The sequence below is a fragment of the Rhyacophila brunnea genome, unplaced genomic scaffold, assembly GCF_057557595.1.
Source record: "Rhyacophila brunnea isolate RB1 unplaced genomic scaffold, BYU_Rbru_1.0 scaffold_10, whole genome shotgun sequence".
Taxonomy (NCBI): domain Eukaryota; kingdom Metazoa; phylum Arthropoda; class Insecta; order Trichoptera; family Rhyacophilidae; genus Rhyacophila; species Rhyacophila brunnea.
In genome coordinates this window covers 36,829-108,917 of record NW_028232752.1, presented here as the reverse complement: position 1 = coordinate 108,917, position 72,089 = coordinate 36,829, and the positions used below count along the sequence as shown (strand labels likewise).

Here is a 72,089-nt window from a genome sequence, read left to right as displayed (position 1 = left end):
TTGTGAACATTGCCACTAAAAATGCTCCATAATGTATTTACATGCCTAGTTTTATTATCGTTTCTAAACCGAAATTTATTGTTTCCCTAATTGCTTTTATGGGGTTTGGTACTCACGTGTTATGAAAAGAATCAAATATCACAGTAGTTCCATTTGAATAACACTCGTGGAGTGAAGCTTATGAAAAGTTTAATATTTTCTTTGAACAGTGGCGTGCCTATATTAATTTATTTAATATTTGTTTTCAGGCATTTCGCCCCAAAAAAGGTGGAAAGGGCTTCGGGATTCATTTGTTCGAGAAATGAGAAAAAATAAACATACACCATCAGATTCTTGAGCCAAAACTAAAAATAATAATAAATAATGGGTCTATCACTTAAAATTTGATGCACTCTGTACAGTCTATTTTCTCGTTGTTTGCGTCGTTTCCATCGACGGTACGCAAGCCACAACACAACCGCTTCCTCGGTTTCCATGCTGAATACTGAGCGCAAAACATTTTTGCTACTCGCGCGTAAGAACGCGTCATCTGGGCGTAACGCATTGTTGGTACTCGCGCGCTTTGCGCGCGCAAGAACGCGCCATGTGGACAGGCTCTAAGACTGTGAGATTTAGAGTGTGGAGTATGTTGTTAAAAAAGATAGGAATTCTATATGGCGAATACGTAAGTAATAAAAATGGTTTTAATTATTTCTGGAGGAATTTATCACTTCTAACTAAAAAAAAAAAATAACGTTACGTATATTATTGTCTATGCCCTTTACCAGTGATAAGCTTTTATGAACCATGTCTATGGTACAGTTGACTCGTTTGGTGAAACAGAATTTTGACGGTCGATAAATTGAAATTCAGATAAAACAGGTAGCTTACTACTTAAAACTGCAGAAATCTGTAAATTACGTTTAGTCAAACAAAAGTCGATTTCTCGTTTACCGATTAATAATATTATTATGAAAACTTACGGCCGCAAGAAAAATGACGACGTTGGTGATATTATTGTCAACTTGGATGAGATTTGCCGACTATGCCTCGCCAGGGAAGAGCAATTGGTGCCGATTTTCAATGAAGACGAACCCGTTCCGTTGCCTATTCGCATTATGGCGTGTGTCGCGCTTGAGGTATATTATTATTTAATAATTTAATGCTTCATGCACCTAAATACAATAAATTGGGGGACATACGTTTCCATTATAAAAATAAGTTATTTAGCTTACCTATCCCAGTAACAGAGCTGCATTATAGGCTGTAGCTTTTGATAACATTTCTTGACAGCTTCCACAAAACGATACAATTATTATATTATTGTCATTTGATTGCCCGCAAAAAACATGTTTTTACGTTGAGGTTTTTTATAACCTGAAAACTTGTTTATTTTGTACAACCTTCACAGTAAACTTTATCGTATGTACAAATAAATTAATAAACTGACAGCTAATTTTTGAGGCCGATTTCTTATCATGATCATTAATGTCAAGCCTCCAAACTATGTTTCGGGGTAGAAAGTACGGCATGTGACAATACACAACATAATTTCATTCAATTAGAGTTCGGTCAATCCGTCATTGGAGTTTTGATATGCGAAAAATTTACTGATCTTCCATCACGTAGACTAGAGCCATGTAAAGGTCTATTTCATTTTGTCAATAATAGCGCCTGTACACGTGCATTGATTTACTGCCAGGAATAGCGTGTAATTTATTAAACTGTAATGATAATAATCCTCACAAAAGTGCTAATTGTTGCACCAAGTGTTGGCGAGACCGTAGCAACCGGGCAAGGCGTAGGTTGGTGCGCAACCAGCGCAGGGCAGCTCATCGTACTGCCGACACAAACGCATCACGTTTGGACATGTAATTTTTATCTCAACTGCCCTGTGCATGTGCGCCAGCATACGTTCAACATGTTTGTTGTAGCATGTTTTCTGTGTTGCATGGTGTAGTTTGTATTTTTTCTGGCAGGTTTGCCAATATCATTCTACTGCGCTATCGCGTACTTGTACGATAATACATGTTTACATTTTTGCATTTTCTTGTTATGGTCGCGACAATACGTACTGCCAGCAGTAAATCCATTCACGTGTAAACAAGCTTTAAGTCCTCGATATGTTTTTATAATTTTATTAGATGAGATTACATTTCGAGGGCTTAGTGTCAAAGAACACTATCTACAAAAGTGCAACTTTACAGGAGAGCCAAAAATCGTTAGTTTAGATTCTTGTAACTCAACAAGGGAAATGTTTATTTAAAACCTAATGTTAATATTTTATAATTTATTGTGTATTGTACATTTATCTTGCTTATGATGATGTTAAAATTTATAAGGATAGTTTTTTAAAAATATGAAAACAAGGGTAACTTATGTAGTTAGCGTTAAACTTTACTGACGATTTAATAAGAAATTAGAAAAGATTGACGTAACTTTGTTTGACTATCATGTAGCCGGAAATGTAAAATAACGTTATCTCAAAAAAAAAAAAAAAACATTTTTTTGTAGATAACGTTCTCTGACTTTAAGCACTCGTTTTGTAACATGTTCTGTGAATATGACATCAAACAGTGATAAAATAAGATAAGTTTTGATAAAAGAAACAAAAAAGCATCACATCTTGCAGAGCACGCGGCACAGTTCTGACTGCTGTGTTTAATAGCGCCTGCACACGTGCATGGATTTACTGGCAGTAATAGTGTGTATTTTAAACTATTGTGACAATAACTGTTTACATGTAAAAGTGCTGACTATTTCCAATCACATTCTTCAAGAGTAAGCGAGTCGCAATGTTGTCATTTTATGTTTCTATTTGACAGTTCGTAAAAATGGGTTAACCTCAAGATATGTCTCTCCCCGATGTAGTTAATTTTTTTTGCCAGCAGGTTCGCTACTATCGTTCTACTGTGCAGGCACAGATAGAAAGAAAGAAGCTTCCGAACTTTTTTGATTCGTGCATGCAATCTTGTAACTTGTATGACAAAACGTGTTTACACATGCATTTTCTTGTTATGGCCGCGACAATACGTATTGTCAGCAGTAAATCCATGCATGTGTAAACGGGGTATTACTGTCATGCAGACTATTGTCAATATTTTTTCACCAACAGGGATAATAAAGCAAATAAGAAAATAAATGCTATTAAACCAATGCAACCTTTTAAATTCTTGAATGTTTGAACATTGAGATAGGATGTCAGGGATTGTAACTGTTTTCTTTCGGACCTCGTCAGGTGGTGGAGGACGACGGACTTCCCGCCATGATCTGCCGACCGTGCCAGTACCAGTTGGAGAAGTATTATGTCTTTCGCAAGAAATGTGAGAGTTCCGACACAAAACTGCGGCGACATTTGAAAGATGCCACCGGAAGCGGGGGCGGCCTCAGCGAGTACAGCGGTGACGGGGAGGGAGAAGGAGACGTCGAGGAAGGGGAAATCGTCGGAGATGAGGTGGGGGGAGCTGAGTTGCCGGCCAGTGAGCAAGATTTGGTCGGCTCCACTGTCACATTTCTCATTGTAAGTCTCAGTGCGTCATAATATTTCATATCTACAATTCATGTCAGGCTCACCAGGCACCAATAGCGAGGACTGTGCGGCTGGTCAATGCACATAATAGAGATATAGACATTTTAGCGATGCGTTATTTATGTTGTTTTTAAAATTCTATTTTATTGTTTAATTTGTATATTTCTTGAATTATTGTTGTTTTTTTTATTTTACTTTTGCTATAAAACTATTTTTTGGTTTGTTTTTTTCTCTAAGTTGATTTACCTGTACTTTTTATTCTAAATGTCATGTTGTGAACGTCTTGAATTAAATAAAATAAAACTTTACCCCGGCGAAGCTGAGAGATATAAAAGTGTTCATTTTCAATGTTTGCAAATATAACAATAAGCAATTTGTAGCGATACCGATCAATCTTTCAAATTAGTTGATGGTGATATGACTAGACATGTCCGCAAATTAAAATGAGCACGTAGATGTGCTACAAGCTTCAAGCCAGATACAGAAAAAAATGTTTACTATAACTGAGGTCGTCAGCCGTATTAGCCGTATTGCTATGATATGAAGGATGCAATACAAATTAATTTAAATGATGTAATCGATTTAAGATTTTTTTTAACAGCCAGAGGAAGGTGAAGGCGATGCGGAATGCCAAGAAGAAGAAGAGACGATAGAGGAGGACGGGGCGGGCGGCTTCACCGACAGGTCGGAGAGGGGCACCAGAAATGCCGGTGATAAAACTCTCCTGCAAAGGAATGTGTCCAATCCGGACTCGGCACGCCTGCACTGCACACTCAAAAGGGAATTATCAGACGAAGAAGATAAAGATGTCGGTATTATATTATCAATGCATACCTACATATTAGGTAATCGTTTTATATTGGTGACAATCTTAAAAATATATTTTTATTCCTTTTTGAATTTATCGAAGGCAACATGGGATTCATTTATACATGAAAGTGAAGCTAAAATAGGTCACTAAGATTAATGATTATATTAATTGAGAGTTATTTCAAAATTATTAGCATGTTCAAGTAAGTTACAACAGAAAATATTGCAGTGATCCGTGACGTTGATTAGTAATTAAAGTAATAAATAATTTAATTTAGAATACAAAAAACCGATCGCCTACCGTAACTCAATTTGGAGAGCGCCCATGAGCAGGTATTAAAAGTTTCGTAGCATAGTGGCAATGCACAGTGCGTGATACCCAAGAGCCGCAGGTTCGATTTCCACTTTTTTCAAAAAAGATTTTTTTTTGATGAACTTAGATGAACAATCACATAATACATAACATTACATAGTGAACAGGTAACCGAATCAAATCGTCAATGGCGGGCTGCCATTTTCTTTTTTATGTCCAAACAATGATATCGTCACCCAGAATACTATTAATTTTTTTATAATCACCTGTTTAATCATAAGTACTATCACTTCCCTCCATTTTGCGTGTGTGTGTGAATTTTTCAACTGTCACTTTTTGTTTTGTTTTCTGGTTTATCGTCTGCGTTTTAGGATTTGGAGGTAAATAATTGATACACCGGAATTATGATGGAAAGCGGCGAGTTTATTTACGTTAATATACTATATGGTTACATTTTTTAATAATTTTATTCTACGGAGGGCGAAATGTACGCGTCCTCGATTTAGCTGCTTGCAGCGTTCTCAGCGCCAAAAAAAAAAACCGTTGGACTCGCGAGCTGTGCACAATGCGACGTTGCCATACGTGTTTTTTTTTTGGACAATGTTGCCGGTCAGATATTATTTATTAGTGGTATTATACATTATTTAATTATTTTCGCAATCAGCCGTTATTATTTGTTGGCTTTGATACCGATTCGGGCGTCTCCAGGTACATAAAGACACACCCAAATGGGGACCATACGGGGGCGTCACAAGCGCACCTCTCTGGAAAGGCCCGAATGGGGTCGGGCCAACTAAGGGCTGATTACGATAGCGTGTGTAACTGGACAGTGCGGTGGCTTGATAAGGGGTGGTTGCGTCTCTAGACGTTGAAGGATCGAAGCCCCACCGGTACGTCGGCGGCCGGAGAGACTCGGATGCAGCACTGTAGCATAGTGGTTCGCGGTTCCCGGGCCCACCGTAAAGCTGCTGAGAGAGGAGGGCGTCGCGCCCAGCCCTCTCAACACCCTCGGACCGTCGGCAACCAGAGAGTTTCGGATGCAGCACTACGCCGCTTTGTGGGCGTAGTGGTTCGCGGCTCCCAGGCCTACCGTACGGGCGGATGCTGAGAGAGGACGTCGCACCCAGCTTTCCCAACAGCGACCGTCCGAAAATCAGTCGATCCCTCACGAAAGTGCATACCGGCGCATTACTCGACCCCCTTTTTTTTTTTGCTCGCTTGCCCTGCCGCGGCTATCGAATTATACGCACTACACTGATATTATACTAATATAATATGCAGAAAACTTAATTTAATACTTAAAATGGCTTTAAAGTTCATAAAAATAATTTAAAAAATATATCAGGGCCCGAAATGGACCGGAACGCCATTCTGCCTCATACAACCGCTCCGGGTTGTAAAATTTTCCACTTCGAGCACTGAAATAACTTATTATACATCGCTTCCAAACACAAAACACTTAAAACTAACTAATCTATGATGCTAATGGCTGAGGATGCTGCTTGGCTGCTTTCCGCTGATGGAGGCTGCTTTGCTCAGCTGAAGAAGGCCGCTTTGTAGCTCTCTTCATCATGGTGCATCTGGGCCAGGGCTGATTGCAAGGCTCACAGACACGCTGCTGTTGACGAAGAGGGCTCAAGCGGCTGATGATGCAGGGCATTTGATGCCGTTTTCCCTCGTTGGAGCCAGGGTCTTGCCCGATACACTCGTCCGTGGGCCAAGTTCGCTGGCGGATGCAGTTGGTCGGGAGTACATCGGGAGCCATGACTTCGCAATCCGGGTGTTTCTGCTCTTTTCTTCACTGGCTTGGCTTTGGCAGCATCCTCTTTCTACTGCTTATTATTATACTTTTGTTGAGCGCCACCAGAGGCAAGCCTCTGGATGTTTCTTCCTCGCCGTTTCCTATTCCGGTGTTTGGATCTCAGGGTGTGTGTTCGGGTGAAAGAAATTCCACCTGCTTCTTGATTCCAGACGATCAAAATCAAGAAGCGTAGTCCCACGTTGACTGGGGCCACTTATCACTCCCCTCCATTTTGATATGTGTGGATTTTTCTCAACTGTCACTTTTATTTTTAGTTTTCTTTTTTTATCGTCTGTATTTGGGATGAAGGTGGATAATTGACACACTGGAATGGTTTCGGAAACGACGAGGTTTATTTGGTGTTAATATACTATATGGTTACATTTTTTAATAATTTTATTCTACGGAGGGCGAAATGTACGCGTCCTCGATTTAGCTGCTTGCAGCGTTCTCAGCGCCAAAAAAAAAAACCGTTGGACTCGCGAGCTGTGCACAATGCGACGTTGCCATACGTGTTTTTTTTTTGGACAATGTTGCCGGTCAGATATTATTTATTAGTGGTATTATACATTATTTAATTATTTTCGCAATCAGCCGTTATTATTTGTTGGCTTTGATACCGATTCGGGCGTCTCCAGGTACATAAAGACACACCCAAATGGGGACCATACGGGGGCGTCACAGTACCTACTAAAGATGTTTGGGAACCATTCGACGAATGTTGCAAAACAAAAAATTTGCATCGCCTCCCTTTTACAGCGGATCCATTTTTTCGGTTTTAATTTTCAGGAGGACGGCGGGACCTCGATTGAAGTGCAGCAAAGAATCGAAGAGATGGAAGGCGAAGATGGCGAAGGCGAGGGCGAAGGAGACAGAGCGAAGGGGAAAGAGTCAGCCGATGAATTGTGTCTAAGGCTGCTGCCCTCCGCTGACGGAGCGCCCGCTCACGTCGAGGTCAAGGCTGAGGACGGATCCGTTCTCATGATCATGGAACTCACCACTGAAGATTATGAAAATGTACTCGATCAAAACAGTTTATGTAAATTTAACACCGAGTCGGGTAATGCACTCTAATCGAGCACATCATGCTCCAGCATTCGATGAACGCTGTGCGTTCCTTCTGTCCCTATCCGAAACGGTCTGCAATCTTTGTAACGGACAAATTGAACATATTACAGTAAAACCTCGTTCATAAGAACATGGATAATTCGAAATTTGCCGTAAATCGAAATTTTCGCAAAAAAAAGTCCCTTGAACATTATTTCCTATTACGAAATGATTTCAGAGTTCTGGCATATAAAAATATTCAATAAACCCTAATAAAGTACACACCATATCATGAGTCTGTCATTGAAAATTGTGACTTTTTAAAAGATAAATTGCTTAAAATAATCCGGACATTTTATGACCCATTTACACATCAGTGGCACAACTGCACTCCACTCAAAGGAAACACAATGACTGACATGTTTCAGGGCTGTAGATATTTGATTGTTTATTGGATGTTCACAAAGTTTTATCTGAGAACCAATGCCAAACAATTATTGTGTTGGAACAAATTAGAAAAATAAAAAATATTTCATATTTTTTTTATAATTCTAGCCCAAGACATGGTGGTAAATACCTTCCTACGTTACTTGGTAACTTTAATTACTGGATTCATGACACATGGTATCTGCACAGATTTTAATTTGAAAGAATTGTATTCGAAATTTGGTAGGCACATCTATGATCGTAAACAAAATTAATGAAAATCAAAAATTTTTTTTTTCAAAATTTTAGTATTTTCCCCCCATACATTTCATATTTTGTAATTTGAATTTTTTTTGATTTTCGGTCCCATGGAATTCGTATTTACCAGGTTTTACTGTATGCAGTTTTCCATATCACAGTTCACCATCATTTAATTGGTTACGTTAGTTAAAAAAGGAAAAATGGTGATTTTATGCGATGCATTGCATGCAATGACATTATTAATGGACAACGCGTTCGTTACAGTAGCTAGCAAGTAAATTTGCGCATAGCGACATTCGCACATGCATAGGTAGACGTCACGTGACAAAATTTTCCCAATTTCCATTATGCGATATCACGCATCGGGAATTTATAGTAATATCACCTTTATTGTAATGGCGTTAGAACAATGTTTCTAGTGTCAATGTCCATTTGAGCGAACGAAAATATGAATTATACCATTCGGCAGACCCGATAAAAAGCATCGGGAATTTATAGCAATATCAACTTTACTGTAATGGCGTTAGAACAGATTATGCCACTCGGCAGACCTGACAAAAAAGTGAGTGTCATTTTTTTTCCAGATGCTTGGTCCATATTAATGTCATTGATTGCATGCAATGACTTCATCTGAATTGAATGTGTACATGTACTTCCAAATGGCAATGATTATTCTTGTTCCTGCGATCATTGCAATGGTCGATTTTACATATGCGATGATCGCATAGCAGCTGGTTGTATTGTATTGTAATGTAACAGCTTATTGAATTCTTTTGATTTTGTAAAAATTATTTTTCTGTGGCATTGAACAGATAACGAAACAAAAAAAAAATGTAAACAAAAACGGCAGTAGAGTGACATCTTAGAATACTATGTTTCGAAGATATAGATACCTACCTATACAAAAGAAATTATAAATTTTTGTTGGACTTCCAGAGCCGTCAAACAGCATCGATGATGGCATAAGCAATGGTGGTTTCCAATTCCATTGCGATTGCGATTGCATAAGTAAAATTATCACTCAACAGTTAGTAAATAAAGTTAACGACATATATTAGTTAAGTAGATGAGATCCCCGGGGTTCCAGCGGCTAGCTCAGGAGACCATCGAACCCCGGATTCACAAAAAAAGAAATTTCAACGGTCGGAGTATAAATAAAACTCGGTCTTTCGTGCTCGTAACGTGGTCTTCTTATATTTTCTTAATTTTTTTTTTTTTTACAAATTATATTTGGGATTTTTACAGTTGTAGTCGTCAGGTCCGTACCTATCGGAAAGGGGACGCTTACTAACATCTTTTTTTCTTTCTTTTTAAATTCCTCGTACCGACGCCATCCAGCAAAAAAGGACTCTCGTGATTGGCCAAATTTTATCGCGTGATCTTTGATTCGGCGAATCACGAGCCTGACCCTGGCGCCGGCGCGCGAGGATTTCATGCACAATGCGCGGCAAAATTTATTATTTTTGAATCCTTATATTTAGACTTAAAATTATCTCTTTCATCCATCATCATTTTTACTTTTTAAATTAAAAAAAAAATACTTACGTGGTTGAGCAAGGAATCAGATTAGATGTTTTATGAAGCCGTTTCTAGAGGTCAGGGTTACGTTTCGACTTAAGCTACTAAATGATTATTTTACACCGGGAGAAGCCCGCCTGTAACAGGGGTGTATCATAGAGCACATTATTTTGAAAGATATTGGTTTGATTTATTGTTACAAATTTATGTTAGAATTTTTTATGAAATTTAATATTTCAGGGCTGAGATTCTTAAGAAGGAAAACACAATTGAAATCATCAATTTAACGATGCGATTAAACTTTAGCCGGAGCCCCAGCGCGACCGGAACGGCGAACTGTGCGTGTTTCAATGCGAGCACTGCCCTAAGTCCTTCGCTCGTAAAGTGCAACTCCGTCGCCACTCGTCGGTGCACACGGAGCAGCACGGAGTGACGTGCGGCGAGTGCGACAAGTGGTTCCCCTCGCGATCTGCCCTGCGCCGTCATGAACGCATCCACACCGGTGAAAAACCCTTCCAGTGCGGCATCTGTCGACGCTGCTTTGCCCAGAAGGAGGTCCTCTTGCGACACCTTCTCACTCACTCCGGTACCATTTTTGCATTGTTGCACTGGTTTTGTACTGTGTTGAATCGATTTGAATGTTTAGCTCTCACGTCAATATCTTAAAGTGGACTCTCAGCAGAAGAAATGGTGAATCAAAGTTTTTAAAAATACATATATTCCAATCTGGAATCCTTTGCAGAAAGTAACATTGCCAGTGAAAAGCCAAAAAACTTAATTCTGTCATTGTTTCATTCCTTCATAATATTTAGTGAACATTGCAAATTATCAATTTAAGACGCTCACAAGATGACATTTAGAAACAAAGAAATATTATTGAAACAGTATTAAGTATATACCTAAATCAGTATTAAGCTATATCAAGTATTATATAAAACAGTAGAAAAGTGTAAATACAAAAAAAAATATAAATTAATTATAAGGAAGTACAACGAATGAGCTAAGCAGACCCTTTTTTAAGAATTCATAAAATAATGTATACTTAGCTCATGCGAGTGGAATATGTCAATATCCATAGTGATTTGGTTGAATAAAGTTATTGCCCTCCCAATTGGCATTACCAATCGCAGACACAGGCCAATACTACTAAGAATGGCAAATTTCTCATTTTCACAGCATATAAGTCGGAAAAAATACATGGCCAAATATAAATAACGTCTAGTCTTTAAATTACAGTATGTAAACATACCTAAGAGGAAGCCAGTTAGATAAAGCCACGGATAGTATCCATTCAAACTCAAGTAAAGGAGTCTCAATAATTTCTTTTGAACTCACTCCACCATAAGGTCGTATTTCAACTGATGCTGGGCCCAAACAACCGACCCACTCTCAAGCTGGCTTTTAACTAAGGAGTTATAAAGAATGTCAAGCAATGTAATGTCAAGATCCCTTACAGATGGTATTCGCGAAAGAACTTTGACATACATCGAATATTGATAAAATAATACTCGCGAGGCTCTAGTAAATGATAAAATATTGCATTTATCAATATTGAAGTCCAGTTGGTTACTCCTGTCCTGATCTTATATATTATCTATATCAAGTTGGAGTTGACGACAATCGTCCAAGGTGACAACCTCCATGAAGAGTTTCAAGTCATCAGCGATCAACAAAAACATAGTATTTTTAATGACCATTACGCTAAACATGTCAGTCTGATCATGTCCAGCCTTCCATGCTTTATGATAGTTATGCTTGACTCTAATCTCCCGAGAATACCACCTTGGGTATCGCCTTCCACAACGACATGGCGACTTCGATATGAAAATGAATAATAAAACTGGAATACTTGATATATACGCTTAACCTCATAAACTCCAATTTGTCACATGAGACTCTTCACCCGGATAACTCATCAATTTTGTTGTGCAGAAACCAAACCGTACACATGCCCCACATGCGGAAAAGGCTTCACCCAGCGGGAGCCCATGAGAGTTCACCTGCTGTCGCACGTCCAGCCGCGACCCGCCCTGCGCCTGCATCGTTGCACCCTCTGCACCAAGCTCTTCTGTCACGCCTCAGGTTCTCCTTCTCGTTTCTTTCGTTCACTTCTCTGTTCCGAGTCACCCTTTTCCTCAAATAATCTAATTCCGCCTAACGTTTTTCAGGGCTGAGTCGACACATTTTGACGCACGCGGGGCGCGGTTACAAGTGCCGCGATTGCGAGAAGACCTTCAACGACAAGAGCGCGCTCCGCCGCCACCACCGCAGCACCGGCCATCGCTCCGCCACCGACGTCCCCCACGCCTCCTTAACCATCTATCCGGATAAACGGGAACATCAATAGAGTCTTCGTTCCAGTTTGTCTGCTGCCTCCGAAACGTTCTCGCTTTCAACTGAATAACTGTGGGCGAATATTTCGACATTGCCCCCTATGCGTCCCGTGAAAACTAAATTACATAATAAAAATTCGATAGATCATAATTATTGTTCCTTTGAATTTATCACCGACTGCGTATATATTTAAGCCTACAATTCAGAAGGACATTCTTATTTTGCTTAAATGTTGATTCTATAATCCGCTATAATCAGCTGCCGGCTCAAATTATGCATCTGGCAAATTCACATGTCGCTTTTTTCAGTGTGCGTTTGGATCCAAAGCGTGGACCTAATCGGTTGAGTGAGTGGGTGACGACCATTTCTCGTAAAAGAAAATCTGTTATAAAATCTCATGAGATTGGCAAAATCCACATTGGATTGGAGAGCTGATCGACAAAAGCACCGACTGCCTTTTTTAAATAATACTTTGGTGGACATAATTATGTAATAATATTATGTCAAAAATTTTGTACATTATTTTAAAATTCAGGGATTGCGAACTCTAATAAGATTATGACCCACAAGTAGTATTAATTATGCATGTCACTTGTCTAAGTGAGAAGCGAGTCAATGGAATGTATTTTCAGTTAAAAAAGACATACCCCCTTAATGATAGTTGTATAAAATTAAATTAATCAATTCCTCAACCCAAAGATTAAATCTTAAATTTTAAGAGGTATTTGAAAATAACAAATACTTAATTTTGTTGATAGTTGAATTTTTGTGCTATTTCTGCAATTTTTTATGTAGTTAAGATCGGCTTCGTCTTTACATTAATTTGAAAATGTCATAAATACGAATGAAACCGATCGTGGCATAAATAAAAAAGTTCTGGAAGTTGTACAAAACACTACATTACAAAATAAAGTGTTAGTGATATCTTAATTATTATTGTACTGTGTATATTGTATACAGGTTTGGAGGTATTCCTCCTCCTCCATTTACAACCCCTTCACTTCAATTTCGCACTTGCAACCGACTTTTTTGATTAAATAATTTATTGATTGATTTTTGCATATCGTGAAAGTGGTTAAAAAGTGAAGTGAAGCGAAGCTTGGGATTAATATTTTTGTATGAAATCTGACCCAGTACGAAAGCTTAGGTGCGAAATTCAGTCATAAATCGAGGACACGCACCTGTAATGGATAATTATATCCGATTAAGTTTTCATATGAATTTATTGTATGAATAAGTAAGAAGAATATTTTGTAACTGTGACACTATTATTAAGGATATTCCCGCTTCGAGGTTTAGTTAAAATCAAAACAAATTATGGCACAGCCACGCTATGTCTACATGCAATGATTGTGTGCGATGCATGCTGAATCCTCACTCCAAAGTATTATTATTATGTTAATTAGGAATATAATAATTAAGATTATATAAATATTATCAACAAATGCACGAAAGCTTTTTATTTAATTCTTCAACCCTCTAACGTTAGAATCTAACTCGGTGACTCTCAATATTTTTTTGTCTGGCATTGTTCCGTGGTAGGGTAATTGAATTATTTTTAACCCGGAACCCCGATCCGATTGACACATTGAGAGGTTAACAATAAAATAAATGCCAGATCCAATCTTTCCGTCACACTTCAAACGAGTGGGATAGAAAAATAAATAATTTTATTTATATTTTTCAATCAATGTTGTTAAATTCTTATTATTTATACAAACTTGTGAGAAAAAAAAACACATTTTTCATTTTATGAATTTAGACTTGCTATTATTACCATTGATTTCGATGTGTGATTAACACAAATACCTATCTACAAAAAATGCGTTTTTTAGTTGAGTTTGCAGAATTGTTCACTATAATCGGCTCTATCTGTAACACAAAGACGGATCTCCGTATATACTGTGAGTTAGGAAATAATCTAAAACGTATCTCATAATTTAATTAATCGAAAAAATTAACACAAAAACGTATCAGCTCATGCATTTTTGTGTTTATGGATTTTTTTCGGACAGTTTGGAAACACAAACGTATCGCCTTATTTTTCAACTGTTTCTTTTTCATTTGAAGTCATTTTACATAGTTTTTTCTCAAGAAATACTAAATACTACATGAAAATAAAAAGACAATATTAATTGATAACTCAAAAACTTAGGATGATATCCAATTTTTTATAAATAATGAACCTCAGGTATGATGAATCTCTAAAAACTTTTCTCTGTATTGAAAGGGGAAAAAAATCATTCCACTCCTAAAAAAAAACCTTATTTTTTCCACTCATTAAAACTTACCAATTTGTAGATACGTTTTTGATTTAGGTAAATAACAAACTGCAAAGATAATTTGAAAATTTATTGGTAACACAAAAACGTAAGTGGGTTGACTTTTTTTAACAGTATTTTTTTTCATATAGATCATCAAAATTACATTTCGTTTTCAATTGATTTAGAAGAGAAATGATTATACTTTAAGAAGATGAAAATTTCATCTTTTCTATCATTATTAGTTTTGTTAAAAAAACTTCTTGAAAAAAAAAAAAAAGTTTGTTTTGCCTCCTGAAAAATCGACCTTTTGTAGATAGGTTTTTGTGTTAATCACCCATCGATTTCTACTCTGCCACGTAAAATACATTTACCCATACTATCACAAAAAGGGAGTAATGGAAAAACAAAAAGGAAACGGTGTAAATATTGTTTGGATACTCTCGATAAATGCTGTGATTCTATTTATTGCCGCCCAGATTTTTCCGGAAAACCCGGCTTTTGTTTCGACCCATGTTATAGGTTGTTTCATAAATATAAGTAGTGTGAATAGTACCTGACTTTTATGTAGCTAATTAATATAAACACAGTGTAATATTATTGATTTTTCTAATACATAGTGTTACATAATGTAATACATCGATAATGTTTGAAAACCCATAAAAATAAACGTTAAAAAATATGTGTCCAAAATATGATAAAACTTGTAAATGATATATTATATGGAACTAGTCTTTAGATTAGCCGGCATTTAGACGCGATCTCTTCCAGCATAAAGCCAAAAAAGGTAAGGTAATAATTATATTAAAAATAGTAAAACGTAAGTTATGCGCCATGTGTGAACGCAGCTTTACTCACCTTGACATTGCTTATCTGATCATTGTTTGAAGACATGTGAGTCACAGTTGTGCAGATGTCTGTGTGTTGCTTGTATCCTTAGAGTCAAATACATGGTCAACTGACGTTTTCAATTAAACACTACTAAGGATTTCATATTTTTGATACGGTTTTCGAGTTTTGAAAATTGTGACTTTCAGCATCTCCATAATAATATGATAATATATTATGTTTATGCAGTGAAAGTGTTTATAGCTTGTTTTATTTTAATGAAAAGGTTAAATTTTTTTTAAGACAGGTAATATTCGACATGTGGAATCATATTATATAGAATTATGTATATTATAATTATGTACCTACCTATTTATTTAGCTTTTTGAAATGACTGTTATTAATCGTATGGTCATCATAATGCGACCAAATTTGGAGTACGTACACAGGTCACAGTGATTGATAATTTATCGATGTTGCCAAAAAGTAATAATGGTCAATAATTTTTTTATTGAGTCAATAAAAAAACCCCTACTGAATATTGTTTAGAATTCTTTAAAACCTGGTCAATTTTAGCATGCCATTGGCAGAGCCAGTGGCGCACCCAGGATTTAATATTGGGGGGGGGCCCAAGGAAGAGAATGTAAATTAGTCCCATAGGCTCTTTTTCTTCTTCACAGCCTAATTTCTCGTTGTCTATTGCACTCGGTGTACCTACACCATGGTCCCCACATCCTGAAACGGGCCCCCTACTTACCGCTAAGATTAAAGGCAGTGTGAAACACTACATTAACGTTTTTCAAATTGTGTTTTAGTTCAAATTAAGGGTACTTATACAGTGAATTATTGGTGATTTTCAATACATCCACTTTAATAATGGAGCTGTCGAGTATCGACACATAATAATCAAAAAAATTATTGCACAATTATATAAGTAATTGAAAATGTTCATGGCCATGAAGTATAATAGCGCCGCAGGCGACTTTTTTTTATTATTAAAGCTAATTTATGATGTATGTTTATCTCGTCAACCCGACACGCCGGGCCCCCCACAGCCCGGGCCCCCAGGCTAGAGCCCTGTCAGCCCTCCCCAGCCATGACCTACACCACTCCGGAATTTGGGTGGAGACCGAGAATTTTTTGACAGTTCCATTAGGGATTGGGTTTATAAAAAAACCTGACATTAGTGTTTCGAAATTTTTGTGTTAGAAATTATAATCTAAGAAATTGTTATAAAAAGGGTGCTGGAGAATTACAAATCATTTTTTTGCCTGTGTTTTTATTTGTCTAAGCCCAAAGGTTTATTGGCTTTCAATTTCAATAGTTAAAATCATTCTGATAATTTTCATGTTTGGGGGGTGTCAGGGCCCTATTGCCCCCCCCCCCCCCCCCCTGGGTGCGCCACTGTAACCACCTCACTTCAGTGTGAAAAAGCAAACATTCGTACTTAGCTTGCATAGAAATGCAAAGTTTTTTTTAAAATGCCTGTTTTTAGAGGTCTGGATTTGATGAAATTTACCATATTGGTCTAGTACAGGTTTTAGCACTGCGGTAATGTTTTCGAAACTATAGATTCCCTGTGTAAATAAAACAGTGCGTAGATATAATGTTAGGGTTTCTTGTCTTTGCGAGGGTAACAAATCCTTTAAATGAGCCTAACATTGACGGAGCACCATCCATACAAATTCCTCCATGCTATTTTAGATTGTTCTAAATATGAAGAAATAGAATCAAAAACATCTTGTCATGTCGTATGCTCGGTGAGTTCTTTGCAGTATAGATATTGATCCACTATTTTGTTTTCATTTATGAAACGAAAATCCTGTGAGGCTAACGGTAGACACGTGCGATCGATTCGGCAACATCGAAATCACATTAGATCTTTCATCGGCTTACATAATTTCACGAAGGACTTTTTCGGTTTTCGGTATTTCGCGGATTTTTTTGCTTTTCATTATCATTATTTTCGCGGTGCACTTGCAACAAGCCAGCGGTGCACCGGTTAAGAACTACTGGTCTAGAGCCACAATATTTATGCTGAATTCCACCGAAAAAAATGTTTTTTTTTTAATTTACACCACCACCGACTGTGGTGGGCATGGCCCCCACATCATGAATGTTTGGCGGGCCCCCTTACCTATCACCAGGGTTAAGGGGAATGTGATGTTCTACAGTAGTGTTCCCAAATGGTATTCCGTGGATGTATCTATATTGTTAAATAATTCCCTTGAATTCTTGATTTGTCGGACCTCATATCATATTATCGATCGTTATCATACTATGAACCACTGGTCGCGACCCCCTCTTGTGGTAGCCAAGTAGCATTCAACCCTTCAATATTGGATAAATAACCATTTTTATTTTTCTAGAAACACTAAAAATAATTGTAATATAAAATGATACACGTGAATTATTATCATGTAGTTACGTATATCATATTTTCATCATACTTCATATTTTTTATGTTAATTTTGATGAAGTAGTATAGCGCCACATGCGATTTTTTTTATGATATAACAAATTTCTGGTGTGTGTTTATCTCACAATTAGACGAGCCGCCACGCCGGGCCCTCCTAAGCCCGGGCCCCCAGGCTGTAGCCCTGTCAGCCCATGGTGGTGGGTGTAGTCGTACTTTTCGCCGAATTTTTATCGTCGATTTTGGGTTTTTTAATAGTGAAGTTCCAAAATATTAATTGAAAATGGAAAATAAAGTATTATTGCATTTAACTTATAGGTACACAAACCTACCCAACAGAACACAGCCTAATTTCTCGTTTATCGGACTTTTGTCTATTGCACTCTGTGTACACCTCTCCGGAATTCGGGTGGACACCGAGAATTTTTTGACATTTCCATTAGAGATTGAGTTTCTAAAAAAACCCGACATTAGTGTTTCGAAATTTTTGTTTTAGAAATTTTTCTAGAGGGTGCTGGAGAATTTCAAATCATTTTTTTGCCGTGTTTTTATTTGTCTAATCTATTGGCTTTCAATTTCAATATTTTTGGGGGGGGCCAAGGCTCCTTGGCCCCCCCCCTGGGTGCGCCACTGGGCAGAGCTGTATGACATTTCGTCTTTTGAAAAAAATAAATTGGTAGGATGATGACTTCAACATTGTAGATTCTTGGAATCCTTGGTTTACATTACAATGATTGCATTGCATTGACTTGTATTTATTAAGCGTACCGGTGAACATAGGTACATAGTGAGTATGATTTTAAAAGCTCGAACTATCAAGAAATTTATCATTGTAACATATTGATACCGCCTAAACCATGGCATCCTCAGAGGATCCAAGGCCATGAGGCCTGAATCATCATTGGGCTGATTCATGCAAACATGAACAGATCGACTGCGAGGCAAATTTCTAGCCCGTAAGCAAATAGTAATTATTAATATCATTTTTTAATATTATTACCTACATTAGCCTTCATCCAATTTTGACCAATAGGTATTAAATTCGTACACTTACCTACATAAATATTGAAAGCAAAGTTCCCAGCCATACAATGTACCTAGCACCTAGAATATCTGATTTGAGATTACTTTGAAAAAATATGTATTTGTACCTAGTTCAAATATTTCAAAATATGTACCTACCTAGCAAAGAAATACAGTCCTTTTCGAAGCAGGTACCTAAAAAAGGTCTGGCTGACTATTTCTGTGGTGAGCGAAATTCTCAGAAATAAGCCAGGTACATAATTAATATGCAGAGTGTTTTTGTCATTTTTCAGTGACAGAATTTGTTTTATTTTATTCTTGCCTAGAGCTGACCTCTCCAAAAAGGGATTAGGCAGTCGGTTTTCGAACTCTCGAGGAGCGTGACGTCGGCCGTGGCGTCGCGCTCGCCGACGTCACCGCCATTTTAAATTTATTTATTTTTTTAAAAAATATTTTTGAATATTTCCTACGCTGTAGTACTTTGTACCTAACTGTATTCCGACAAATAAATGCCGTTTTCGCCAATAATTCCGCGTTGTCAATCAACATAAGCATGTCCCCGAAAGAAGCCATCAGACGATATCACCATCACACTTACATCATCAGGGGGGGTCCAGCGCTTTTACCTACCCCCCCCCCCTTTCGGAGGTAACAATATCAAAATCAAAGCGTAGAACCATTGATGTATTAATACATCAACGCCTAGAGCACATGAAATTATGCCGAAACTAGCTGTTCATCAAACTAGCTGCTAGCTGTTCATTAGATAGTAGGTAAGTACTCAAACTAATGCACAGAATATAGAGATTAGGGGGGTGAAAGTTCCATACAAACAAATTTTTCGGTCACGTGTTTGCGTGTGTTTGGTCGGGACTTCGAGAGGTGGCGGTAAGCTGATATTTTTTGGTGGTGAGCCATGCTCAGCCAATCATCGTTCAGTGTGAAGTTATTCCGAAGTAGCAAATTATTTCAAATTGTTCACTGACGTTTGACATTGCCAATTATCAACTGCCATAGAGATGACATTACAGGCCTTGTGGTTTACATATTCGGATGGCTACCACTCATTGGACCGTATTGAGCCTTTTCATATGTTTTTCTTCTAAACGTCTGGTATCAAAATTAAAAGGTTTACGATTTCACAATTAGCGGTATGTCGTCATCAAAGACATGCATTTGTACAATTTCGGGGAACAGTAAAGAGAGGCAATCGTTGTGAACTGTGTTCCACGGGACATGGCGGCATGATGAATTCTGCATGCAGCCCATGTCTCTGGTAAATTAATACCTTCCCGGGATAATTAACTGCCTGAATACAACTTATCATATTTTTTATCACTTTTGTTATTGATTTTGGAGTTATGTTATAATATTATTATAGATTAGCCCTACCTGGTGTACCTGCATATTAGAAATATTATATATGGGGTAATTTTGTTCTAATAGGTTTCTGATGTTGAAAATATTAGGCACAGGAAATAATTTCATATTATTTTCCCATTGGATTCGGTGTTGATTTTAGTTGAATCTTTTTTCAATGTGTTATTTTTATTTCATGAACATTTTCTTGAATGAGTTTTCACAATGTATTATTTGCTCAATGCAATATAATATATATTTCTGGGATTCTATCAAATCAAATTAGAGAAATATACCTACAATACTCTCCGTCATGGAACATGACAAGATAATAGCAAAAGACTGGATTATGGTATTAACCAGTGGCGAGGGGTGGAGGTAGGCTGTATCCGACATAAATAGTGCCCACTAAACATTGTCAGTCATACTGACATGGTCATAATATATTATTTGATACCTATATAATATCAAGTTATATACACATTTATATTTTTACAAAAATCAATGTTTTTTAAAATACTTAAATATAAAAAATATTAAAACTATGAATTAGTCAACAATCTCATTACAATATAGAAAACTTAATAAATTAAATTTTAATATTAAATATGACTGAAATATATTATAATAATAAGATAGGTTCATTTAACCAATTCACAGTTTATAAATTTTTTATTAAGTTTATCTCCTTTTCAGATAGGTACCTACTTACATATTTATTATTTAATACTGTTTAAATTGTAAATTATCAAAAAAATGTCTCAAATTGAAAGCTTCGTATTTTTCCACCAGGTGCCTCTGGTAGGTAGATGATTCGCCTTAATGCCATAATCTTAAATATTTTATACATAGACAAATATTCTTTGTCTATTACTAGAATGGCTCGATTTATGCGGGGTCCCATTGAATTTTAATAACTAACCAACACTATCTGCAATTTATAGTCTTGGTACAATGAAAACAAATACGTATGATTGACAAAGTTTAGTGTGCACTATTTATGTCGGATCTTAACAGCCTACCTTCACCCTTCGCTAGTAGTACAACTGGTATATTTTTCTATCGTCTGGGAGAAAGCATTCTGTCTGAAGATGCTTACGAGTCTTGCAAGAAAGATTTGCAACAAACGAGGATAAGTAGATAGGTATCTATGTTCTATACTTTAATAAAATAATTAATATATATGCACCCAGTGGCGCACTCAGGATTTAATATTGGGGGGGGGGGGCCCAAGGAGGAGAATATAAATTAGTCCCATAGGGTTTTTTTTTCTTCATATAATATTTTGACATATTTTCACAATACACGGCGGTATATTTTTACAGTTTATTAAATTGGAGGCATAGTGGCGGTAACCGTTGAGCGTGTCATCAGGGACTGGCGGATTGGAAGTGACTAATAGCGACCATGCTGGACATGTGCGCCTAGTATGCTAAAACATTACTCAAATAATATTGGCTGTGTTACCCGCTTGGACTAGAGAACTACAATAATTATTTATGCCGAATTCCACTGAAAAAAAATGTTCTTTTGATTTACACCACCACCGTAGTGGGTGTAGTCGTTCTGTTTGCCAAATGTTTATCGTCGATTTTTGGTTTTTTTATTGAGGTTCCAAAATATTAATTAAAAATGGACAAAAAAAAGTAGATATTATTTAACTTATACACAAACTTACTCAACACAACACAGCCTAATTTCTCGTTTGTCGGTCTTTTGTCTATTGCACTCGGTGTACCTACACCATGGCCCCCACATCCTGAAACGAGACCTCAGGCTATGATATTTGGCGGGCCCCCTACCTACCGCTAAGATTATAGGCAGTGTGAAACACTACATTAATATTTTTCAAATTGTGTTTTAGTTCAAATTAAGGGTATCTACTTATACAGTGAATTATTGGCGATTTTTAATACATCTACTTTAATAATGGAGCTGTCGAGTATCGACACATAATATTCAAAAGTATATTGCACAATTATATAATTTAAAATGTTTATGGCCATGAAGTATAATAGCGCCGTAGGCGACTTTTTTTTCTTATTAAAGTTAATTTATGATGTGTGTTTATCTCACTTATCTGGCCAACCCGACACGCCGGGCCCCCCACAGCCCGGGCCCCCAGGCTAGAGCCCTGTCAGTCCTCCCCAGGCATGACCGACGCCACTCTGGAATTCGAGAACGGAAACCGAGAATTTTTTGACAGTTCCATTAGGGATTGGGATTCTAAAAAAACCCGACATTAGTGTTTCGAAATTTTGTGTTAGAAATTATTAAAATCTAAGAAATTTTTCTAAAAAGGGTGCTGGAGATAATTACAAATCATTTTTTTATTTTTATTTGTCTAAGCCCAAGGTATAGTTTATTGCCTTGCAATTTCAATGTTTAAAATCAATCTGATAATGTTCATGTTTGGGGGGTGCCAGGGCCCCTTGCCACCCCTGGGTGCGCCACTGCATCCACCTTTCCATGCCACGTTGCGCTACCCGTAATTTTTAGATTTCTCTTACGTTACGGGTCCATGTTTCACATGCATATGTAAGTCTAGTTTGGCTACACATTAGTTGAACATTTTACGCGTAAAATACAATGGGAGGTCACTTGAAGATACTATTCAGGCGTCCAAAATGCGTTCCATGGCGGTTTGGTTCTGTGAACAATCTCGTCATACATCCAGCAATCCAGCGCCGACACTCTCTGGGTGCTTTGACATAGTATTCTTAAATCTCCTGTGGCGCAGTCCAGCCATCTCAATTTCGGCCGTCCACGTCTACTCTTGCCATCGGGGATTGCGTACATAGCTCGCCTTGCCCGTATATCTTCCGGCATTCTATACACGCGGCCGATCCAGCGCAGTATCTGTATTTTCATATGCCACTTGTCGGTTAATATAGTTTCGTTAATTTCTTTTATTTTGTTAACTGTCAATTCATGGTGGAACTGCATTGTATTGTTGTTTTTATTTAATAAAACGCACTGAGGCGGACGAAACCGGTCCTAATATATTAATTAAAAGTGGAATAAGTACTATAAAAAATTGCGTTTTATTAAATAAAAACAACAATAGTTTCGTTAATTAAACACTAATGTAATTATGTAAAAAAACGTGACACAATTTATTATACGTATTTTTTTCGACTTATACGAGGTATAAATGAGAACTCTGCCATTCTGGGCAGTGTTGACCTGTGTGTCCCTGATAACTATCTTATAAATAGGGAGGAGGGCGATAACTATGTTCAACGAAATTGCTTCAGGTGTTGATATATTCCACCAACGTGAGGATGAGTATAGGTGGACGTTGTTTTATAAATTCTTAAAATAGGGTCTGCTTAACTCATCCGGTGTACTTCCTTGTAGGTACTATCACTTCCCTCCATTTCGGTAAGAGAATTTTCCTCAACTGTCACTTTGTGTTTTGTTTTCTTTTTTATCGTCTGTATTTGGGATGAAGGTGGATAATTAAGGCACCGGAATTGTGATGGAAGCGGCGAGTTTATTTAGTTTATTATACTATATGGTTACATTTTTTAATAATTTAATTCTACAGAGGGCGAAATGTACGCGTTCGCGATTTTGCTGCTTGTCGCGATCTGCGCGCCATCTTGAAAAATCATTCCCAACGGTTTTTTTTCTTGGGCGACGTTGCATATCTCCAACGGTCAAAGACAATGTTGCCGGCCGACTTTTAACATTATTTATTTTCGTAATCAGCGCTTTATTATTTGTTGGCTTTGATACCGATTCGGGCGTCTCCAGATACACAAAGACATCCCCAAATGGGGACCATACGGGGGTGTCACAGTACTTATCTAATTTATATTTTTTGTATGCACACATTTCTACTATTTAATAACTTACTATCTATCCAGCGCTCGAAATGAAAAATTTTACGAACCGGAGCGCTCGATGATTTTAAGAAAAAATTTACATAGTTATCTAAATTTATGAGTATTTTATAAAAATAAGAATTAGGTTTTTTTGTTTTATGGCCGATCTAGCTCAGACGGTCAAATTATTTTCCTACGAGATTTTATTAATCGGAACGCCGCTCCGGTGCGTTCCGGTCCATTTCGAGCCCTGTATCTATCTCTTCTACTGATCTATCTCTTTTTTATGTAATACTGTTTTATATTTCTCTCTTTCTAAATGTCATGTTGTGAACGTCTTAAACTTATAATTTGTAATGTCCACAATAATATGTTAAAAATAAATAAATTGAAAATTAAATTGAAATTGAGTTATTGTGGAAATTACCATTTTTTCTCCACTTATATGTATTTATTCCAAATTTTAAAATCTCTGTCCTCAAGACAAACGTTACAGATTTTTGGCATGAAAATCGATGCCCGATCCAGAGTGCGGTAGGCCGAAAAGGTTTGAATTTACTTCGCTTTTTGTTCATCTAAATTTTAGATTAACAAGTAAATGAATCAGGTCACCAATTTTATTTACTCACATTTTTTAGTTTATAAGCAATTAGGTATATCGAATTCAATGCTGCCGACACAGAGACTCTAGAAGTGCGTGAAGTATTGATTATAGTAGGTAGGTAGGTACCTACTTACATTTTCCAGCCACAAAACTGCGTCTTCGTAATCGATAAGGATAAAATGATTACAATTTTATTAATTACCTATAATTAACAATCGTTACCATAATATATTTATTATTGGATGTGGTTGCGGTGATATTGTGTATGATTTTGAAGCCAAGATATTTTTTTGTTAAAACTGCTTATTTTTAATTTATACTCGACAGAGGTCGACAACATTGATTACTCACCGCAGTATTGAGTTAATATAATATGGCAACAGTTGTTTTAACCGATTTTTCCGGTTTATTAAGCGGAATAAATGAAACTATGCATTGGTATTCATCTAATTTAAGTCACAGAAGAAACGTCATGTTGAAAAAGAAAGTCAGTTTGTAGTTGTAGGTGTTGTTTTGTAAACAAAATAATATGTTGAAGAAAACATTGTTCTATGAAATACGTTGGTACAACTTATATTAAAGTGAAGCTGAAAAAGGGATATTAAGGCTCATGATTGATTTAGCCGAAAGTGATTTCGCACTATTGATTCATTATTTGTGGAAAATAGGAAATATGTATATAATATACTTATTGATTTATTTAAAAAAACTTCTCGTCCTCGAAGAAGTCCTCAACATTTTTCCAGCCATATAGGTACACAGTTGACACAGTGTATATTATCTATGGTTGACACTTCTAGTCTTCTGATGATTGTTCGTCCGGTATAGCGGGTATTCTACTCAAATATAGCACCTCGACGGGCCCCAGAAAAAACAATCAAAAATCACAAAAATGTTCAGGAGAGCGGTAAAAAACCAAAATGTTTACAGTTTTAAATTCATCTATAAAGTAATTACAAGATAAAAAGATCTTTTTATACCTATACTTACCATGTTTTTAAATTTTCTATTGAATCATATTATAAACTTGACACTTTTATGTATAAATAAATACTTTTTTTGTACTTGATAGAAATACTGAATAAATATAAAATACTGAAATGCCATTTTGACATGTCATATTGATTTCCATAGTAACGCACGTATATATTAATAATTTAGTTGCTAGGACCACCCCCTTAGAAACCAATAATAGTATTTTACTTTTTACGGATTTCTTTCGAAATAACTTTTCATACAAAACAGAATTAACTGAAAATGAATTTAATTCTACTTAAAGATGGCTAAAAGTATTAAAAGAATGCATTGGCATCGTGTTCTGATATATTCTAAAAGTTTCAAATGTCTAGCTAGTCGGAAAGTTAGTTAAAAATCAATAGCAAGATTTGTACTGGACAAACAACCACCGGACAAACAAGAATACGAGCTAATAAAAACGTTGTAATAATAAATCTGCATACAAAATAATAGTCATCTAAAATAAATGTTTTCCAAACAATTTTAATAAAGATGTTTTCGTTTAAAAATATGTTAAGTACTTATGTAGCTACGTCATAACAAAAGTTAAGAGTTAACCATATGAATATTGAAAGCTGATGAAAATCGAAAACTATTTGATAAAAAGCTGCCAACATATTCGTGCGACAATTATTGACAACCACTTTCACAATAATGCACCTGAGGTTAGTAGGTAATACGACCAACGAGTGCAAAAACTGAGAAATGAGATGTTACACTCATTAGAATAGATTTGTTATATTAACAACCTATTTCAGAGTGTTGTGTGGTACCTAGTGTTATATACAAGAAAAGTTGGGTGAGTTTTTAGATATTTTATTTACCGAATATTGCATTATAGAGCTCTAAATATATAGGTATAAGAACTGTCGCGCTGTGTTTGAACCGAATTGTGTTTGATTTTTTTGTAATATACATAGTACATACCTTGGACCATCTGAACGGATAAATTAATGCAAAGCATTCCGACATACATACACTGAAAATCAGGACAGGTAAAGTTTAGAAACTTTAAAACAACCTTAGAAAATGTCATTTCTATGAAATAGGTATACCTACTTACTGTCAGGGCTTTTAAAAAAAACAAAGGCGCCGGAACTCACTTCTTGCCAAACTTCTTACCTACTAAAGAAAATTATATTCAAATATCATTAAAAGCAACTTTTCCTATGCCACGAAGTGCATAGAAATTTAAACAATCAAACAAATACAAATAAACAATTAAGGTTGTAAAAACATCATATTATATTTGAATAAAAGTATTGGTGTACAAGTATATTTCCATGACTGCACATCCTGAAGCGAGCCCCCAGTCCAGGATCTTTGGCGGGCCCTCTACCTATCACTAAAGTTAAAGTCAGTGCGTTCTTTTTTAAATGGTGTTCGAGGTAAAATTAAGAGTATTCAGTTTATCAACAAACATTAACCAAAAAATCCCATTACACAACCACATATTTTAAAATGTTAACATACCTGAAGGCAATTAGCGCCGCAGGCGATTTTTTTATGACTAGAGCAGATTTATGATATGCGTTAATCTCACTTATCTGGTCGATCCCCCATGCTAGAGCCCTGTCAGTCCCCCTTTGTGGGGGCCATGGTGATTTCCAAAGTTCAGTCCAATCTCGTCTGGCAAATCATCTCGATTCCTTTTCTTAGTGTTAGAGTCTATGGCCAAATGTCTTCCACTGAGTAACCACCGATCAACGTGTTTTGAAGGATCGAACAGTGTGTCAAAGGTGACCCGACGAGTTTGATGAACAAAAGTACCGAAACTCTTTTGGTCTTCAACGAAGCTCTTATTGGGGTAATAATTAGATTAATTTGCAAAAAATCGCGTTCACATTCACTTGAAGAAATAGTAATGGAATTCAATGCATATATCAAACGCGATATTTTTTCGGGATACGTCCTTTCATATGAGATGATTTAGGAAAATGTACTATGTAAGTGCTATCATTGTTTCGTCTAATTGCTTTTAAAACATTAAAAATACCATGGAAAAAGGTGCCGGAACGTCGTTCCACCGCGTTACATGACAAGAAAAGCCCTGCTTACTGTTAAAAATGGATAGTCTCTTTGGTGTATTAGCCTTATTTCGCGCCCATAAGCAGTGGCCACGGAAAGTTATAGCCTTGTAACAATAAATGTACTATAATAATAATATACTAGGATATTATTAATAATATATTTTTTGATTGGCTCTACAGTCCGAAGAAGTTTTTTTTTTTTACAGCAAATAGATATTTACTAGGTACTTACTATTATTTCAAACCTGTCAGGTACGTGCTCTGGGTCTAACTAAACACACATTGAAAAATAAGATGTGAATTTTATAAACCTGGGTTTCGAATTTGAACTTTAGTAATAGCATACAATATAATATCCACAGAGCACGGAAATATCGGATGGTGAAGCTCGGGACGCTAAACCCAAATCCGCAAATTGGCATATTTTTAGACCGGCAGCGCATAGCCATAGGTGGAATAGTATAAAATACAGAGCATAGGTCCGCAGACATCCGGAGTACATGTCACTGTGACGAGAAGAGCCTCTTTATGTTCAAATTCGAAATAATGGTTGAATATTTCATCCGCTATAATGTAGGAGGCATAATAGTATTATAGGTACTATTCGAATGTCATGTAAAATAACAAAGTTGTCTCCGAGGTTAGAAGGCTCTTATACTGATGGGGTGGGGTGGGGTGTAGGCAAAAAAATATGACTTTTTTATTTATTTAAGAAGACAAACAAAATAGAAGTAGGAAAACCAAAATAATTCAAAACATTGCTTATTAAAATAGGATTTAAAAAACACAGACTGTCAATCGCTGCGTCTGACAATCGCATACACACAACACACAAAATTCCATGATGTTGCAAAAATTGCGCTCATTTTGAGTCGACGTTGGCTTAATTGTGTTAAATGCCCCGATCAGTCTTTGAACGTTTTGTGTTTTATGTCCACTTTTTTCATATAGAAAATCGTTTTTTCAATTACTTAATAGATAATAAAGAAATCCCGAATCCCGAGAAAAGATTCTCGACATCCGGTATTTCCCGAAATGTTAAAAATTTCAATTCACGAGATTCGGGATGGGAAATCTCGAAAATTTCTCGAGAATTCCCGTCGGGAAATTCCCGAAATCCAACTCTAGCCATGTGTATATAGGTATACTTACTTTTAATTAATATTTTGTGTATCTTAAATTAAATTTTCTTCGCAGGGAACTTGGTAGGTGATCGGGAATCAATGATCACCGAGATTGCTTATGTTTCAGTTGAAAGATCAAATATTTTATTTGGTTACTTTGGTCACAATGTCGACACCACTTAGATGGCGGACACGTTTTCTGATGTCTACGACTATCTTTATTGGTAGGTAATGTTTTATTAAAATAAACAGTTTTCGTAATCACAAGGTTGAAAATTATTCACGGACATCGTATTACCTGTAAGCAAATTTTTAACATTTGACATTTATAAACATTTTCATTAAAATACGATTTTTCCATTTTGTTCTTAACATAATTATATCAGCACCCACTCGTATTATGTACTTATCGAGTACCTAAAGAAGTGAAGAAGCTTTTAGTAAAAAAATATATTAAATTTATAACCTTTGTTTGAATTTAGTTTCAATGAATAGTAGTTTTATTGTCGGAGCACCAAAAAAACGAGTTTTTCCTATGTTTTAAAAATCGTACTTTTTCATGAAAAAAGCTGTCTGCAATATCCTGGATGGAATTTTTAATGTTGGGGCAACAAGATAATCTTTGATGATTTTTTTGAAGAGCTAAAAAAGCTCTAACTTGGATTCTGGTTGTTTGTTTTGGCAGGAGCTACTAAAAAATCGACTTCTCATTCAATTTCCAAGTGTGGGTATTATTATGTTATGGAATAAAAGTGAAATTTAAGATGGATTCTTGGATACGCCACGTGGGGTCCATGAAGATTGTTGGAGGTTGTTAGGAAATCGCCGACACTGTGAAATATTATACTGTTATGTTACCTACTTAGGTTATCTACTACTTAGTAGGTACTGAAGCTTTGTATTTTTATAAATTATTTTATTCACTTATTATGCTAGTGTATACTATATATACGTAATAACAAGTACTAATACTTATTTTATTACATATTTGATTCAGTTTATTATTATAAATTTGTAGGATTGATATCTCATGCATTCTCTGCGAAAATGTCCGTAGCTGCAATACACAGGTAACTAATAAAATTATTAATGACCCAAGTAACATTTTCAATGGATTATCAAGTACCCGAATAGATCAAGCTGCCAAATTAACAGCAAAAATAATTAATGTAACCGAATACCTGCATACTATAAAATACAATTTGCAATATGTAACGAATTTTTATCGTATTATTATATTTTGTCTACACCTCCAGTGAACGTTCGCCACCACTTTTTGATGGCTTTGTGTGGCAATTAAGTCAAACTACGTTAAGTTGAGGCTCTTTACCAGATTTACATAACGTGTAACGATGTACACCATGGCCTCCACATCTTAAAGCGGGCCCCCAGGCTAGGATCTTTGGCGCCCCCCCCCTATCCATCGCTAGGGTTAAATGTAGTGGGAAGCTCACATCTTCACGTAAGATCAAGGGTGTTCGGATATTTTTATCGATTTTTTTGTATTGTTAAATAAATACACATGAACTATGAAGTCGCATTACACGACTAGATATTTTAAAATGTTAATATTCTCTAAGTAAAATAGCGCAGCAGGCGAATTTTTTCCCATTGGAGCAAATCTGTGATGTGTGTTTATCTCACTTATCAGGTCGACCCATCACCCCGGGCCCCCAGGCTAGAGCCCTGTCAGTTCCCCCCTTGTGGGGGCCATGATGTACACACATTCTGTGAAAATAGTTTTTTAATCGGGACATTATATTATCTGACATGATTAGGATAAGGGCTGTCTTTTAATATGTATTGTAATGTAACTCTGTGATAACTTTATCAATTATATTGTTTAGTATTGACGATCCAAGGGGCACAGCTTCCCTTAAGAATGATTTCCCCATGGGTCTCTTGCGAATTCGGAGACAAAATGCCGGGTGAGTGTGTACCTATTACGTTTGCTTATATTATAGATAATTACATTTTTTTAAATGAACATCTTGGGATCATCGGACGTAATACCGACATCATATTACAAATTTAATATGCCCAAAAACAATAACAATAAATAGACCGAGGCGCGTTTCCTTAACGCAATATGACGCAATCGATTCGTGACAAAATTTAAAAATAGGGGCTTCCGAAGAGTTAAAACCTGCCACACAGTTATTAAATTATGTTGAAATTTGTTAAAATATGCGAATTTTTCACAAATTGAAGTATAAAATATTAGGTACATTTTCAAAGCATAACAAAATCCCTGCATTTTTAAGTTTGTGATATTTGTATTATGTTTTTGTAATCGTTCACCCGTGGTGGAGAGAGCTATAATGTATGTGAAGTTGACTTTTATTGTTAAACGTTTCATATATTTTTTTTTTTACAAATTTTCATATACTTACCGGTGAAATAGGAAAATTAACAATTTTTCGTCTTTGACGATAACTAGGTATCTAGCTACATATAATTTAAGCACAGATTGTTAATATTATATAGTCATATTTGATTGTAGATTCTCTGGACGTATTTTTTTTTGCTTGCGGTATTAACCTCGCACCTTGTTTCATTATTGGAAGTTTAAATTTTAAAGATTATGATTAACATAATTATTATGTGTCTATTCACCGTGTTCACCCAATTGTCATTTATGAGAAAAAGTTTACGTGAATACATTTTAACCATTTTTGTATAACAATGCCTATAAGTAGAGTAGTTATATATTATAATATCGTTTGCATGTATGGATTTATTTGGAAAATAAAAATTATCTCGTGTCGTGAGGGCGTCGGGCCTCTACGTCATTAAGCGCGCCACTATAAATAGATCATATTATCTTCAGCTAAAGTCAAAGCAAATTACGATGTTTAATCCATGGCGGAGTATTTATGATTCTCCTTTTATCCTTGTATTAACAGACCTTTTTTACGAAGAATAGTTGTAAGCCATTCGTCCAACCCACTTGATCCTTACACTGGATCAAATACACATTGAATTTTTTTTTAACTAGCCTCGGGTTCGCACCTTTGAGCCGTTGCATTGAAACAAAGACGGCTATATGTATTTTTTATTGGGGTCAAGAGCATGTTTGCATTGGCGTGTGATTAAAAAACATTGTATAACACTATTATCTACAGTTTAGTTTGCGGAAGGTGTGTGGATCATTTACCAGTTTACCATATGCGCATTACGAATTTCCGGCTACAATTCTGTTCCTGGAAATCAAATGCAAAACAACCATACGACGAAGGTGCGAACCGACCAGAGATCGGTTCATGCTTGCAAGCTTACTTTCTAAATTATCTGCATGACGTGTTTGTTGGAGTGTTTCCACTTGAAAGGAATCGTGACAATTCATAATGTACCTAAGTACTTAAAATACTTGACAGTAAAAAGTGTCAGTGCTCTATAATTATCAACACACCTGTATAAATATTTATATTAAAATACTGGTAAATATGTATAGCCATTCATGAATGACATGTTCCATACAATATTTTCAAAACTGGTCTAATTTCTGGCATGGGAATGAAAAAGTGGCAAAGTAAATGTGGAAACAAACATAATAAGAAATAATTTGATCATACTTATTATTTTTCAGGGGTGGATGTGTTATGCCACAGAGTTTAAAAAATGGCACGTACAGTTTACGTGGCTCACTCGTGGTCCAAGAAGGACAGCTGGCGCCTTTTGACTCTATTATCAAATTGACCTGTCCACCAGGATTTAAGATTTCGAATGATGCATTAAATTTTTGTGATGATAGTAAGAACGGCTGGTTCAATGAGTTGGCAACATGTATGAGTAAGTTATTAAGCGAATATTTTAAACATTCGTATATACAGTACCTACATACACGTCTTCAAAAATGGTATTGAACCAATTAGATAAACTAGTAATAGTCCAGGCTCCCATAGACTTTTCGTATACATAATATGTGGGACGCATTCTGACAATAATTGGAATAGGTTCTAGGGGTCACAAAGATATATAATGTCGATGTTGCCAGGCGATATTAGTGTCAATTTTTTTTATTGAGGTTTTATTTTTTTTTCTTATAACCCACCAAAAATTGTTCCGAGTTCGTCAATAAAACCAAGACCGAATCACGATCGATTGAAAATGTAATAATTTTACCATGCCACCGGCATGGTCGTAGAATGGTTCGTCCCAAAGAAAAAATAAAAATAGTGAGTCGTGCAATGTGTTCAAAATTATCGATTCTTAGGATCCTCCTTGGCTTTAATTCTTTTATTTAGTAGTATTTCTGTATAGAATCACCCAGATTTGTTTCTTTACTATATCTATGCATATGACATTAGTTTTAGTATTATGGTTAATCCAGAAATAGTGTAGGTTGCATATAGAGGTAGGTGAATAAATTAAATAACGATAACCACTAACCACACTAAGTACACATTTATTAAAAAAAAGAAACAATATATCAAGTGTTCAAACTGAGTTAAGTATCATGATCACAGTTTTAACAAACACTACTTACACGTCATTTGCACAATGATATACATATCAAAACCGATTTCTTATAACTACACGATAATGTACGGTAGTTAGAATTACATCTGCATGGTTTAATCGGTTAAGTGCCCAAAGCGTCTTTGGACGCCCTAATTACACCAATTCTTATGTTAATTACTATCAATTAACTAATTGCGGCATATAAAGGATTAACTAATTAATTTGGTAGACGTTCATTCGTCATTTGTCTTCGATACTAATTATTTTCTCGTAACTCATAGCCAAGTTGTAGGAAATCAATAAGCTCAAATAGTGGATCAGATGAGCTTGTTCCGCACATAATGTATACGAAAAGTCTATGGGATCCTGGTCTATAAAGGGACCGATGCAATACGAACTTTTGTATTACATCATCGTTGGATTAGTATGCGACTTGGCAGCACTGAACAGTGTAATTGAAAATAAAACATAGATTAGCGGTTAGCTGTCGTCGTTTAGTTTTGTACTTATAGTCTAGTGTCAGGGAGCGAAAAAGAGGGAAAATAGATACCTACGGTTGTTGTGATTTTTGATATTTTTTTAATAGTTTGTGCTCCTAATAAAGAAATCCAAGTTTTTGACATTTGGTTTTGCACATATTTTATGGTAATTATGCTAACGCTGCTTAACGATGGAGTACCTACTTATTCCACATATTTTTCAAATAAGTTGGACCGGTTTCGTCCACTTCAATGTGATATTGTCAACTGAAATAATTTATGCTATATTGCCATAACAACAAATTTTAAAGACAAGATATTAATTGAAAATAGATTATGATTATTATATTAAATGCATTTTGGCCGAGATAAAGTCAAGTTATAGATTTGTGGAAAAGTCATAGAAAATTGATATTGTAATTTTTATTGTAAATTATAATATATAACTAAATAAACTATTTCTTTTATATAATAAGATAGAAGATTTGAGCATGTAACAATCTATATATTGAATATACATCATTTGAAAACATCTCATCCATATATACACTAGAAAAAATCATTTTGTAGAAAAAAATACGACACCAGACGGGACTTGAACCCTTATCTGTTGGATTCGCGCCAGCATGATTTAAAATTGTTGTTACATGAAATGCTTATCCAATTGCGTTATAATGTTGGCTATCGGTATACCTACCCATACTGAAGGGCATTATTGAATGATTGACACTTAGATTAAGCGACGTCCCGTGGGGGTAGGCAGATTGAGCATCGCTTGGGGGCGGCAGTTACTCGAAGGGCAGCAAATCGAGGAGAATCATTAAGTATATATAGATATAGGTACCTAAACTTAGTATAATGCAAATTTAAAATATTTTTATTAAAACATTCAGCTCACTGATTGGAAACAAAATGTATTATATACATAAAAGGTTTAACAGGACTGTAATTTTTTGTTGGGTTCGCGATGTCTAGTTTACTTCCGCTTTCCTTGGACGACATGTCCTTGATGACCAGCAATGATACGTGCAGACATACCTATCTACATAATTAATAATTTATTCAAATATTTTTGCAGTCACTTGCGAGTTTTGAAAGTTGTCACGTGTATTTTGAAATGAATCCGAAACCGTTTCAGTAGAAATGGCATTTAAATTAGTTTTAGTGGAATATATTTTGTTAGTAATGTATCCACACAACACATTTCTTAGATATTGGAGTCATGAAAGGATGATAAAAAAATACTGTATAAAAAGGGCGGCATTTTGGCTCTGCCTAGAGGCAGCAGTTTGTCTAGGGACGCCACTGGTTAGATTGAACCGGTTGTGGAAATACCTGACATGTGCAATGGATAGTATTCATTATTCCTATGTATTTATTGTTTTATCGACATCATTTAACTTTGATATTGACATTTATTTTTAGAAATGTGCAAGCCCCCCAAATCATCCACAGTTGAATTTACCTGTAAGATTCCCTTTAAAAATGGACAGTTCATCAGAGGGAGCTGCGATGCAATGCTGCCTTCTGGAACATTTGCTACTCCAAAGTGTAGCGCTGGACATCATAGTATTACCAGCAATAGGAATATCGCCTGCTTCAACGGTCATTGGGGATACAGAATGCCGAGATGCATGGCAGGTATTATAATAGCCAATTGTAAAGACCACGGTTTTAGATTAAATATAATAAGTATAACCTACTGCTCCTTGACGGTACAGTACCTATGAACTGCATTTAAAAACAAACCTGAACAAATATCACAGTAAAGTTCTGTTGCCTTTTCCCTGATAGTACGTATTTTGAAATAATATTCTAAGCTGAATGATTTTGATCAAGTGAGCCGTCAGATAAGTTTGATCAGCGATCACTGATCACTAAACAATAGCGACCCATAGAAATGCGGTAAATTTACAATAAAGCCGAGTTGATATTTTTATTTATGTTTAAAATTATTAAAATACCAATTATTATTATTATTAAAAAATGAATACTATCGCCTAAGAATACTTGGATTATTATTCAATTCGCTTCTGCGTTCCTATTGTACCTATTTGGGAAATGTTAACTGATATGATATCAATATAAATTGTAGGTATTTTAATTACAGGTAAAAATAAGTAGGTACCGTCAGAGATTTTCAGTCTTTTTTAAATTGTAAATATACGTACGTAGTAGGCACAAACATACCGAAATATCTTACTGTTGAAGAAATAAATAATCTAATATCTAAGGTCGCGCCACTTTCCTCGGTCCATTGACTTCCAACATGTAGATCGTTTTTTGTAGAACCGCTGGCGACGGGATCTTTGGTACTGCGCCGCAAGGGTGCGGAGTGTAGTAAGTACTTACTCTCCGGCGATATAAGTCACGTGGATCGCCTCTTCGTGAGTTCCTCGGTCACCGAGGACCGACGAATCTCCTCACGAATTAGAATATTTGTAATATATTAATAACTTTGTAAAAAAATATAATTGAAATAAAACATAAATTGCCATTGTGACATAGTATTGGTAAAAAGTAAACTCTCTAGGTTTACAGGTGATTACCAAAATTATGACTGATATCACTGTTATGACTTTTCATTCATTTTGAATCTAAATATAGCTTCAATGATCAATTCCAGTAAATTTTATAGACACGCGTTGCAGAAAGCATTTCAAAGATTATACTTTATTCTACAGAATGCGGGAAACCTACACCCCGAGGGTCAGCGAATGTCATAAATGGAGAAAATGCAGTCAAAAGGGATTTCCCATGGCATGTTGCAATATATTCTACCTATGGACAAACAGTAGAGACTCCCGTTCCAACATTCTGGTGCGGAGGAAGCATACTCAGCAGGTCTCTCGTCATAAGCGGTACGTTAAAAAAAATCCATAATTGCTAATGGCCGGATTGGCATGACCATTCATGAGATAAGATTGTCTATATCTCATTAATGAAAATAAATAAATTAATAATAATTATTCATTATTACTATTAATTATTACCAATCCACCCTGTACTGAAAAAAACCATTATTTAGCTTTATATGCGACCCTTTTTCTTAATTTCTAAACTTTTCCGACACATTTTTATCACAGTTAAGCTTTGAGCCTTAAAGGTTCCTTCTAGGCGTAAAGTATTTTGGGTCCTTGTAGTAAAACAGTTCATTTATTATTTCTACATTGCACCAGAAGAAAAGTTGAATTGATTGCACTGGTTGTGAATTATCATTATTATAAATAATACGAGTCTTTGATGCATCTGTGAGTTGGAGGCTTTGAAACACTTGTTGAATAATCAGGCACAACCATATTATACGTTTCAAATAGAGCATACTAATATTATCTATCATATGGATTAATACACTTTATTAGCCATCTTTTCAGGCTGTATTCAAAGTATTATGGTAAGAAGGATGACGAAGAACATTACAATAAAAGTTATGAAAACAAAAAAATCTTGGAAATTTCGATCCAGTAGACCAGTGTTTCCAAAACGTTCGACATCTATGTACCCCTTCTATAATTTTCGTAACACTGAGTACACCTCGTCCAAAAAGAAATGCATAAGTAGGGTAAGGGGATGTATTATCGTGATATAGGTACTATCGTGATACATTTTCAACTCGATTTTACGATATTACCTAGCCTGGTGACGAATGTGAAACAACGCATACGATGAGTCAAAGGAGTGAAAAAGACAATGGTATTTTCACATTGATCGCTAAGACGCTGTCAAGCGAGTGTAAAAACTTTTAATTTGCGAACCTGTTGGTACGTGTTCAACTGATTTTTGCAACATATAGGGTAAAGGGATGTATTATCGTGATAGATTTTACAAAGTACCATATATAACTGTAAACTTGCATGATATTAAAAATGTGAAATATGTGATGTAAATGGCCATGCTTAACCTTAATGATAAACATTAAATGGACTTTCTAAACATAATAACTATTCTTTTTTTTACAATTTAATTTGAACCGAAAAAGTTTGGTCATATAGTGACAAGCACAGTTAATACCGTGATACTGGTAAGGTAATATCGTGACTACTAGAATAAAAAGGAAATAAGCGAACACATTTATTTATTGATGAAAGAGATGCTGACATTGATATTTTTAATAATTAATAAATTATATTTGAACACTCGTCACACATGATGTAAAGCTCATCATCGTCTGGTGCAATATTCAAGCAGTCGTTATGATATGGACGAATGCAATAAGAACACTGTACCCATTTTTTCCCATTCTTCTCTTTTGCATCATGGGAATATGTTAATCCACAGGCACCACAGATCCAATCATCATCAGTATTTTTTAGTTTTCTGGGGTCTCTGTTTGATTTTTCTTTGTTTTGGCTGTTCTTTTCTTTTTTAATAGCCTCTGTTGAAGTAGATGCATGACCGATGGTCTCTATATCATTCACACATTTTGCTGACGAGTCGGACTTTCTTTTTGTTGTGGTTTTGGTTTTTTCAATAGGCTTCGGAATAGGCAATACATTTTCAATGTTTTGATCAGGCACTACATTTTGCTTTTGCTAACTGAAATGCAGTGTTACTGATCTGATATAATGTAAGGCCAAATCCTAATTACTGCATTGTTATAATGTATTGAAACAGCTTAATTTCCAAGTCCAAGTTCCAAGTTGTTAATGCAAATGGTCGTCCCAGTTTAGTTAGATTTGTTTTCCCTGTCCATGTAGTCTTTTAGTGTACTCCATGGCACACCTGATGATTTTGAAGTTCGATAAATTGTCATTACACCTTCTTGCATTAATCACAAAGCACGATATATATACGAAGATGCGTATCGTCTCGATTTTTTGGATTCTTTTGCTGTTGCAGCCATGTCTGAATCAAAGAAATTATACCAATATAGGCAATATCGTGATAAAAAAAACAACGAAAACCGGATAAATAACTATCAAGTACTACTGTCGACCGTATAAGCTGTACGTACATATATATTAATATATCAGTAAAAATGTGTTAAAACATTAAAACAGTTCATTCAAATATGGGTTGTCAAAATAACATGTGATTTTTTGAAAACAACCTAACAAATTCATCGACTAACTTAAGGAATTTTATTCATTTTATTATTAAATTTTGAACAAATACCAACAAATATAGTAAGGTTGTTCAATTAACTATCAGTGTTGTGCAGAAAAACAATAACTTACCGGTTTCCAGTTAGATAATTTTACAAAAAACTGAGCTTAGGTATGCCTCCTTTAAAAACAATCAATATATATTTATTTTTTCCTTTTTTAGTACAGAAACAAAATAATAAACGAAAAATAAAATTCATTATGCTGAAAAAGACTTCACATATTATATGAAGTTGGAAAAGGCAAGATGTATTTCAGGAATTTCTCTGTTAAAACAGGATACACGTTTTGCATTTGCAACCAGAATGATGTTAAAGTACACTCCTTATTTTTACTATTTATTATTATTTTACTTTTTCAAGAATCCGTCTGAAGCTAATTCAAATAATTTCTCTTCTTCCGCATGCGATAAACCTTCTAGCGTGGATGTTGTATTGGTGTCATATTAATGCGCGTACCCCCACCAAACTCTTACCGTACCCTAGGGGGCACACTTGCCACACTTTGGGAAACACTGCAGTAGACCATTGAGATTTTAATTCGTAACCGATGTTTACTCCTTTACTTTCTAATATCACTCAAGAATCAACGGTCAACACTATGGCCGGTCGTAATGAAGAATAATCAATTATTGTATATGTTGCTAATCTAATGCTCATTTTTAGCTGCTCACTGCTTTTACAACCCGCTTCTTAGACGACCATTTGATGTGGACTTATTTACGACAGCTGTTGGAAAAGTGTACAGCGCTTTCATTGATCCCGAGGAAACCATGGATCCCTACATACAAAAAACTGGGGTACCTACCTGATAATATTTTTAATAGTCAATATAGAATCTATATATTGACCTATCATTATAAATACCCTACGATCTCTTGGATTCCACACTAATTTCTTATTAAAACGTCATGTTGTTGATTTTTAAAAGATTTCACTTCAATTTATGGGCTTCCGAGTTGTCTAGTGTTGTCTACCATTTACACTTGAAACATAAAAAAATTGTTTGATGATTCACGAGATAAGTCACTTTTAAAATCGACATTTGAGTGGACTAGAGTCATAACTCACATTTTGCAATTTTGTCATCGTTTAGTTAAATATACTAAGTGATTCCAAAGGCATTAATCTATATAAAGAAAAATAGTTGAGTATCAAAAGTCATTTTAAACCATGTGAAAATCGTTGAGAAAGTTGACTGTTGGTGTCATAACCATGGCCCCCCACAAAGGGGGGCTGACAGAGCTCTAGATTGAGGTCCGGGCTCAGGAAGGGCCCGGCGTGGCGAGCCGACCAGATAATTATTAAAAACACATCACAAATTCTCTCTGATAGTAAAAAAAGTCGCCTGCGCCGCTATTTTTCTTCAATAATGATATTATTTAAAATGTGGTTGTACGAGTACGATACAATTTTTAATTGTGTATCGATACTTGACAATTCCATAATTCAAATGGATGTATTAAAATTAAAATATACAAAAAAAAAAACACTGAATATGCACATTAATTTTACCGCGTACATCATACTGTACAGCGTCACACTGCAAAGGTAGGGGGCGCGCCAAAAATCTAATCTTGGTGGCCCGCTTCAGGATGTGGGGACCATGGTCATTACACACATTTTTCAATGAATAGTGTGAGTTCTTTCACCAAGGTCTTTCTAACCAATCAGAGAGCTATATTTACCATAGTGTGCTGTGTGTCTGCATCTTTATGAGTATTATAAATTATTAAAAAAAAATAATGTAAATCGACTCACTCACTCATTAATACTTTCTTCTAATTACAAAAACAGTGCCCTGGTGGTTTTTTGCAATTATCTCAAAACTCGATTTTTGGAATATGTGAGTTATGACTCTAGGCAACTCATTTCCTTACATACCATATGCGTTTCGCTATAAAAAATATTAATACTACTGACGTCTAACAAAATGGTGTTTTCGTCGCTTGATACTTTCTAATCCTTTGTTGACAGATATAATTATTTTTTTAATTCAAATACCGTAAGTACAAATTACCTCACATTATTTTTTCCCGGTGACAAAACTATAATTTTGATACAATTCACTACACGCCCTTCACTGGAAAAATTCCATGTAAGTAATATTATGTATTCCAAATTTGATTTTTTAATTCTTTAGCGATGTTCATTGTTCACACACACAGTTTTTTGTTAGGCAGGTACCTGAAGATATTTGACACTAGCAATTTCCATAGATTAGGTACATAATTTTATAAAGGATCTACTCAATGAACTGTCACAGCGATTAGAAGTGTTGGTACCATATCGGTTGATTTAATATTATTTATAATAGTAATTGTGGTTGAGTATACATATTTCGACTGTACATGGAGATAGAATATGAGATAAATTCGCGTTACGCACCCGACTTATTCTAGCAGCGAGCCAGTATCGGAGAACTACGGAGCGTATGACAATTTCGACGAGTTTTGGTCGCACATTCCTTCCCTTATTAAGTTAAATATGTCTCACTAAAAATAGATAATTAGTATATTTTATACATACGTAGGAAGACCTCAGAAACATATCCACTAGAGAAATATTTTTGAAACAAAAATATTATGGAGAGGAACTCGAACCCGCATTCATTGGAATGCGGTTAAAGTGATTAGCCAATTACAATATTTAATTCATATCATACATAATTAATTAATAATTATGCCACTGAAATTTTATCAAATTTCGTTCATATTGGCGATCTGATTTTTGTGGTTTGAATAAAGGTATTATTTTTCCGTACTGTCTCGATATTGACAATAATTGGTATGGAAGCATGTTCACATAGTTTCCACTTGTTGTTCTCACAATAACCGGCACAAACCCGAATGACACCAATATACTGTTATAATAACTTATTCAGTATAGGTGTATCTTATAAAATATCATATTATTATTATATGCACCTGCACTGAATAAATGGTTTATGTTTGACTGTTTCAGGTAAACCGAATTGAGATTCCTGATGATTATGGGGGAGAGGCTTCTAGTTTCTCCCACGATTTGGCGATTTTACATTTGAAAACCCTCCTAAGTTTTTCTAATCTCATAATGCCAATTTGTCTTAATTTAGTGGACAAGGAATTTGACGATGAGCAGTCCTCGCCTGGTGTCAATGCTACGGTTTGTTTATATTGTATATAAAGATAATATATATTAGATTGATGCTACATGCATTCTTTTTTTAGAGCCTCGTGAGTATTATTTTTCTAATATTTGATGCATGGAAGATTTCTCTCGCTTATAAGAGATTTCGGCATCACGTTTGACAGTAAATTGACATTTAGCGGTCACGTGGTAACCATTTATAAAAAGGCACGACAAATGTTGGGCTTCGTTTTGCCTACTTTCCGCGTATTTTCCAATGTTACGAATGTTACGATATTAAAGATAATTTTTAATTCCTCAGTTCGAAGTAGGCTTGACAGTGGATTTACAGTTTGGGCCCCACAGTTTAATTATTAGATTAATAATCACGGCCTTCTGGTGAAGAGGGGTGAGAAGATACTCTTGTTGTAGAAATTAAATAATATAAAAATTGTAGATTCAGATTAAGTTGAATAATATGTAGCTTACTAAGAAATTTTTAATAGAAACAGTTTGTATCAAAGGACGAAGGAGATTCAGATAAGTATATAATGTTGGTATCTATAATGTCTGTACAAATTTATTGTGTCTGCGAACCAAAGATCACAAGTCTCAATTATTAAAAATAACATTCTCTTCTTTTAGATTGATTTTAATTAAATGTATATGTATTTTATCTTTTAATAGATGTTTGCCAACTTGTAATTTTACAGTGTTTTCTTTAATATCTGTGTACACAATTATTAGAAGATAAGCGCCCACATTATTCACATTCATATTTAATAACTTTTATATTCGACTGCTAAATATTTCACCATTAGTCATTACTCATTAGTCATTAGTCATATCGTAACAGCGCGATTTCACGGCTTGATTAGGTGTCAATTTGTTTTACCGTTGAGCACTAATTATTTACAATGTTTATACTCACTCTCGATACTCTACATTGCATCTATTTCAATACCTACATTTTCTCAACTAACACTATATGATGGGATGTAAATGCGAACTCTGCTATTCTTGGTAGTGTTGAGCTAGGTGTCCCTGGTAATTAACTTAGAAATCGTGAACATCAGTTGTTTTTTACCCAACATGTAGAACTAGCTTGCCATTAGTAATGCCAATTGGCTGGGCAATAGCTGAATTAAATTATTTTGATTATTAAACGATTTGGTTGAATACAACCGAATCGTTTCGGATATTGATATACTCCACCTACGTGAGGATGAGTTAAGGTGGACGCTGTTTTATAATTTATTAAAATAGGGTCTGCCTAGATCATTGGGCGTACTTCTTTAGAAAAAGTATTTAATCTGATATTATTTTCTTTTTATACTGGTTCTATTTATTTATTTTTTACAGTTTTAAAACAATGTTTCCTTTCATGTAATGTTGTGAACATAACAGTAAATAAATTTGAGTCTGAATTAATGTATAACAACTATGTACAATAACGTACCTCAGAAGAAATGCTTGTTAACGTTGACATGAACTTATTGGATAAATAATATGTATATTAAAATTAAGAAAATGTGTCTCACTTTGTGACACGCCATAATATATAAAAAAAACATTTGCGATACACTCATATATTAAGATTTATCAAGTATGAGCACCAACGCTATGATACTGTGGGAAAAAATACCGTATATGTGGGAGTGGGTCAAAATTTCTAAGCTGAAATCATCGAGTAAATGGGGTGGAATGGAAATTTTTACTGAGATAATGTGTGAGAGTGTGGAGCAATTACTACTTTAAATTATGTCGTTAATTAATGTGTTATTTCTGTAATATTTTTGTTTATTTATAAACAGTTTAAATTATTAATTTTGAAGACACTATTCGCTCGATTGTAGTTATGATTATTTTCGATGAGGCGGTTTGAATATTTAGATAAAATTGTTACTTTTTAGGTATCTAATAATATGTAAAGAATTATTTTTTAATGTTTATTTCGAATATAAATTCGGTCAAAATTGTTGCATATTTTTCATAAATACCGCTATTATCTAAATGTTTATAATGTAGGAATTTTACAATGAATATCCTCGTCATATTATTCCTTGATGACAGCCGTTAAATCCATTATTACCTAGATGTTGCAACACATTTTAAGATAGTATTTTTAATCGGGATTATTAAGCCGAAAATTAAGTCGAGTACAGTGTGACGTTACGATATCTTTAACTTCGGGAATATTTGGGGTCGCTCGTCAGTTGATACGGACGCGGACGCCACCTGCCATAATCAATGTCCCTTGAAAGTCTTCTAATGTCTCCATTGAATTGTACTTTTCATCATTCTGAGATGTCAGCGCACTATTAAGTTTATGAAAAGACGAGTTCAGTTTCCTGACCAGGGAACACAGAAATAATGGGAAGCACGTTACCTTCTGACCTTTTAAAAAACACAGAATTTATAATGTCCATTTCTATATAATTCAATTGTTATCAGTCATGGCTTCGTGTTTGAGCTTTGTTGGCTACCAGAAAATGTGTTGAAGATGTGAGATTGCTAGATGCCACTATCGTCCACTTTTATGACTGCTGATTATGAATGTTTTCATACCTATGGAGTGCATTATCGAAAGACAACGTGTGAATGCCGTTCGCACATTGTCTTTCGAAGTAGCTGTGCGGCTGATTTCGCCATAATTGAGTCTGCAAAACTCTGTCCAAATGTTTTTAGTGAGAATTTGTAAATTTAGGGTCTTTAATTTTGTATTAGTACCTACTGATAGTTGTGTGATTTTTTAGGTAGCAGGATTTGGACTTGTGCAAGCTGACGGAGATGAAGTTGCCAAAGTCTTGCAAACAGCAATAATGCCAATTATATCAAAAAATCGATGCAAATCAGAGTCACCACAAGAGTTCACGAAATACATAGTTTGGGATAAACTGTGTGCAGGATACACCACTGGTAAATAATTCATATTGATTATTTACTCTTCTTCTCGTGACATTCGCTATTTGAGGTCATTCGACGTAGTTTCAGTTGTAAAACTGACCGATTTTCTTAAACCATTATACGAAACACGTTGCGGATCATCTCGTCTCTTTTCCGTTCATTTGACACCAAGGTTTGACATCCTGTAGTGAAGTTGAAGAAACTTTGAGGATAAGTCTATACTGCCGTACCTCGAAGCATCCATATAATTATTATTATCTATATTCATGCAATAAAACAGAATTGGGAGGACGTGACAGTGAACTACATACGTAGTCTCAGATTGTATCTAGGCCGAGGTATAGGAAGTACCTATCACATTATGAGAAAGGTACTCATTGCTATCTGAATTCTTGTTTTTATTTCTTTGCCATCATGGGATTCAAATAGTTTAAAGTTAATTAAACACTTGTGTTTGATGTCGCTATTTTGAATACTGTTCATAATTTTGTATTATTGAGGTTGATAAGGATATTATAAATTTGATCAACATAACATGCATAATTATTATGAATGATTTTATGGCTTTTTACGGAAAAATATATGTTTTTTTCAAATAACAGATGGTTGTTGAAGTATGTCTTTAAATACAAATTCTGGATTATGCACTCTTCCCCAGTAATACATTTTATAATAATTAGTATTTTATTACTAGGAATTGGAGTGTGCAAAGGAGATAGTGGGGGTGGTCTGGTTGTCAGCAGCCTCGAAAGAGATACTCTGACTTGGTTTTTGAGAGGGATTGTTAGCACTGCTCCTGTAAGCGGAACTCTCGATAAGTGCAGTACAAACACATATTCAACATTCACAAGGCCCTTTCTACATAAAGACTTTATAGAAAACGTCATAAACAAGTATGTAATTAAATATATTTTTTATTTTTTTTTACTGAAAAAACATCGCCAGCCACCTACAATTGGTTAAGGGTAACGATTCGTTTTGAGTTGAAATAAGCCCAAAAAGTAAATAGGCTCTATGTGCTCTGGTGTAAAAATTAAAACCGTATTTCGTTGCGTTCCACAATTCCCGCTTTGCTCTTTCAGTTAGATTTCCACCGCTCGAAAATCTGTGTTTTCTTTTTCGTTTCCACCAAAAGCAAAACGCATCATCGCAACTTTATACTGTACGCTACCCGGGAGTGGAATGGTTTAATATTTGAAAAAAATATATATAATATTAGAAATTGTTATTTTTAACATAATTTATAGTAAGTATATTTTTGTTAATTTATTGCATTTAAATATGGGTGCAACGGGTTAAATCTGAAATTAAATACCCAGACCACGCACTCCATGTACGAATGTACATATACATGCCCAATGTACGAATATACATAATATATTTTGGTTATATTTTATAAAAGTTATAAAATATGATTGTAGTATGTGAATGTGAGTAGGTATACGGGCGCCATGACAATTATTGGGTTATGCAGTTTGTTAAAAAGAAAATATTGTAATTTAGACAAGATGCCAGATATTTATTGCAAGTTGAAGCATATTATTATATTGAAGAATATTATTATAATACGAGTGTTGTCCAAGAATTAAAGACCTTTATCATTTAAAAATTCAGGAAAATTTTATCTTTATAAAAAAAGCATACGAAATTTTAGGTACATATCCCCACTATTTTTCGATGTCGTCCCCGTTGCAATCGATGCACTTGGTGAGCTGTGGCAATAGGTCCTTGATTCCCTTGTCTTAGAACTCCGCCGCCGCCGCCGCCGCCGTCTTCAAAAATGTTTTCACCTCTTCCTCCAGGTCCTCGTCGGTCTCGAAGCTTTTTCCAGCCAAATGTTGCTTCAGGTGAAGAAAAAGAAAGAAATAGCTCGGCGCCAGGTCGGGGCTATGAGCAGGATGACGGAGAAAATCCTATTTGAATTAGTCCAAAAGCTTCAAAATGACCTAAGCGCTTTTCACACGATTTTGTTTGTGAGCTTCCATCAGCATTTTGGGCACCCAACGAACACACCTTTGCATACCTCAATTTTCCCCTCAAAATCCTTTGTATGGTAGACTTACTGACGTCTGGGATCAACGTTTGGACGAAGATGTCACTACGTACAACAGTGGTTTCCAAACTTTATGTTACTACGCCTCCCTTTTAGAAAAATCTAATCTTGGCGCCTCCTCCCCCCTTTATTTCATTATATAATACAGACACCTTTTTAAATAGCAAAAAATGTACTTATACAAAATAGAAAAAAAAACTTAATTATAAAAATAAACAAGGCTATACTACTTATTGTCACCAGACGAAAAAACCCCTGGTCCGCAGTTTCAAATCACAAATCCACAACCTAATCAAACGCCTTCGAATTAGGGTTCACCACCCCTGATTTACGAAATTACATCGTCACGGCACATTTCAACAGCGGCAAAAAGGGCGAGTACCTAAGCCCAGCTACTAGGAAATGGTAACTTGCCGGGAGACGAACAAAAATTTACCGTAAGTTGTTTCATCCCTTTGCCCCTCCCTCCTGTCTCACCACCCATAGGTTCGTGGCAGATAAAGGAGACAGTGGAGATTGTGCGGGGAAAGAAAAAGGGGCCGTGTGCCACGGGCTGCGCGATCGGCATAGCCGGGCGGTGTTCTTCCACGCGAAAAATACCGCGCTTTTCTCGACGTTGTAAATCAGTGAATCTCTTTTCCCATTATCGTGTTAATAATAATTCGTGTGACCACCCTCAAACGGATCACGTGCCCGATAAAGTGTTTCGGTGTTGATCCCAGCGATACGCCTAAATATATTAACCCGCATCAGTGTTTGCTTCGAATAAATTAAAAGTGTTGCGGCAATGGCCAGTAATAATAACGTGTCTTCTCTGTTGTAATCTACAATGTAATCTATGATATAATATCCGTCAATGTATTTCTAACCTGTATAATTTAGTGTAAATAAATCTAGTCTGCGCAAGCTGTTAAATCAAAAATATGTGTTATCTATAATTATAATCATATCCCGTAACGACGTCACACATCCCTCAATCAAAGTGATACTCGTGAAGGATCCCACCAGCCTACATGTGAGTTAACCATTCTTCTCGGTATCATTATATTATATTCATTTAAAAAAAAAAAATATTTTTCATGCGATGGATGTGCTTTTTTATTAGCACAAAGTTCTAGAGATCTCATTTTCTACTAAACGGGATCGATATTTGGATTTCATTGCAGCTTATGCAGAAAATCCCGTTTCGCATAAATATGATGTTACGAATCAATGGTAGCAGTAATTACTTTCAACTCGCATTGGTTTTCTTGACAAAGTATTATATTATGCTTCACTTCGATTCAACCAAAATAATTGAACTAGGGTTTTGTTTCAATGAAATATCGCATGATAATTTTATCAATTTTTCCTTTTCAATAGTAGTCAATCCAAATTCATAATCGTTCATTGACAAATCAATTCTATCATGTGCCCCACATCCTGAAGCGGGCCCACCTACCTATCGCTGAGGTTAAGGGCAGTGTGGTGCTCAGAAATAGTGTTTCATAAAATACACACGGGAGTTATCATTTAAGTGTAGCAATCATCATAAGTATAGGTGTCACATCAAATAATTGCAACGCTCAACCACATATTTAAAATATGTAATGCGCTGAAACAAAGTAGCGCCAGGCGACATTTTTTTTTAAACTATTAGAGTAAATTTGTGATATTGTGTGTTATGCCCGGGCCCACAAGCTTTTTATAAACTATGCATTTGCAAACTGCAAGCCTGTGGCTACATTATTTGTGTTAAACTTTTCGCGCCTCCCTTTGAAACACTCCGCGCCTCCCCTGGTAGGCGCGCCTCTCAGCTTGGAAATCGCTGACGTACAATTTACATGTAAGCCGCTCGAATTAACTCTAACTAAACAATGGTTGATAGCAGTGGCGAAGACTCCATACTAGGCGATTATTTAAAGCCTACCTTCTTAAGAAAAATATATTTTTTATATTGACATATTAAATAATATAATCACATAATAATATATTCAATATGCCCAACGACATCTATCGTATAATTGTCATAATAATTTTATGATCTTTTCCACTATTTCAATAAGCACCATTTATGGCATGTCTCGAAGGCTTAAAAAAATAAGCGACATCTCGTTTCGCTTCACATATTGTATGGATTACGTTCGCGTGAATCGAAAACTTTTTTTATATGAAGTTTGTTTCTCATAATTTCAAGACGTCGGCCATATAAATTGGTAAGCTATTTAAGGAGCGCTTACATTTTACGTAAGTGCTCATTTATTCAAAATAATTTATAAGATAATTAAACAAAAATAATTTCTAGGTATTCAATGACATATAAATATTGGTTGTTGTTAAAAATAATAAATAATTTATCTCGTGATTTTTATTTGTCAGTTAGTTTGTTCATAGACTAAGACAATAATTTATTTATTCAGCCAATTATGTAAGTTGAAATCTGATATTGTATCTAAGTCTGTATTTTAAAAATAGACGTATTTTAAAATTTCTAGTTTACGGGTTAAATTATAAATTGTTATGGAATGGATTCACAGCAACGGATATTTTCAATATATTTTAAGTGTATCTTGCGTTTATATTTAAGAAAATACATAATTCAAATTAATTGCTTAATTTTATACCATCAGTTAGCTTTTGAAATTTCATCGGTTTTTGTGTACCTACCTATTCATCAGTAGTCATGTCGGATTATCTTCTTATTTCCCGTAAATACATTTAACAAGTGTGCTTTCTCCACAGCCTACCTGTTCCTTAAGTCACCCTTCGCCACTGGTTGATAGGATGGACATTCGCGTTTATTGACAACTTGTAGGATTTAAGATGCATTCACATGTCTAATAATTTGATCGATATTTTTAGGGAAGGCTGTCTGATGCCAAATAATCCACCGGATGGAAAATTCGCGTACAACGGATTGCTGATTGTGGCGCCAGGTGAAGGGGTCGCATATAAGACACAGATATATTTAAAGTGTGATAAAGGTTTCATTCCTTCAGAAAGAGAGAACAATGTCTGCGACGAGTTTATTGATGACTGGGCCAACGAATTTCCAACATGCATCGGTAATGGCTTTAATAACATCTGTACTTACCTATAACATACGAATAGATAATATTCTACCACCAAATGTTTATACTTCAGTGTCAATTTTACAGCGTTTTTATTAGCTCGTATTCTTGTTTGTCCGGTGGTTCTTTGTCCAGTACAAATCTTGCAATCGATTTTTAACTAACTTCCCGATTATCTAGACATTTGAAACTTTTAGAATATATCATAACACGATGCCAATGCATTCTTTTAATAATTTTAGCCATCTTTAAGCAGAATTGAATTCATTTTCAGTTAATTCTGTTTTGTATGGAAAGTTATTTCAGAAAAATCCGTAAAAAGTAAAAGACTATTATTCTAGACTCTTATTGAGGCGTACGCCTACTAAACGGTGTGCGTGGGAAACCTTACCTGTCACTGAAAAATACGCATACTAATAGGCCATCCATAGACTGAAACCGTATGCCGTTGAGAACCGTGTACCATACTAAACGTATGATTTCTGTTCATGGAAATATATTTTCACTAATTGTATTATAAGCATCGTATCCGTTTATAACATACAATTACACTTAAGGTTCAAATAGACTATATGACGATCGGGCACATATATGCTAAGAGCGTTTTAGTGTCTATGATCAAATCTATGCCATTCCAACATTTATACATACATATTGTATGACAGCTATGACATCATATTTACACTCTGTGACACCCTATGACACAGGACGCCAACATAAGAAACGGGTTTTTCGACATATATATGACCAATCGTCATAGAGTGTATTTGAAGCATTACAAAATTAGGGAAAATATATTATCATGAACAGGAATCTTAGAAAGTTTAGTATGGCATACGGTTCTAAACCGCGTACGGTTTCAGTCTATGGATGGCCTCTAATACGATCTGTTGATTTGTTTTAAAATTGTATTTCTTCAGTGACTCCTGCGACGCAAGCTACCAATTCGGATGCGCACCCACCGGCCAGAACGTGAGTATTCAATTATATATAAGTATCGGAAACCCAGTGACTTCCCTTGACGAAATGCCGCCCCATTTTTATACACTATATTTTATCATCCTTTCATGACTCCAATATCTAAGAAATGTGTTATATGGATACAATACTTACAAAATATATACCACTAAATCTAATTTAAATGTCATCTCTACTTCAATTCACAACATTGCAAGTCCACGGTTTCAGATACATTTAAAAATACATCTGACAACTTTCAAAACTCGCGAGTGACTGTAGTTATTTGTTTTTGATTGTAGTAAGTATGTACCTACCTATAATTCGCAAATCTGCACGTGTCATTTCTGGTCATCAAGGATGTGACATCCAAGGACAATGGAATTAAGCTAGACATCGCAAACCCGACAAAAAATACAGTCCTGTTAATTCTTTAATGTTATGTAATTAATACATTTTGTTTCCAACCAGTGAGCAGATTTTTTTAATGGAAAGATATTTCCGTTATTACTAAGTTTAGGTACTATATATGCCAAATGATTCTTCTCGATTTGCCGCCCTTCGAGTAACTGTCGCCCCAAGCGACGCTCAATCTGCCTACCTCCACGGGACGTCACTGCGGAAACCTCATAAATACAATTTTCAATCTTACCCGCCCTAGAGACACTAAGATTCTAAAAGGATAGCCTAAAAACAAAAACCGTTGAATCCAAAGAGATGAGGAGTCCAATCTCTTTGGTTGAATAGAAGCTAATAACTGAAAAGGGAAGCTTTCCTTTCGTATTATATATACCCATTTCGTATGATAATATATTTAAAATTTCAGTGAGGGCTGCATCATACCGAACCATCCATCAAACGGTAGATTTACTATGTCAAGTGTGGACAAGAATCCGGGAGATGTTGTGCCGCCATTTTCAGAAATCTCTTTAAAATGTTCGGCTGGGTACACGTCTTCAGTTTTAGAAAAAAACGTTTGCGATGGCAACACTAACAATTGGAAGTCGGACCTCGGGGTTTGTTTGAGTGAGTAACTTCGCAATATTATGTAATGTGAATAGGTTATTAAAACACCGGATTATTGATTTTCTTTTGACCGTCCTTCTGTTTTACTTGTAATATGAAAATGGATGTGATTATAATAATACCTAATAGTTCGTTTACATAATTACTCGCTTGATCCTATTCCCTATAAAACATTAATAATTATTAAAATGGAAAGAAAAAAATAAATTGCCAGTGTCGCTTCTAATTTAAATACCTACCTATTTGGGTCTAAATAGGGAGGAAGTTCTTATTATGAACTTAAATATTATATTTAAATACTTACAAGGTAAGGTTTCATGGCTCCAAATAAAAAAAATCTATATTACATACTTACTTAAAAATTTAATTCTCTGTTCATTACTCAACATTTTTTAATTTAATAGTTTTTATGTTTTGCCGTTCGTATTAATTATTGAATTATTAATTGTTTATTTTACCACGTTTTTCTTAGCTCGTATTCTTGTTTGCCATGTGGTTGTTTATCCAGTACAAATCTTGCAATCGATTTTTTACTAACTTTCCGACTAGCTAGATATTTGAAACTTTTAGAATATTTCAGAACACGATTCCAATGCATTCTTTTAATACTTTTAGCCATCTTTAAGTAGAATTGAATTCATTTTCAGTTAATTCTGTTTTGTATTAAAAGTTACACTCTTATTGGTTGCTAAGGGGGTGGTCTTAGCAACTAAATTATTAATATATACGTGCGTTACTATGGAAATCAAAATGACATTTCAGTATTCTATATTTGTTTGTTTGTTGCAAAATAGCAAAAAAATGATTTGTTGACAATTGCCTTATTTGTCCTAAATTATTAATACAAAGAATTGTCAAGTTTATATGATCCAACATAAAATTAAAAAACGTAGTATATAAAAAGTTCTTTTTATCTTGTAATTTATTAAGAAATGGGGTCAAAGTTGTATGGAAATGCCAATTTCTAATTACCGGCTGTACCTATAATTTTCTTTATAAATATTTTGTTTTGCGGAAAGTACAATCGGATGTAAATGCCAATCAATAAACAAGAGTAGTCTTTATGCAAGAAATGTGTAAAGTTCAATTGCTTAATATAATAATATTAGCGATACAATGATGTAATCAATCATCATTGTTCCTGACGCACCAGCCCGAGTGGGCCTTGGCCTCCTCGACCCGTCTTCCCCGGTTTGGTTTATCCCCAACAAACTTCTTTTATCCGCGATTCCCATTGTTCAAGCATCCTGGGAAACGCCATACGACAACCGGAGTTATGGTATCTTGACACCCCTCCGCCGAGATGACTTCACATCAAAAAATAATGGGTAATCGAAGCATCGTTTTCTTGTTTTTGTTTCAGAATTGTGCGATTCTCTTCAGAGTGTAACTGTCAACTTCAATTGTTCTAACCGGTTCTTCAAACAAGCGGATCGAGCGATCGATTGCTACGTCCCTGTTCCTTCAGGAACATTAGCCACGCCGACCTGCGAAGTGGGCTACTACTCCGATGAACGATTGTCAACTTTGGCGTGCAGAGATGGCACTTGGGACCGACCAATTCCAAAGTGCATTGCAAGTATGACATACATAATGAAATCGACGAGTCATATTGTGTAAAACAAAATTTAGAATACAATAATCAGGGTTGTCCAAGAATTAAACCCCTTTATTGGTTTGAAAATCAGGAAAATTTTATTTTTATAAAAAAAGCATTCAAAATTTGAGGTACGAGGGTGGGTCAATAGGTCCTTAGAAAAGCCGACAGGTGGCGCGACTAGTACTGTAAGCGGTTTGTTTTCATGCAGCGGCACTACCGATTCAGTATGCTGCGAAGTTTCAATCAGATTGGTCGGGTTGTTGTTTTTTATCTTCGTACATTTAAAAAAAAATTTGCTTGTTTACAAAAATGGAGAAAATTGAGTTTAGAGCTGTTATTAAACATTTTAATATAAAAGGGTTAACAGCAAAGGAAATAAAAAATAAGTTGGATTTAGTTCACGGCATATCTGCTCCTTCACTTGCAACTATTTATAACTGGTTAAATGAATTTAAACGTGGTCGTACATCAACAAAGGATGAACCACGCTCAGGACGTCCTGTAGAGGTGACTACACCAGAAATGATCAATAAAATCCACGATATGGTGTTAAGTGACCGAAAATTAAAGTTGAGTGAGATAATTGAGGTTACAGGGATCTCAAAAGGTAGCGTCATTTCTATTTTACATGACAAATTGGGCATGAAAAAAGTTTCTGCAAGATGGGTGCCGCGTTTGCTCACAGTCGACAATAAACGCAATAGGGTGGTGGCCTCTAAAGCCCTGTTGTCGCTCATGCAACGCAATCCGGATGAATTTTTTCGTCGCTTTGTGACTGTAGATGAAACATGGATACACCACTATACTCCCGAGACGAAAGAACAGTCAAAGCAGTGGATTGCGAAAGGCGAACCATGTCCAAAGAAGGCGAAAACCGTAAAATCAGCTGGTAAGGTTATGGCTACTGTATTTTGGGATGCACGTAGAATTATTTTCGTTGACTATTTGGAAAAAGGAAAAACAATAACAGGGGATTATTATGCATCTTTATTGGACCAGCTAAAAAATGAAATTGAAGAAAAACAGCCTCATTTAAACAGGAAAAAAATCCTCTTTCATCAGGACAATGCCCGTGTTCACACATGTTTACGATCAATGGCTAAAATTGAAGAATTGAAGTTTGAATTGGTCGACCACCCACCGTATTCGCCAGATTTAGCCCCCAGTGACTTTTTCCTTTTCCCAAACTTAAAAAAATGGCTAAGTGGACAACGTTTTTTTTCAAATGAAGAAGTCATCGATCGGACAAATGCTTATTTTGAGGACCTTCCGAAAACTTATTTTTCTGACGGTTTAAAAAAAATTGAGAAACGTCATACCAAGTGTATTGAGCTCCAAGGAGATTATGTTGAGAAATAAAAAAAAAATACAAAAATAAAAACTGTTTTAATGCTTTTTTCTAAGGAATTATTGACCCACCCTCGTACCTATATATCCTCACTATTTTTCAACGTAGTCCCTGTTACGATCGATGCACTCGGTGAGCCGTGGCACTAGATTCTTGATTCCTTTGTCGCAGAACTCCGCCGCCACCGTTCTCAAAAATGTTCTTACCTCTTTCTCCGCGTCCTCGTCGGACTCGAAGCATTTTCCGGCCAAATGTTGCAGGATGACAGATGACATCCCATTTGAATGAGTCCAAAAGGTTTAAAAAGACCTAAGCGCTCTTCACGCGATATTGTTTGTGAGCTTCCGTCAGCATTTTGGGTACCCAATGAGCACACCTTTGCATACCCCAATTTTCCACTCAAAATAATTTCTATGTTAGACTTACTGAAGTCTGAGATCAAAATTTTGAGCTCACGGACTGTCAGACGGCGATCTTCACGAACTTTAATATCACAAAACGTCACCAATTGAAGACCTCCTTCCTCTTCTCATAATAAACACTCGTTCTACCACTCGAAAACTCAGTACACTACTTCCTGATATTCCGTTGGTTCGTCACATTATCATAATTGGATGTGAGACGACGACAGGGTGGAGACCCTCTCGGTTGAGAAACCGAATGTTTGAAAGTACATCACATGCGGCAGGATTCGACAGCGGAGTGTCTATCTGTATTGTTTAGTGTTAAGAGTATTTCAGATATTCAAACACACGTTTTAATAATACATAGCACGTACCTACTCGTCTAATCGTAGAAGCTTAGTAATAATTTTTTCGTTTTGACGTCGTATTTTTGTTTAGATTTTCTCCTGGTTTTTGGGAGTTGATCGTGTTCAGTAGGACGTTAATTCAGTCTGTTGCGGAATGAAATAATAGGGTAACAAGTACGGATGTTAAAAATAGAGCATATTATTTCACTTATTCGTTTCACCATGCGATATATTTGATATCTATTGTATACAATATAATCCATCAAAGTCCTTATGGTGTTATTCTATATGAAATGATTTCACAATAAAACTTTAAGAAGAAAGAGGTTAATTTTCAACACATATTAAGTAATTTCTTTTTCTGTGTCGGTGTAGCATCCCAAGACGAGGCATTCCATTCGCATTCACATTCGATGACCTGCGGCTCTGTCTCGGGGCTATCTTGTCCACTCCTTTCTCATTCAGCTTTTTCTCCTGCTCCATTTTTCATCCACATAACCAGTTCACCTCTATCTGAGTATGCCTCTAGGTCACTTTTTCCCTAAAATATGTCTATAAAAACTGATTTTTTTGAAAGATAAATGTCGTAGGTATTCCCCAATACAAATAGTATACACTACAATGGTAAATTCAAGTATAAAATATTTTAGTTAATAAAAATAGCAACACAATTATTATTATAATGTATGCTTGTTGAATATTTGTATTTATAATGTTTTTTCCACATTTATTCACTGAGACTGATTTAGTCATATGAAATTTGATTTGTTCTAAATGATAATTTGATCTCTTACAATATTAAAATTAATGTGAATCAATTATGATAAATAAAGTAAACATAGTATTAATAATAATTGTGCTTTATTTTTTAACGGTTTTAAAATTTAATGAGTTTATGAAATCACCGTATCGAAAAAACTGTTTTTATGGATAAATCTAACTTTAAAAAAATATTCACCTGCGCCTTCTTTTATTTTATACCAGTACTCAAAATTACTTACTCATTACGAGACATTGGTATTTGAATAGTTGCAACTGCGTGTTTATAGTATGCGGAAGAGCAGTATCACATCCTTCAAACGTGACAGAGGATATTGAAGAATATGCAAAGAAAGGGGAATTCCCTTGGAACGCAGGACTATATCATTATAATATAATGAGCACGGAAAAGAATACTCAGTATGAATACTTTTGTGCTGGAAATATCATTAGCAGACTCCACATTATTACCGGTAAGTATAATACGGTACCTAAACTATATCTATATGTTAGTCAAGTTGAAGCAATTAATATTATAATACAAGCAAATGAAATACGTCTCGTGAAACTGAATAGTAATATTATTTGGTGGATACAATAATTTCAAAGGTTATTTGATTAATCACGAATCCTTAACATTTACTTTTTATATTGCAACCATAAAAACATTGATGTTATATTTTAATTGAATTATCTATAAAAGGCGCACGAGCGCATGGAAACGCTGCCACGATCGCCGATCTAGACCTACGATCTTAGGAATCGGGAGCATCAGTAAAGTTGTTTCTTTCTCCCTAGGCTTAGAGCTGACCTAACATTGATAATTGGGAGGACAAAAGCTAATCACAACTAAATCCCTTCGGGTATTCATATATTTCACCTACGTAAAGGTGAGTTTAGGTAGACGTTGTTTCATAAATTCATAAAATAATGGTTATTGAGAACACTCGGTGTACTCTCTCGTATTTTTAATGAATGTGTATTATATAATTCTCCTAATACGCTCTTTGAAAAAAAATCGTTTTATTAACTTACATAATAATATATGTACGTGTCTTTACAATGTTTGATATGTTGTGGACGTGTTAAACGCATATTTTGTAATGTTTGATTTATGTAAATAAATATATTGGAACTTGAATATGACTTTCATACTTATTAATTACTAATCATAATGATAATAAATAACTGTAAGCATTTTTAGGTGTACCGTGTTGCATGTATCATAAACCGGCCACAATGCTAGTGACAGTAGGAAAACTCATTAGCGATTTTAACGACCTAGCAGAATTGATGGATCCGTATGTTCAAATGTTTAAGGTAACTCCGGAAGAATCTCTTTTACTGCATTCTGAGCACCTATAACTAATATTATTATTGTACTTAGATAAACTTAACAATACTTATATTAATTGTTTGTTTCCAAACCCAAACAAAATAAAATAAATCAATCGATTTTAATGTTATGTCGGTATTTAATTTGAGTATTAAAAAAACCTTTGATTATGATGATTCAAACTTGTTGTTACATTGGCTATCTCACCTAACCTAACATAATATCATAATATGATTATTTGAATTAATTATCATAGCATTACTTGGACATTTAACTCTTATTAAAATTATTTTACCTTTTTTATAATAAAATTTATTCGTAGTGGAGATGGAAAACCACATTTTGAATGAAATTGGCTGGTTAATACTCCGTAACTAGGAATAGATTAAAATTTAAGTACTTATTTTAATTCATCAAATTATTGCAAAGTTGTATGTGATCCGTATACATTGATTGAAATACAAAAATAATAGTTATTTTAAGGAATAATTGAGCAGAAAATAAATTGGTTAATGGACGTTGGCTGTGAAAATATTGGGTAAAATACTATTTATAGGTGATACTATAGGCTTGATGATGATTTACAGTCAGATCATTCCTAATAGTAAAATTAGAGTTGCTTTTCAACAAAAAAATGGAATTGCTAAATATAGGATTAACATATTACATTAACAAACGACTGATTTAACTGACAAGCGTCATTAGATTTTTTTAAAGTTTGGCTTTTTATAAATAGTGGCCAACATTTAAATTTTCCATTTTTTGATGTACCTACCCAAATAAGTTTGATAAGGTCAAAGAAGACTCTAATCTACAAATTTTGGATTTAATCAGGGTAGGGGTGCCCTATTTTAATCAGCATGCATGACTCGCGTTTTTGACACCAAGTGATGCGATCCAATATTGCGGCGAGTGGAGGAGCATATCATAATAATTGAGTGCTATGTTATCATTGCAGGTAATAAAATGTGAAACTCCGGTTATCTCCATTCGATTTGACCAATTACGTTTCGACGACGTGGCGATTCTCACTTTAGAAACGCCAATAATATTTTCTGAATACGTAATGCCGATCTGTTTGGATCTTCAAGATTCGGAGCTTGATAAAATTCACTCACAGGATGGATTTCCAGCAAGGGTATGATACATGGTTAAGAGATTATTATCAGTTAACTGCTAAATATAGAAACTGCTTAAAAATGTATTATATAGTGGTACAAAAGAGGGACCCTCGATGGGGTGGGTAGACGGTAGTGCGTTGGTGCATGTTGGAATCCCACGTCTCTCAAAAAAGACCAAGGACCCAATAGGTTGAGGGTATAGCTAACGACCATCTCGCATAAAACATATATCTTCCACACCATGTATGTGAAAATAATATGGTAATTTACTTTTTTTCTTAAATTATTACCAAATCTATCGCCGTGTTGTCTACCATTTATTATAATATACTAGCTGAAGTACCCGGCTTCGTACAGGGTCGCTTCGTGGTTATATTTATCTTAGATGTTTAAAAAATAATAAGAGGTAATATTTTTTTTAATATTAAAATACCTGTGTAACACAATATGGCAATATGAAAATAATTCTAATAGGAGTAAAGGTCAAACAAAAGAATACTAAATTAAAATCGAATCCAAAATATGCAAACGTTATTAATGTTATTAATATGTAGTAAAAAAAAAATCAAAATTGGATGGAACAAACAAACAACAAACTTTGTATTTTATATATGATGCAAGTTTTTGAAATATAGTTGGGAGATCAATTAACGCATACTTGTCAGAAAGCAAAAAACGAACCCAGAATTATATTTTCTGCTCCTTGACAATTGAATCATGTGTGACGCTCTAAACAGTGACGGAAATCAGGCATTGTTTAGTGAAAAGAAAACTGGCGAGTGTCGTTCGGCTGAATTTCTGATGGTAGCGGATAAACATTGAAATTAAAATAGCGAAATACCTTAAGGCTATACTTCAGTTGAGGCATGGTCTAAAAAGATCGTGGCTAGGCGATGCGCGGATTGTGAAAATGACGCGTGCCGAACAAAATATAATTTGTCATAAAAATCAAAAATGCGTCCATTTAATGTTATGTTTATTGTTATATTACTAATAATAATAGTATATTCATTGACATGTTTTCTTTTTTAAGTACATAGTAAAGTTTTTTAGTCATCTTTACACGATTTAAGAATATTTTCATCCAACGCCATGACAAAACAAATCGACGTGCAGACACCACGACTATCGGTCTCCGATTGGCGACTAGTGAGAAATTTCGTCACACCTACTGTTGAAAATTATTTGCCGTTTCACTGAAGTACGCTCTTATATGTAGTAAATACGATAATACGGTTGGGGGAGATATATTGCGACTGCTATCGGCGGCTATCGAGGGTAGTTTATCATATTTATGTATTGAGGGGTTAATTGTTACAATAATTTAACCATTGAAGTTAATCCCTCCAAACTAAATCCGCCACGCACCACACTCGGTCTTAATCGAGCATATCACGTGGCCCTACATTGGCGATGTGAAGCATCTAGTTCAGTTTTAGGCCGGGTATGCCCTAGGAGAAGATACCCAGGACTAAGGTTGTAACGCTCAAAGTGAGCTCTGACTGAGTTTTAAGAAGTTACTTTCTAGTGCATGGTTTCCCAAACTATGGGTCGCGAGCAAATATTGAGTGGGCCCTCGCCACTGTATACATGAATTATAAAAAAAAAATACTTTTATTATTGAAAACCAAGTGCAGCCTAAGATGAACGTACTGTCTGTAATATCCAGTTATTTATCACTGTTAATAACTAGCTTTGACGACTATTTTGGGGAAGAGATGAAAAAGTTTGATTCGTTGCGTTGGATTTGTAACCCATTTCAAGACGACTTACCAACTAGTATGTCAACAAAAGCAAGTGAAGAACTCATTGATTTATCAGAAGATACGTCACTGAAAAATAGTTTCAATCGTAAACAGTTAACGAAATTCTGGCTCTCAGTTGCTGATAATTATCCTTGCCTGTTCGATGAAGCTATGAAAATTTTCCTCCTCTTTACTACCTCATATCTATGTGAGGTCGGATTTTCGGCTATGGTAAACATTAAAACTAAATACCGAAATAAATTGGATATATCAAACTCACTGCGATTAAAAGTAACTAAAGTTGAAGTTGATACTAAAACTGTAATGAAGAAAAATAAGAAACAAATACAGCCTTTCCCATTGAAATAACTTTGTAAAAAAACCTTGCAGGTGTAGGTATTTAAGTAATATTTTTTTTTATTTAAGTTGTGTTTCTTATTTCAACAGTTTTTCATTCATATTGGTAACACTTATAAAAATATTTTTTTTATTTCAATTAGACAAATAAGACAGCATTAAATAGTTCCACGACTCGCCACTAGGGAATCTGAGCATAACCAATATTATTTATGCCCTCTTTTCTCTAAGACAGCTAAGAAGTGGGTCCCAAGATTGGAAATTTTTGTTAGATGGGTCGGAGCCCAGCAACTTTGGGAACCACTGTTCTAGTGCAAAGTACCGGGGAGAGAAGAGCACAAGGCAATTATAAAAATAAAAATGATTCTAGTGTAGGTACATATAACAAATAATTACAAGATAAAAAGAACTTTTTATATACCACGTTTCTTAATTTTCTGTTCAATCACATAAACTTGACAATTCTATGTATTAACAAAAACTTTTTATTGTACTTAATAGAAATACTGAATATAAATAGAATACTGAAATGTCATTTTGACATTTCATATTGATTTCCATAGTAACGCACTTATATATAAATAATTTAGTTTCTAGGACCCTCTTAGCAATCAACAATAATAGCTTTCCATACAAAATAGAATTAAATGAAAATTAATTCAATTCTGCTTAAAAATGGCTAAACGTATTAAAAGAATGCATTGTCATCGTGTTCTGATATATTCCAAAAGTTTCAAATGTCTAGCTAGTCGGTTAAAGTTAGTTAAAAATCTTCAATCGTCAAATACAAATCTTGGAGAGACAAGAAAAAATATGTACTGGACACACAAGAAAAAAATAGTACTAACAATAAAATAAATATTGTCCTAAAAATATGACAAACAAGTATACAAGCTAATAAAAACGTGGTAAAATAATGAAGCTAATCATACGTACAGCAAAAAAATGTGAAGAGATCTTCACGCCCGCAGTAAGACGCCGCAAATTTTTTACATGCAAGATAATAATTGGCCTTAGTAGCAACCAAGTCGGACGGGCCGATGGGCCCCGTATCCGGAAATTTGTACGTAAACAGTTCACCGCAGGACACTTATTCGTGCGCCGCAGTACGTGAAATATGAGTTCGTGTAATATTTAATCAAATGACGAGTTCTTCGTTGAACATTTCACCGTGGAGTATATTTTTACGTATGCTACAACATGTGGAGATGCTTTTACTAGGTTATGTTAGGTTAGGGTTAATCTAATTGGAACCGTACTATTTGCAAACTAACGCCGCATTTTGTAATATACGTACAATGATGTATTCCACGGTGAAATGTTCAACGGAGAACTCGTCATTTGATAAGATGTTATACGAACTCATGTTTCACGTACTGCGGCGCATGAATAAGTGTCCCACGATGAACTGCATACGTACAACTTACATGTAACCGATGGGCCAAAGAGCTGGTTGGACCGACCTGAGAATATCCACCCGTTCGGAGCACATTCCATGACATTCCCAAAGGATGTGGTTGGCATCCTGAATTCTCCCTCCGCATGGACATGTCGGACGGCTTACAAGTCCAAGCTCAAAGAGCTTGCCAGCGAACCGACCGTGTCCAGTCACAAATTGACTGGTGTGATGGTCAGGAGTCAGATATTTGGTTATCTCCAATCGCCATTTAATATTTGAAAAAAAAAAACATATATGTGTGCCGGCCCTTGGTTGATTCATTCCACCGTCGCTGCCAGGTCTTCCACGCCGCGTCAAGCGTCATGAAACGTATTGTCCGCTTCAACGAGGTTACTTTTACTCAATAATTTAACCGCCTGAACTGTCAAAAAGTGCTATGTTTTTACAGCACCTCTCTTGACTGTGTTAACTTTTAGAGCTTTTAGAATCAGTTTAGACGGCTAACTTATTGTGACAATTATAATATCTCAATACATAAATAAATATGATAAATTACCCTTGATATCCGCCGATAAGCGCCTTGTGTATAGAATAGAGGCGCTGGGGAACATATGCCGGGTGTCGGGGGAATCGCGTATAATGTTAGAATACAATTAATAATACATCGGTAATTATCTTCCACAGGTGGCAGGATTTGGCAGCGAGACCGTAAATGGCGAGAATAAAAAGCTATTGAAAGCAATGACAATGCCAGTAATAGATCTACCAAGGTGCAGAGATATTGTTGGCAAAGAATTGTCCAGATTCATTACGATCGACAAAGTTTGCGCTGGTACTGTAAATGGTATGATTATAGTACTTATTTATTCCACTTTTATTAATTATATCTGGACCGATTAGCTGGTCATTTCGATATATTTTAGTGATACTGCCAAGCTGGAAAAATTATACAACATGAGATACAACTGAACCTATTTATAATTATCCCAATAATCGACTAAAACATGAAAAAACATCAAAATTTCCAGGCAACATGGGTATAATATTAAAGACTAAGGAGGCTTTAAGAGCAATATAGCTCGTGGTCTCGAAAATTTAGTAGAGGTGACTGAATCGTATTAATTGTTATGATCTTTGATCGACTGGTTGGGGACGTCTACTGTCATGAAGGTGTAGATAAAAAAAAATAGGTTCATGACGCGGTCGTGGATAGTTTCCAAGTTCAAGTCTCTATGAAATGTGATATTGTGAACGAACCATGGGGTATCCTTGAACATTCGAAGAGATTTGCTTTGTATAGTCCGAAACGTTTTAAAATGTTTTGTGGGAATGGGATGGCTAATAATTGCAGTAAAGAGAAGAAGTTTGCTTGTAAGGTCGAGCTTGCTTTCTTTATCTACCATTCATAGGGCCTAATGATAGATAATAGTGCTCATAACTTGGGTGTGTTGCTTTTTAAGTTGAAAAGGTTTATTACATTTTAAATATTCGTCTAATGTTTGGCCTGGGTATTTGGATGAGAAGTGACGTCTCCGTCTAATCTCAGGGGACCGGGACGATTGCGACAATTGTTTTACAAACACTCCAGTCCCCGGTGACTGTCACCGACGTGATCACGAATGAGTGTTTCACGTGATTAAAATATGACGTGTTCCGGATGCCGTCAGAGAGTGCAGCACGCCGCACTTTACGGCATAGCAGTCTGACCCTCCCTCGCCCTTATATAATACAATAGTCATTGTATTCGTATAAATGTCCACGAATAATTTTATAAATATGCTGCTAGCTCTTAACATTTTGTTATCATTTAATTTCTTTTATTTTGTTAACTGTCAATTCATGGTGGAACTGCATTGTATTGTTCTTTGAAAATGTCCCTCTGAGGTGGACGAAACCGGTCCTAATCTATTGATTAAAAGTGGAATAAGTACTACAAAAAAATTGCGTTTTATTAAATAAAAACAACAATTTTGTTATCAATTGAGAATGTCCGCCAGGGCTAGTATATATAGTATATTAGTCTATAGTCAGGGCGAAACCGGTCTTGAAATTATATCAATATAATATTGGGTAATAAGTACAAATAAAACTAATAATATTGAAGCAGTTTGCTGTTATTTTTAAAACCGTGTAAAACCTACATCAATGTTACACAACACAGTGAAAATAAATAATAAATTCATATTATTTATGTATTTCAGGAACCACTAATTTATGCGTTGGTGACAGCGGGAGTGGCCTTGCTATGAGTAATAAAGAAAACGGGACAACTGTGTGGTATTTAAGGGGAGTGGCCATGTTGGATCTTTTAAGAAATAATGACAGTCTGTGCAATTTAAAGTCATTTACGGTGTTTTTGTCACCATTGCGACATAAATATTTCATTGAGAGTGTATTAAATGAATATTCATGTCGCACTAGGTAATTAGCGAATTTGCACTTTTTGAATGAAGTCTACCTAGTATCAAATTAAATCAATTAAATTTTTAAACTGAAACAAAATAATTCAATATAAATAAAAATTGATTGCTTTTTCTAACAGGAGTTACTATTTCCAAAGTAGGCAATACGAAAAAAAAATACTTCATGCAATCAATATAAGCAAAAAAAATGTTGATACTTACTGTATTTATTAAAAGTATGGAAATGGAATTCTATAGAGGATACCTTATCCAAACAAATATTATTTAGTGATATATTATTGGAAATAACGTATATAATATGAAAGGTTTAGAGTTAGGGAAGTTATTGCTTTCGTTTCTTCTCCAAATTATGTATTCAAAAATTAATACATTAGATTAGTGCTCCGCAACCGGTGCGCCGCGAGACGATAGGTGTGCCGCGGTAAATTGCTTCCAAAAAGCGCTATTAATTATGTATATTATACAATCTTTACTTAATAGCCAAAGTTGCGTACATGGCTGATAATATATTTGAGCACCTGAATGGACTTAGTAAATAAACGCAAGGTCGGAATGAAAACTGACATGCTCTGATAAATTAGAAAGATTAAAAAATAAACTAGAATTTTGGCAGGATTTATGCCAAGGATCTCTACAAATATACCAAAAGACTTACCAGACCACGATTGAAAACGAGCAATTATTAATTTTGGATCTGGCTAAAACACATTTAAATTTGCTGAAAAAAAATCATCACTTTCATAGAATCAATATGACTGGATTAGAAATTTTTTCAAATATAAAATGTTTACGTTCATTGAAACAAGCTCAAGTATCATAGTATTAATTAGTTTATTGTAGAATAATAATTATGATATATTGATTACATAAGTAAATAAATACATATATTACATTGATAATACAAATAAATATAAATATGTACATTTAGTTCTTCCTAGTACCTATGTTATGTATATTTAAATATTTATCAAATAAAAAGCATAAATTAATGTAATTTTGGTGTATATTTTTAACTTGTGGTGTGCTGTGGAATTCTGGGAAGACTTTTGGTGTGCCATAAGTGAAAAAAGATTGTGGAGCACTGCCTTAAACGACTAGTAAAAATTGCATTTATGGAAAGATTGGGCAAGATAGGGAAAGATGGAGAAAGGTCGGGAAAGACCGGGAAAGATAAGGGAAGATTGGGGAAGATCAGAAAAGATGGAAAAAGTATGAATAAGATGGAGGAAGTAAGGGAAGATGGAAGAAGCTTGGGGAATAATTAAGGAAGATTAGGGAAGATGTAAACAAAATGTACTTCAATGGAAATATTTCCATGCGTTGCCATGGAGTTTTATAATAAACAAACTTCAAATCCATAAAAATATTTGAAGGCGTTGCCACAAAGAGAGTAACAATAATTACAAATATTTAGAACTAGGTATTTTAGAATTACAAAGTCTAAGATCCAAATTTTTGGAACTTTTTAGAATTCCGAATTCCAAGGTCAAAATTCTGGAATTTTTTTGGAATTCCATAGTTCTAGCTAGGTCAAAAAAATTAGAACGTTTTTAGAATTCCAAATTCTAATGTTCAAAGTTTTGGAACTTTTTAGAATTCCGTATTCCAAGGTTAGGTTAGGTTAGGTTTTTTTTTTCTTCTTTATACCTTTATGGATACCTCACATTTACTATCGAGGTTTCTTAAGGACTCTGGCACGCAAACTACTCTACTTGATGCTAGTCACATGAAAATTGTGCTGGCTGAGAGAATATTGTCAAATTAGAATAAATGGAAAGGTGTATAAATGTAAATAGTTTGAATGATAGTAAAAGAAGTTTAATAATTATAATGCACAATTATTAAACATTGAGTGCCAACTAATTCAATCAATAAAACATGAAATATTTAATCTCACAGCTTATAAGATTCGGCTTTCTGCCAACTTAACCCTGTGTAAAGAATGCCTTATAAATCATTTATCTACCTCTAATAAAATGTCATTTGTAAACTCGTTGAAATATTAAATTATATTTTTTGGGCGCCTTGAAAGATGTGTAATTACAAATTAAATATAACAGTATAAAAATAAGAACACAGCTAATCGTGAAAAGTGTTATTTAATTACACAAACCATTGAAATTTAAAAACATACTAAAACAAATACAGATTTTTAATACAACTTTGAGAAGCGTTTACTTGGTATGGACATAGAGCATTTGTTGGAAGATGGTAATTATTACTTAACTTTATGTTTAAATTGTGATGGCTGGAACTTCATCTTGGCTGGAATTATGAACTGCGAATCCTTCTCCCTGTCCGAAAGGAAGTAACTACAAATGGCGTTGAAACTGTATCTAATTGTTAAACAAGCACGTCCGATCGGTACTGAATCTAATCTCGGAGTGAAGATCTTGTGGGCGGAAATAAGTTATTTGTAAACAAGACGCTTTCAAAAAGGCGGGAAGAAACCCGATTGGCCTATTTTTAACCGTCATTGTCTTGGAAACAAGGGTTGACACACACTTTTTAACAAGGTTGTGCCAAATTTTGTTATTTAATTAACATTATTTATTTTAATATCTGCGTTTGAAATGTAGCCATGTTACGTGAAATGTAACATGACAATATGCCTTATTGAAAACTGTTCTTCTACCCGCATCGGGTATTGTTAATTTGAATTCGGCCAGGGCCTATGAAACCGCCTTGCAAAAACCCTGGAAAATTCTTAGTAGCGCAAGGCGGAGGTGATTCTGATGAATATTTTGTCGTATTCATTGGGAACTGAGGACTGCGATTTGTAGTCGAGTTTTTTCCCGTGGTAAAAGAAATGTCGCATAGGACTGATATTCTGAGCATATACTTATCCTATCTTATATGATTGCAGTCACTGGATCTGAAAGGCATGAATCATCATTACATGTCACCATTTATTATTTTTATTCTTTTTATTACATCAATACAGAAATTAAAATTGGCCATGGCCTTCCGGGGACCATTGCCATGGTCCCCGGAGGGTCTCGAATGTCCGCATCTGCCATCTGTAATAAAAAGTTCAGGTTGTGCTCCTCCTTGCTAAAGATTTGACAATCTAGGAGTAAATGCAGGACGTCCTGGTCGCTTCCGTCGTCGCATGGACACTTTCCATCAGATGTTATTTTAAACCGGTGCAGATATGCTCGCATGACTCCGTGACCTGTAAGAATCTGAGTCATCTCAAAACACAGCCCCTTATGCACCCTGACGTCTCATGCTGCTGAAATCGAAGGTAAAAACTTTCGGGTCAACTACCCTGTCGATGAGTTTATGTATCGTGAGTTCCATTCGTTTTTCACCATATCTAAAATTGTAATTTTCGCGTAGCTCAGAAGAAATTTGTCATAAGCTATCGCGGTCTTGGGTTCAGAGGCACCATGCCGAGCCAATTTGTCAGCTTTTTCTTTCTTTCTATCCCGGTGTGTCCCCTTATCCACTTGAAGTGCACCTCAGGGGGGCGCCGTCTCATTTTTGCGGACTCGCTATGAATAGAAAAGACAATCGGATTAGTAGACAAGGGATCTCCAATTACTTGGATTGAGCTTTTGGAGTCCGAATAAATACAAATACTATGGTTTTCGGTGAGCTTTCGTTGGATTGGATCTGAGCCTGCCCACTCCAGAGCGCATTGGATGGCATAGAGTTCGGCCTGCATTACCGTACAATAGCTGGCAAGGCGGTACTTACGAGCCGCTATCTAACCGCCATTAATGTATGCCACAAACCCTGCACCAGTACCGCCGTCAATTTTGCTCCCACCCGTGAAAATCGGCATGTTATTGCATTCGTTGCTTTCCAACGTTGCAGGATAAGAAACCACTTCAGAAAATAGTCTAGCTGGATGTGGCAGCCTTCTATTTATAGTCCACCAATTTTTCGCAAAGCCTGTCGTCAGGCAGAAAACCTGCGAGGCCCTCCTTGCCCTTCTTAGCTCTGTAAAGGAGAGCGATTTGTTTTAAACGTAAATCTAGAGGCGTAAGTCCTGCTAGAGCTTGCGTTGAATTGAGGAAAGCCGTGCGGTAAGCTCTGCATATTCGTATCGCTAGTGCTCGCTGAACCGTATTGAGTTTTTTTGCCATGTTTTTCCGTTTGGCAGCTTCATGCCATATGCTGGCCGCATACGTGATCATAGGCTCAATAACACAAGTGTAGAGAATTCGAAGAGCTTTAGAAGATGCACCCCATGTGGGTTTGGCCATTCTTGCTAGTTTGAGCAAAGTCACCGCTGCTCTTTTGCAGATGCTATCCGCGTGCTTTGACCAATTTAGTTTGTCATCGATTACTACCCCTAAAAGTTTAAAATCCCTAGAAAAAGATAGAGGTTGCCCATTCATCACCAGCGAAGGCGGAGACACGCGCCTCCTAGTAAAGAATAAGGGCTTCGTTTTCTCCGCGGAGAAAGACAGTTTGACCTTCCTTCCCCAGGCCTCGACGCTCTCCAACACGCTGTTGGTCATGGTTTCTAGAGAAACAAGTTCTTTGGATTCCATCATCAGCAATACATCATCAGCAAAGGCCTGTGCGTGTACACCTTCAGGAAACGGCATAGAGAGAAGATCGCCGAGAACTATGTTCCACAGTACAGGGCCGCAAGACGAACCTTGTATGCATCCCTTTGATGTCTCTTTGCTAACAGATGCTCCAGCATATTTGACGAAGACTAATTCTCGGTCGGATTTGGCGGTTTGGCGGTTTGAACGCCTTACTTTTGAGCAATCTCTGAAGACTAGACCATACATTCTCTTTTCCCTGAGCCAAGCAATGGTTCTTCCAGTTTTCTAATTTCGCTTCCGCAATTGCAGTTTCATACTTATTCTTTGCGGCTTCAAAAATCTGTCGAGTGAACGGCCGTCAAACCACGCCTGAATTTTGAAATTTTGTCCTTGCTACTCTAAAAGCCGTCTTCAGTGTATCCAGTTTCGGACTCCACCATGGATTACATTTTCTTTAGAATCCTTCGCCAGAAGAGCACACCATCGTGCTCTCGCATGCCGACTCGTTCGCCAATGACCATTCTTTGACAATGTTTTCGATCTCATGTGCGTCTGTGACGCTATCTAAACTATCTAAAGTGATACCGCGATCCTGAATCTGGGAAATAAGTGCAAGCCCAAAATCTATCCAGTTAGCCTTGGGCGTCTTAAACAAACCTGGTCGCTGTTGATTGACATTTGAAGTTTTGTTTGCAGCGTAGCTATCTGCGGCCCGTAATGAAAAAACAATCGCGTTGTGGTCGGATCCCAACGCATACTCTCCAATTTTCAACTTTGGTGAGCAGAGCGTTGGAACACGCAGTAATATCAATATAGCTTTCGAGCTTACAAGTTCCTCTGATCGTTTCAAACGTTGGGATAGAACCCTCGCTTAATACGTTTAGGTTGTGCTGTGCAAAAAAATCTGACACGGCTGTGCCTCTGCTATCAGTACGTCTACTCCCCCACCAGATGCTCTTTGCGTTTACGTCACCTCCGAGTAACAGCCTGTGATCCTTTGAAGTTTTCATTAGCCTGCTCATGCCGGTCAGCGATTCATCGATGTGCACCAACGGCGCGCAGTACAGTGATCCGACCAGTAGCGTTTCTCCTAAGTAGTCGAGTTCTACAACTTTGCAACTATATGAGCTATACTCGGAAAGTAAAATGAAGTGGGTTAGAGATGACGTTCGACGCACAAGAATAGCTGCCTTCACTGGATACAGACTGCTCGGATATGAAAAATGATACCTGAAAAAAGCGACGAGCGGATTTGACCCTTGTTGCTAGTGTACGGTTCCTGGATTAAAGCCAGGTCCACGTTATTAGATTCCATATACCTGATGAAAGAGATTGTGGCGACCTCGCACCGTGCAAGATTCGCTTGTGCAACTTTTTGGTGTATAGCCATTATTGGTTTCCGAAGTCAGTTGCAAAAGTAGACTTGGCTTCTTGTTGGCGGTGCAATATGCATGCGCGCGATAGAGGGCTGTGACTCGTCGGAGCCGTCAAATGGAGCCGCCTATTTTTCCGGACGCAGTTGACGCATGTCAACTTTCCCTTTTTGGCACATTCCGCAATTTTGTGGTCCCACTCACATCCCCGACACGCAAAGGCTTCCTTGCAAATATGACTAGTATGCCCATACCCTAGGCATTTCGTGCAATGCACAACACTAGAGCATGGCTGCACTCGAACCCGCTGGAAACCAACGTTCAGGCCGCCAACTTCCACCATCTGATGATACAAGGAAGACTTCACCTCCAAAATGTAATTGGATTTGCCCTGGATGCGACCTTTTGTTTTGAACACAAACCCTGAAGGAATCGTTCGGTGACGTTCTGATGAAGGCATTTTGATAACGTATTGCAGTTATCAATTGTTCCCCATCAAAATTTTCCTCAATACCCTTTAGGACAACCCTCGGCATTTTCAGTGAGCTGACCGATGCGGTGAAAACCTCCGAGCCGCTGACAGCATCCACCAGTCTCCGGGAGTCGTCCTTGCTCATGACTTTGACGATGCACTTGTTGTGAGTCACCCTCGCCAATGACACGACAGCGATCCCTAGACCGGAGACGTCCACCGTTTCTCTGATACATTTCTCAACCTCTTCGCTCGTCTTATTATTGTCTTTGCTTGTTAAAATCACAGCATGACGTGAACGAACTTTCCCCGATGCAGCTGCAGTCAAAGCCGGGAGCTCCAAGACAGGTGTAATCTCTAGCTTCCCAGAAGATCGTGTAGCCCCGGAAACTTCGGCAAAGGAACGCTTTGCCGGTACGGGTCTATTGGGAATGACAGTTTTGGGTCTTGCGGAACTGGCTGAATGCGGCTGTGCTGTCCGCAGCAAAATTTTGGTAGCACTACGCAAATTTTTAGGGGTAAGGATTTGCAGTGGCAGTTCACTCTCCATGTGCGCAGGTGCTTCGCTAAAGATTCTTGTGTCAGGCCGGCGATCAATTGAGAGCTGCGTTGTGTGACGCTTTTATTGATTGAGCAGATCTCTAGTCGCTTCAACACGCGCCTTAGATTTGATGAGAGCGCTCTCAAGCTCGCGTTTTTCCAGCTCTGCAGCCTGACACGCGAGCCTGATTACGCCCAGATTATTCGATATCGACTCTTTCGCTGACCGACTGACATTTTTGAGGGCTTCCAGTTCTGCGGAAGCCTTCGTGACCTCTGTGATGATAGTCACCAAAAACGTAAAGGCTGTCACGGTCACTGTCGTCAGAGACGGAGGCGTCTTTTGACAAGTGGAATTAATCGTTGAGCCCTCGGCAGATTTGGCAGGCGATTTTTTACACATTTTAGAGTAAAATAACAAGACGTTAACAAATTTATTTCAAAATACGCAATTGGATCAAAGCAGTTTACTAACGCTGCAATTTAGGGTAGGTAGACAGACGTTACTAAACGTTATAAGAGCATACGTTAGTAGGTACTATTGATTATTACAAGTAACTAGTATTGCTAACTCAATTCTCTCAGAACATCACAATAGCAATAATCGTCGTAGATAATAATTACTACCAAACAGATATGTTTTGAAATGAAGAATATAAAACAAATTTGTTTCAGGATATTTTTATTAGGTAGGTAAAA

The 72,089-nt window shown here is 35.8% G+C and overlaps 2 protein-coding genes across 2 annotated transcripts; both read left to right on the top strand.

Annotated features, from left to right (window-relative positions):
• The first annotated feature begins 816 nt into the window (after positions 1-816).
• Positions 817-14,539, top strand: LOC147078795 (uncharacterized). Its single transcript, XM_085949478.1, has 7 exons — positions 817-1,118; positions 3,218-3,499; positions 4,110-4,316; positions 7,222-7,449; positions 9,991-10,270; positions 11,617-11,766; positions 11,853-14,539. The coding sequence occupies exons 1-7, from the start codon at positions 951-953 to the stop codon at positions 12,029-12,031; spliced, it is 1,494 nt and encodes a 497-aa protein (XP_085805604.1). The 5' UTR covers positions 817-950; the 3' UTR covers positions 12,032-14,539.
• A 20,346-nt stretch (positions 14,540-34,885) lies between these two features.
• On the top strand, positions 34,886-64,744 carry LOC147078794 (ovochymase-1-like). Its single transcript, XM_085948478.1, has 15 exons — positions 34,886-35,094; positions 36,138-36,314; positions 39,224-39,357; positions 41,522-41,701; positions 44,422-44,584; positions 45,267-45,465; positions 49,467-49,669; positions 50,596-50,647; positions 51,459-51,658; positions 53,022-53,237; positions 56,407-56,589; positions 57,321-57,436; positions 58,411-58,590; positions 62,759-62,918; positions 64,276-64,744. The coding sequence occupies exons 1-15, from the start codon at positions 34,971-34,973 to the stop codon at positions 64,497-64,499; spliced, it is 2,511 nt and encodes an 836-aa protein (XP_085804604.1). The 5' UTR covers positions 34,886-34,970; the 3' UTR covers positions 64,500-64,744.
• The last annotated feature ends 7,345 nt before the right edge of the window (positions 64,745-72,089 follow it).

What these genes read in the sequence shown, in the direction of transcription:
- LOC147078795 (XM_085949478.1), top strand. Translation starts at nt 951, where the DNA reads ATGAAAACTTACGGCCGCAAGAAAAATGACGACGTTGGTGATATTATT. An exon ending in ACACCTTCTCACTCACTCCG is followed by an intron (nt 10,271 to 11,616) that starts GTACCATTTTTG and finishes TTTGTTGTGCAG; the next exon opens with AAACCAAACCGTACACATGC. An exon ending in GCTCTTCTGTCACGCCTCAG is followed by an intron (nt 11,767 to 11,852) that starts GTTCTCCTTCTC and finishes AACGTTTTTCAG; the next exon opens with GGCTGAGTCGACACATTTTG.
- LOC147078794 (XM_085948478.1), top strand. Translation starts at nt 34,971, where the DNA reads ATGCTGCCTTCTGGAACATTTGCTACTCCAAAGTGTAGCGCTGGACAT. An exon ending in CAGGTCTCTCGTCATAAGCG is followed by an intron (nt 36,315 to 39,223) that starts GTACGTTAAAAA and finishes GCTCATTTTTAG; the next exon opens with CTGCTCACTGCTTTTACAAC. An exon ending in CAGACTCCACATTATTACCG is followed by an intron (nt 56,590 to 57,320) that starts GTAAGTATAATA and finishes AAGCATTTTTAG; the next exon opens with GTGTACCGTGTTGCATGTAT.